The 72,089-nt window shown below is 35.0% G+C and overlaps 3 protein-coding genes across 5 annotated transcripts in view; all 3 read right to left on the bottom strand.

Annotated features, from left to right (window-relative positions):
- Positions 1–477, bottom strand: part of LOC140803053 (3-epi-6-deoxocathasterone 23-monooxygenase CYP90C1) — a 3,872-nt gene extending 3,395 nt beyond the window's left edge. The window contains exon 1 of the mRNA XM_073158744.1: positions 17–477. Within this exon, the coding sequence (XP_073014845.1) occupies positions 17–270 (254 nt within the window). The 5' untranslated portion in view covers positions 271–477. The remainder of the gene's footprint in view (positions 1–16) is intronic.
- A 7,781-nt stretch (positions 478–8,258) lies between these two features.
- On the bottom strand, positions 8,259–10,007 carry LOC140803742 (peroxidase 72-like). The gene is made up of 4 exons (XM_073159628.1): positions 9,742–10,007; positions 9,413–9,604; positions 9,116–9,281; positions 8,259–8,879 (listed from the first exon to the last, which is right to left on the bottom strand). Exons 1-4 carry the CDS (start codon positions 9,970–9,972, stop codon positions 8,467–8,469), a joined length of 1,002 nt encoding a protein of 333 aa, XP_073015729.1. The 5' UTR covers positions 9,973–10,007; the 3' UTR covers positions 8,259–8,466.
- A 14,266-nt stretch (positions 10,008–24,273) lies between these two features.
- Positions 24,274–36,083, bottom strand: LOC140803052 (uncharacterized). 3 transcript variants are annotated; one of them, XM_073158743.1, is made up of 17 exons: positions 35,817–36,083; positions 35,619–35,710; positions 34,915–34,956; positions 34,788–34,841; positions 33,359–33,433; positions 31,319–31,384; positions 31,106–31,148; positions 29,673–29,718; positions 28,434–28,527; positions 28,292–28,344; positions 27,396–27,480; positions 25,747–25,849; positions 25,565–25,657; positions 25,402–25,468; positions 25,159–25,225; positions 24,969–25,022; positions 24,274–24,609 (listed from the first exon to the last, which is right to left on the bottom strand). In XM_073158743.1, exons 1-17 carry the CDS (start codon positions 35,845–35,847, stop codon positions 24,466–24,468), a joined length of 1,209 nt encoding a protein of 402 aa, XP_073014844.1. In that variant the 5' UTR covers positions 35,848–36,083; the 3' UTR covers positions 24,274–24,465. The 3 variants fall into 3 exon arrangements, 2 of the variants coding, with proteins under 2 accessions (XP_073014844.1, XP_073014843.1); XM_073158742.1 differs by lacking the exons at positions 35,619–35,710; positions 35,817–36,083 and having other exon boundaries at positions 34,915–35,607; XR_012111751.1 differs by lacking the exons at positions 24,274–24,609; positions 35,619–35,710; positions 35,817–36,083 and having other exon boundaries at positions 25,322–25,468; positions 34,915–35,610.
- Between the last annotated feature and the right edge of the window lie 36,006 nt (positions 36,084–72,089).

The following is a 72,089-nucleotide window of genomic DNA, read 5'->3' as shown; positions in this document are numbered from 1 at the left end:
AGAGAAGTTTTCTTACATAGATTTGCGCTTTTCCATGAAACTGACAGGTTTAGCAGAGTAACCGGACGCTATGAAATCCAGCGTCTCTCCAATCAATGGCCAACCCCTATTCCCTCTTGGTAAAACAAAAGCCTTTTCATTTTCTTTCCGTTCCCTTTCATCTTCCCCACGATTTTTCAACAACTGAAACACATAAAAAACCACAACTGACGACAAAATCACAACCAACACCACCCCATTCAAGAAAACCCAACTTGGCAGCTGTTCCATTCCTGTAAAAAGAAAGAAGAAGAACGTTGTTCAACTTAAAGTTTTGTTTCTGTGTGGTTGCATATATGAGCGGTGTGATGTTGTAAAAGCAGGCAGCAGCAAAAGGATCAAACGCTTTTCTGAAAAAGAAGAGAGAGACCAGGTGAGGTATTGAAAGGTCTGAGATCTGTACACTGCACACGTGCAATTTTATATATACCCGTTTTCTCTATCTATCATAGTCAAGGCCTAGAGAGAGATTACACACATACATACATATATATATATATACATATATATATATATATATTATATAGATAATTGTATCGACGATGGGTTCCATTCTTTTTGTCTTTGTTAGGAGAAATGAATGCTGTTTGATTCGATTCGTAACAAGGAAAAAGAGGGATCGGTGGGTAATAAATAGTGCAGTATGGGATCCCTCATAAATAACAAAGCCCCCATATGGGGAGAGGCAATTTACCCATACGATTTCAAGATTTTGTCCACTCTTCCATTTTCCGCTAATACTTCAAGATTTAGGAGATTTTAATATTTTGATCAATAATTAGTAGAGTAGGTTTATGGTCTCACGAATTTTTATCAGTCAGACATGTCAAATCTATCGATATTAACAATAAAAAATAATACTCTTAACATAAAAAGTAATATTTTCTCATGGATGACCCAAATAAGAGATGCGTCTCACAAAATACGATCCGTGAGACCGTCTCACATAAGTTTTTATCACAATAATAATATTATTAAAAAATATTTGAACATTCTTATATATTGAAAAGTTTCTTACATTGGTAAAAAAAATAGGTTTTTTTTTTTTTGCAATTATGAGTTGGGTCGAGTCGATCCGGTCTGTATTAACGGTGTTATTCTGTGGGGCCCTTAGCTCCTAATCGTTATTACAATGCAATCTGATTAGGGTTAATTAATCACAGCGGAAAACGAGTTTAAATTTTCTTTACAATGACCCCAAGTCATTTTATTTTAATACTAAAAATAGTATCTCATCTCACGTCATAAACACGCTCACACGTAATCAAAACCAATCACATACAAACAACTTATATCATCGAGACATGTCCCGGTATATAGATACATATACATATATACTGGGAACAAGACATAAACATAAACATAAACCTCAGCCCAAGCTGTGGCTCCCACCAGAGGTACCCTCTCTGGTCTCCTGATATCCAGGAGTACCTGCCATTGTCCACACACAAAGACAACAACAGCCCCCCTTGGGGGTGAGCAAAGCTCCGTATGGAACAACCAATCATATATACCACAGATATCTAAACAATTATATATGGTATGCAATGCATGTATGTCGTGGAGGTATCAGGTCAAATGCTCATCCACTGAGCACATGTCAGAATCAATCAAATCGCTGTCAAATCAAATCAATGCTCGAGCTGGCACACCGGCCGATATGGGAATACACGTATGATAGCGTCGACGAAGCGCCATCAAATCCCATATCTCATATCCAATCATATGGGACCACAATTGTCTATGCTTTACGGGTCATATAATACCGGCATAGCGATTGTGTTCACAAACCCCGGAATCCAATCCAATCATATCAGGGTATCCAAGTATCATAGCTCAACGTGCATGTCATGTATCGATGTATGCATAAAATGATGTGTGTTAACAAAACATTTATTTTATACATCGATATTCAAATCATAATGTCATGTATGCCACATCAAATCAACAAATAGGCATATAGACACGTATTCCAATCCAATCAATCCAATCATATATCATATAATACAGATACCTGTCGTATGTTACCCGGTCGCAACATACCTCAATTCTTCGTTCCAGTCGATGTAGCTTGAAGATATCAGTATAATACTTTATCTATATCAATAACATACTCATTCCAATCAATAACATACACCAAATCATTAATATGAGTTTCAAATATCATTTGAAACTTCAAAAATTCATATCAAATCCAAATCATATCATATTTCAATTCCGACTTCGAATATGAGTTTATTGTCGGTTATTCTACTACATATATAACCGACAATTAATTCTTTAATCTCAATCCAACAATTAAAATTCCTTAATTATAATAAATTAGGAATAATTCAAAATAACATCACCATAATCATTTACATTATTCAACAATCTTCAATTTCTGTATGATTTCACAATTTATCAGATTTATTCAAAAAATTGACGAATTTCAAACATCACCAAAACTATAAAATTTATACCTCAAATCGAAGACCTCGTACCAACGATCCTAGAAATGAAGTCGTTTCGTCGATTGGATAAACCAATAAGTCGCACGATCAAAAAGAAAATCGAAAACTCTATTTTCTTCTTTCTTCTCTCTCATGCGTTGGTCTCTGTTCGTGGAATGTGAAATTGGATGAATTCCAATTTCACTCCACCGTCTCAAAATTTTAATTAATAATATAATATAATATACACTATTTAACATTTTAACTTCGGTATATCCCTTCGGATCAGTCAAATGATCCAATTTCTCAAAACTCAAAACATGAAACTACTATATCTTTGTGTTTTCTATGTCATATCCAAATCTCAAATCATTTGGACTTCATATGAAAAAGATATGTCACTATTTACCATTTTGCCCTTAAAATTAATTCATTATTTTTCAACTTATCTACGAAAATGCCATCAAAATAAATTGAATATTTTTCAACTTATTTACCATATTGCCATCAAAGTTATTTTAGTCTCGGGGTCTCACATTTCTCCCCAACTTAAAAGATTTCGTTCTCGAAATCTTAAACATCTCTATATACATAACATTGGTAAACATATATATGTCACCAGTTATAGTAAATATCAAAACTAAAATCAGTAAACGGATCAGTATACATCGAATACAATGGAACAGATGGACTAGTATCAAATAAATGCGGATATGAATCTCGTATTTTGCTTTCCAACTCTCACGTCGACTCTTCTACACCATGCCGTGTCCATTGTACTCGAACTAAAGGGATCGATTTATTTCTCAATATCTTTTCCTTTCGATCCATAATACGAACAGGTTGTTCGACATAGGAAAGAGAAGGATCAAGTTCAACTTCACCAAGTGCAAGTACATGTGATGGATCAGGTTCATATTTCCTCAACATAGAAACATGAAACACATCATGAATAGCAGATAGAGCTGGTGGCAATGCCAATCGATACGCAAGATCACCAACTCGATCGAGAATCTCGTATGGACCAACATAACGAGGAGATAACTTCCCTCGCATGCCAAATCGAACAGTGCCTCTAAAGGGAGATATTTTCAAAAACACTTTGTCATCTCTTTGGAATTCTAAGGGTCGTCTTCGTTTATTCGCATAACTCGTTTGACGATCCTGAGCAGCTTTCATCCGCTGCCGAATCAACTGAACCTTATCGTTCATTTCCTGTATCATTTCAGGTCCAGTCAATTGTCTCTCACCAATCTCATCCCAGAATAACGGTGATCTACATCGTCTCCCATATAGAGCTTCAAACGGTGCCATACCGATACTTGTCTGAAAGCTATTATTATAAGAAAATTCAACCAATGGTAAGGCATCTTGCCATCCCATTCTAAAGTCCATCACAATTGCACGCAACATATCCTCTAAAGTCTGAATCGTACGCTCAGTTTGGCCATCAGTTTGAGGATGATAAGCATTACTCATAGCCAAACGCGTACCCATCGCTTCTTGGAAACTACCCCAGAATTTGGAAGCAAATCTGGGATCATGATCAGATACAATCGAGACTGGCACACCATGCAGTCTCACAATGTTTTCAATGTATAAACGGGACATTCTCTTATAAGGATAAGTCCGTTCATACGGAATAAAATGTGCAGATTTCGAAAGTCGATCAATAATCACCCAAATAGCATCACAGCCCTTGGGCGAACGAGGTAAATGAGTCACAAAATCCATAGCAATATGTTCCCAATTCCATTTCAGGATTTCAAGACTATGGAGCAATCCTCCAGGTTTCATTCTCTCGGCTTTCACTTGCTGGCAGACAAGACATTTTGAAATAAACTCAGCAATGTCCTTTTTCATACGTCTCCACCAGAATTGAGGTCTCAATGTCAAATACATCATTCGACCTCCAGGGTGAATACTGTATTTGCTACAATGTGCTTCTCGAAGAAGGGCAGATCTCAAATCAGAGTCGTCAGGAACTACCAGCCGACCATTAAGTCGTAAAGAACCATCAAAAGAAATCTGAAATCCAGACTGATGTCCTGCAGATACAAGTTCTTTCGACTTCTGAATCTGTGCATCGCTTCGTTGGGCCTTTCGTATTTTCGATATCAAATTCGGCTCAATTTGCAATGCTGAGACAGTGACAGAATTCCAATTCGAGTGAAAAGTCCAACCAGAAGTACATATATCCTCGTGTACTTTGGCGACATTGACAGAAGCTAAAACAGATTCATAAACTTTACGGCTCAGGGCATCCGCAGTAACATTCACCGATCCAGAGTGATATTGAATCTCACAATAAAAATCCTTTAGGAGATCCATCCACCTGCGTTGCCTCATTTTCAGATCAGATTGAGAAAAGAGATATTTCAGACTCTTATGGTCCGAATAAATAACAAACTTTTCTCCGTACAAGTAATGGCGCCAAATCTTCGAAGCAAACACAATGGCAGCCAATTCGAGATCATGGACAAGATAACGTGTTTCATGAGATTTCAATTGACGAGACGCATAAGCAACCACCTTGCCATGTTGCATCAGAACACAGCCCAAACCTTTACCAGACGCATCTGTACACACCACAAATCCTCCGGTACCTGAGGGAATAGTAAGCACAGGTGTTGTGGTTAATCTCGTCTTCAATTCAAGAAAACTAGCTTCACATTCATCTGACCAAATGAATCGCTGATTCTTCTGTGTCAGTTGAGTAATAGGTTTAGCTATCTTTTCGAAAATCCTTCAATAAAACGACGATAATATCCCGCTAAACCCATGAAGCTACGGATCTCAGGAACATTTGTAGGTCTGGGCTAATTCAAGACAGCTTTGACCTTCGAAGGATCAACAGATATGCCATGTCTCGAAATGACGTGGCCCAAAAATACAACCTTGTCCATCCAGAATTCTCATTTGGACAATTTGGCATACAAATGACTAGTACGAAGAGTTTGAAGTACCAGTCTCAGATGTTCAGCATGCTCCTTCTTCGATTTCGAATACACAAGAATATCATCAATAAATACAATAACGAATCGGTCTAGATAATCTCAAAAGGCCCGATTCTTTAAATCCATAAAAATAGCAGGAGCATTCGTAAGACCAAAAGGCATAACCAGAAATTCATAGTGGCCATACCTCGTACGAAAAGCAGTCTTGGGTACATCTTCGTCTCGAACACGTACTTGATGATACCCCGAACGAAGATCAATTTTCGAGTATAAAGAAGTACCTTGAAATTGATCAAATAAGTCATCAATACGAGGAAGTGGGCACTTGTTCTTCACAGTAGCCCGATTCAACTGTCTATAGTCGATACACATTCGCATCGTACCATCTTTCTTTCGAACAAATAAAACTGGAGCTCCCCAAGGTGATACACTCGGTCGAACCGTGTGGGGCCCTTAGCTTCTAATCGTTATTACCATGCAATCTGATTAGGGTTAATTAATCACAGCAGAAAACGAGTTTAAATTTTCTTTACAATGAGCCCAAGTCATTTTATTTGAATACTAAAAATAGTATCTCATCTCACGTCATAATCATGCCCACACATAATCACAACCAATCACATACAAACAACTCATATCCTCGGGACATGCCCCGGTATATAGATACATATACATATATACTGGGAACAAGACATAAACATAAAACCTCAGCCCAAGCTGTGGCTCCCTCCAGAAGTACCCTCTCCGGTCTCCTGATATCCTGGAGTACCTGCCATTGTCCACACACAAAGACAACAACAGCCCCTCTTGGGGGTGAGCAAAGCTCCGTATGGAACAACCAATCATATATACCACAGATATCTAAACAATGATATATGGTATGCAATGCATGTATGTCGTGGAGGTATCAGGTCAAATGCCCATCCACTGAGCACATGTCAGAATCAATCGAATCGCTATCAAATCAAATCAATGCTCGAGCTGGCACACCGGCCGGTATGGGAATACACGTATGATAGCGTCGGCTAAGCGCCATCAAATCCCACATCTCATATCCAATCATATGGAGCCACAATTGTCTATGCTTTACGGGTCATATAATACCGGCATAGCGATTGTGTTCACAAACCCCGGAATCCAATCCAATCATATCAAGGTATCCAAGGATCATAGCTCAACGTGCATGTCATGTATCGATGTATGCATAAAATGATGTGTGTTAACAAAACATTTATTTTATACATCGATATTCAAATCATAATGTCATGTATGCCACATCAAATCAACAAATAGGCATATAGACACGTATTCCAATCCAATCAATCCAATCATATATCATATAATACAGATACCTGTCATATGTTACCCGGTCGCAACATAATCAAATGATATTTGAAACTCATATTAATGATTTGGTGTATGTTATTGATTGGAATCAGTATAGAAACTCTATCTACATCAATAACACATTCATTTCAATCAATAATATCGTTCACATTCAACAATATAAGTTTCAAATATATTTTGAAACTTTGAAAATTCATATCAAATCCAAATCATATCATATTTCAATTCCGACTTCGAATATGAGTTTATTGTCGGTTATTCTACTACATATATAACCGACAATTAATTCTTTAATCTCAATCCAACAATTAAAATTCCCTAATTATAATAAATTAGGAATAATTCAAAATAACATCACCATAATCATCTCTTCTTCGTTAAAATCATACATTATTCAACAATCTTCAATTTCTGTATGATTTCACAATTTATCGGATTTATTCCGAAAATTGACGAATTTCAAACATCACCAAAACTATAAAATTTATACCTCAAATCGAAGACCTCGTACCAACGATCCTAGAAATGAAGTCGGTTCGTCGATTGGATAAACCGATAAGCCGCACGATCGAAAAGAAAATCGAAAACTCTATTTTCTTCTTTCTTCTCTCTCACGCGTTGGTCTCTGTTCGTGGAATGTGAAATTGGATGAATTCCAATTTCACTCCACCGTCTCAAAATTTTAATTTTTTTTAATATTATATTTATAATATATACTATTTATTATTTTAACTTCGGTATATCCCTTCGGATCAGTCAAACGATCCAATTTCTCAAAACTCAAAACATGAAACTTTGAGTTTTCTATGTCATATCCAAATCTCAAATCATTTGGACTTCATATGAAAAAGATGTCACTATTTACCATTTTGCCCTTAAAATTAATTCATTAATTTTTAACTTATCTACGAAAATACCATCAAAATAAACTGAATATTTTTCAACTTATTTACCATAATGCCATCAAAGTTATTTTATTTTCGGGGTCTCACATATTCTGAATACGAAAAACAATAATTTTCATTGGTAGAAGATCTTTCTCACTAAATTAACGTCTAAAACAATCTCACGAGTTTTTGTGTAGAGTAAAACTCTATTTGATTTTATATTATTTAGTATAGCTTCAGAAACCCGATGTCCGGAGGAAAGAAAAATCCTTCTATATTTATAACAATTCAAACCTTAATCAAAACAAATTCCTCATGTCTTGATGGGCTCTGTTTGGTAAGCTTTAACAATGTGGGCTTCTGCAAATATGTCCATTTCAAGTTAATGGAAAAGGGAAGCTATAGACTTTAGCGTATGATTTATAAAAGTAAATAAATTGATAACTCAAACCACATTTCGAAAATTTTCATAGTATTTATAATATATAATTTTTGGATATTTGCAGACAAAATATTCAAAACTTACACACTATTCTTTTCTAATTAGATATCGACCTCACAAAATTGACATGTGAGATCATTTCACACACACAATATACACATAAGTTTTAAATAGATTCTAAAAATGAGAAACAGATCGTATGAGAAATAATTGACAAAATACTCGAAACAGGATAGAAGATTGCCATTGGCACGTGATGAAAGAAGAGAGATCAAGAAGAATGCATAAGAAAAGTATCAATCAATAGAAACTGATCGATCAGGCAAACATGTATTGATAATTGGTTAACTTGGAGGGTACTTCTAGCTGTTGATTTTCCTGCAGTGCTTCCTGATTTCTCCTCTGGAACCTGTCAATGGAGAAATATTTCCCATCTTAACCATGGACTTTGCGAATTGCTCGAAGAAAAGCTCGTTGATCACCGCATATTTCTTCACCAGCTCCAATGATACTTGATTCTTGGTAACCAGTATTTGGTCAGAACTCAACAGTCCCTTAGAACTCAGTAAGTTCTTGAAGTACGAGTTGTCAAACTTTGTTGGGGTGGCAAAATCCAGGAAAAACAGATTCTGATCGCCACCCGATTTAGGACACCTTGCACGCAACTGTGATGCGTAGGACTGATCCAGGGTGGGATCAGGTAGTGAGTTTCCTGTTTGATTGTACAGCCTTTGCCTGAAGCTGACGCACCTTGCGTTTCCAATGCTGTGGCTACCTGCAACAAAAATTATGGAGTACATTCGAATTTTCACCTTTCTTCACTAGTAAGTGGTTTTTTTCCTAGATACATATTTAGTTTAGATCACTATAATTAACCTGGGAGAAATATTTTGGAACAAGTATGGTGGGAAAGTCTTTCTGACGACAAAATCATATTGTCAACTTAATTAATGATATCAAAATATCTAATTTATCATATGTTCTGACTAAATTAAGTCATCAAATTTTTACCTGATAATGCCACAAGATCAACAATATCCAGCCCTTTTAGCTTAAATTTAGTGAGAATGGTTTGAAATGTGTTGTTAGGAGCGGGAATATTGTTATTCGAGCCACTTAAACTGGCACCCAGAGAATCCCTTCTTCCCAATGGAACCTCCCAACTAGGTCCACCAGTCTGCAAAAATTAAACAAAATGTACATGATTACAATCAACCTAAAGTCAATATATATAACCATATATTCGTAACTTTGATGCAGCCAATTTGTTCATTGGGTTTTCTTTGTACATATTTAGTCTTTACTCACAAAAACAGTGGAGTCCCTAGCAGCAAGAGCCATAATATCCGCACAGGAAACAGTATGAGGGCACTCTTTCTCAAGTGCTGATTTTATCTCATCAATCACTTCGAATCCACGAGCTGAGTTCCTGTTAGGATTTGACCTCTTCTCACTGACCATTCTCCCGGCGCTGTCCAAAAGTATGGATGCATCACATCCCTACAACAAATTTTTTTGGTTATTACAGGGTTTAGCATGTTGAAGTAATTTAATGTGGCAATCTTCACAAAGTTAAAGGCCATGCATGAAAATCATATCAACTTTACGAATGAACCACATGCAAGTCAGTGGCAAACCTTAACAAAACAGTCATGAAAATGAAGCCTTAGAAGCGAAGCAGCCATACGAGCTTCTTTTGCAACAGCCTTTGCAACGATAGACTTGACAATTTGTTGGGCCCTGGGGCATGATCGATCATAGAACTGTGGATATAAGTAACCAGTACCGAGGATGTTGAGGGAGAAGCATAAATCTGGCACAAGAGCTAGCAGAGACCATACAACAAAAAAGTTGATAGATTTAACCATTTTGTGTGTTGCAATTATTACGTGATCTTCATAGCGATGATCGAGTGTTTATATAGAGAGATCAGGAGACAGAAAATGCGGAGTTGGTAGGATTTTGAGTTGAAATTGCTACTCTCTCCATCATAGGAAATTGTAAAGCATGTACGCAGTGGCGGAGCCACGTCGCGGGTAGCCCAATTTTTTTTTTTTTAAAAAATTATACTTAAATTTTGTATAATTTTAGATTAATATGATATTAATTCCGGTAGATCTAATTCAAGAGTTTAAAATTCTAGTCGAGACAAAATCATATTTCTGGCTCCGCCACTGCATGTACGTATTGATATGATTTAAGAAATTTAGAGAAAATGTTGTTCTCATGCAAAAGGGAATAAAAAGTTAGATTAGAAACACCTGCTCCGTTGACCAAAAGGGACCATGAAAACTAACCCAAAAAGTCTAGCTAATTAATCAATCAAGAAAGGTTTAATTAGGAGGACCTACTCCACGAATTTGGTCAAATGTTGTGATTTACTTGGTTTATATACTTTGACTCGGTCCGTCTCTCAAGTAGTCGTTGGAATTGTTTATATATTGATGTCCCGTCTTTAATCCGACGTATATAATGGTCGTTTAGTTATAAAGAAGCTCGAGTAATGCTTCCAACCTTAGTTTAAAACCTAAGTTTGAATAAATCGAAATAGGTTTAAAGTTTTAATTAATCGTGTCAAAATTGAACCTAAAATAGTTAATCATTTAACGGGGAAAAACCAGGTTCGGTACTAAATATTTGGCTCATTTATTGGTTTGGTTCAAAATGTTTCGGCATTCTTGACTTAGTTCTAAATGTTTATAAAATTTGACCGAGTTTGTCTTTCTGTCAGTTTAATTGTTAGACATGCTGTAAGATACAAAATGTGATAATGTAATACAGCTGTATGGAAATTTAAGAAAAATAGAAAATATTTAATTAAATTCTTTTAATTGCTTGTATTAAATGTGGTAGACATGTTTACATGTTTAAAATATTGTTTGCTTCTAGAAGGCATAAAATTGTGTTTTAAAGGTTATTCGAGACGCGATCGAAGAACGGAGAAAGAAGACCATAAAAAGAAAATATTTTTATTAAATGATTATTTTTATTATTTAATGTATGGTATATTTTAAATGAAAATCTCGAAAATGATGTTTTTTGAGATGTTTTTTATATGGCGAGTCGTATTTTAAACCGGTAATAAAATTTGACGAAAATAAGGACCTTTTGAGAACTAGGCTAATATTTTCGAAAACTTTCCTAAAAAAAATATTTAACTATAATATAATTGGCCTATTATAATAAGGTTATTGAACATAGTTTTCTACCGAGTTATTTATATTAAAAGATAAAGTTTCATAAACCCAAAATACTTCAACCACATGTTTGAAACACTAGAAACCTAGGGTTTTTCTCCTCCATCAGCACACCAACACACACACACACGTTTTTTTAAAGGACCATTCACGTGAATTTGAAGGGAAACTTCAACAAGGTCTTCTCCCCCATCTCTTCGCCAACGTCTCTCACGTCAAGGATTGTTTTTCGCGCGTGAAATATGCAAAAGCACGCCTTAATCTTCTTTCACTCATCGTTCATACCATATTATGTGTTCGTATACATGTTTTCATGAAAAATATGATGCACTTTCATTTATTTTCGTTTTTATACCCTCTACATGATAAAACTTTGGTTTTCATGCTTTTAAATTCATGTTTATGATGTACAAAGGGGCTGCCATGGTAGGAATATTAAAAAGGGACATATTTCATTAAGTTTAAGAGCCCCTATATGCATGTTTAAAGGCCGGAAAGGAGATAGTAAAAGGATGAACAAAAATTAGGGTTTTAATAAGCTATGATTTTTGTTTTGAGGGATAGGAAGGAACATGCCATGTGCTGCTGTTGGGTCACGTCCAGGGGTCCTAATGGGGTCTAGTAATGGTCCTAGATGGCTTGATGGAAGGCTTGTGCAAGGGCTGGAGAAAATTTGTGTGCGCTTTGTGCACTCAAGGCTTGTAGGGGCGCTGTAACGTCCCGAAAATTTGAAGGTCCACGTGAACCACACGCATACAAGTTATTAAATTTCTTATGTATTTTAATGGGATAATGCCCATTTTCGTCCTTTTCGTTAACCGCTTTTCCCATTTCCGTCCCTCATGATTTTTGACTGCTTAATTAATCCTTTATGTTTTCAAAATATTCCCGAATTGATCCCTACCGTTATCCTGACGTTAAGGTTAACGTTGACTTATGAAAAATGGTAGAAATTAGCGACGATTTTTCAAAAGCAGGCGTTAATTAGCGTCGCTGCTATTTCCATAAAATAAATTTTAAGTTTTTTTTTAAAAAAATTATTAAAAGTAATTTTTTATTTTATGGAAATATTAAACCGTCGCTAATTAGCGACGGCGTTTGGAGAAACCGTCGCTAATTAGCGACGGAGTTTTTAAACCGTCGCTATTTAGCGACAGCATTCAAACAACCGTCGCTAATTAGCGACAATGTTTTAACTCGTCACTCATTAGCGACGGTTTACTATTTCCATAAAATAAAAAAAATTAATTTTTTTATTTTTTATTTTTTAAAAAAAAATTAGAATCGGACTATTATAACAATATTAATAATCTTAACTAACACTTAAAAATTTACAAAAAATTAAAGCGAAAAAGTTTATCTTAAGTCGAAACTAAAATCATGTGAGAGAAAAAAATTTTAAGTGTTGTAAAGTGGTGTGTATGAAAATGGAAAGAGAGTATATTTATAGACAGTTTGCTTTATGCTTTTGGTAAAATAGCGACGGTGATTGCAAAACCATCTATACTTCAAGGTTAATAATATTACCGTCACTATTAGCGACGGTGTTACCAAAACCCGTCGCAAACTGTCTATAAATATACTCTCTTTCCATTTTCATATACACCACTTTACAACACTTAAATTTTTTTTCTCTCACACGATTTTAGTTTCGACTTAAGTTAACTTTTTCGCATTAATTTTTTGTAAATTTTTAAGTGTGTGTTAAGATTATTAATATTGTTAGCATAGTCCGATTCTAAGTTTTTTTTTAAAATTATTAAAATTATTTTTTTTAATGAAAATATTAAACCGTCGCTAATATTTTGACAATCCGTCGCTAATTAGCGACGGTTTAATAAAAACCGTCGCTAATGTCAAGTCAACGTTACCCCTAACGTCAGACTAACGGTAGGGATCAATTCGGGAATATTTTGAAAACATGAAGGATTAATTAAGCAGTCAAAAATCACAAGGGACTGAAATGGGAAAAGCGGTTAACGACAAGGACGAAAATATGTATTATCCCTATTTTAATTGAATGGTTTTAATTGCATGAATTTAATACAGTGTGCATTATTACACATTTAAAATGTACTTTTCTACATGAATGTGTAAAACTGTATAATGGAAATGTTTTTACAAATGGTTTTATACATTCATGTAGAAAAGTACATTTTAAATGTGTAATATTTATATTAAATGGTTCAACGGGGGTCGAATCATGGTTCACGAGGGTAAAATAAATATTAAAAGTCCATATTTTAAATTTGGGAATTTTATATTAAAATTTGAATTTAATTCGGGATTACAACACATTAATAATTAATAATTAAAGAATAAATGAATAATCCATGAATTTAAGCTAAATAAAAATATGAAAAATTTATTTAAGCTTAAATAATTATTTGGGATGATTTAGAGTCAACAGAAATAAGAAAAAGTCAAAATCATGAAATTCTATGTCTAGGGGTAAAACAATAATTTTACACCTAGAAAATAGTAAACGTCATGGCAGTGCTCTGAATATTGTTTTACATGTTAATATGATTGTTTTAAATGTTTACGGAATTTTATGATGAAACATTAAAAGATATGTTGCGTGCTTGGTTTAAAAGAAAACGATTATTATATGCATGAATTTTATAAAGTGATGAGAATATGAAATGTTATAGGAAGTGAAGTAATTATGACTAGTACAAATACGATGCTATGTGAATACGTAATGCCAATGCTCAGTTGACGGATGAGACTGTCACCGATGTCTTCGCCGCCCAGTACTGTGGTTACATGTAGATGGATCCATCTCCTCCAATATGAATACGAATGTCACAATTAATGATATGAATTCAACGAAAAAAGAATACGAATACGTATATGATGATATGAATATGTTTATGATGATATGAAAATGTTTATGTTTGCATGATTATGAAAATGTTATTTTACGTAAAAGTATTTTCAATGTTGTATGTGATTGTATACGTATTATTTGTTATCAAGATTATGGTGTATTGAGTCTTTAGACTCACTATGTATGATCGATGCAAATGAATATGATAATAATGATAATGGAGGTCTTGATGGTTGATCTGATTGGACTGAAGGTGCACATAACTCGATGACCAGCGCTTGTTCTTCTGCACTTATGTTTATGATTTAAGATTTAAAAGTTTATGTTAAGGATTTTTATGACTTTTATTATGCTTTTGAGTGGGTTTTGATAGGTTGTTAGTTTTAGCAATATTGCTAAGTTAGGAGTTGAAAACGTTTGACGATTTTATGTTCTTAAACTATTTCCTTTGGTTTTCAAATATAGTTGGTTGTTTTATTTTTAAAATGGCTCAAGGTATTTTAAAGTATATATATATATATATATATATATATATATATATATACTTTTTTTAAGAAAACGAGTAGTGGACGTTTCAGACGCGGGTTTAGGGTGCAACTCATGCAAGGCGTTGTAGGCTCGTTCCAGTAGGGTCCCTAGGGTGTGATCTAGGTCTAGGATGGTTGGTTAGGGTTTAGACATGATGGTTAGGGCCTAGGCTTGAAGGAACCCATGGTATGTTAAGCTTGGGTTTGATAAACTTGTGCAGAAAATTCGGTAGGCATTCCAAGCTATTTCGAGTGTCTTAAATGGTTTGAATTGGGTTGCATAGGGTTTGTTTAGGTGTTAATAAGCTATGATTCAAGTTTCGTAAAATTTGTTAAGTTTCGAGTTGATTTGGGTTAAAATCGGGACGTTGGTTCAAGTTTAAAACGAATTGGGAATTTAGTCGAGGAGTCTAAGAAATGATTATGGGTGTATTTTAAGGTGATATGTTAAGTTTGGATGGATTCGGGTCGTCATTTTAAAGTTTAAGGGTAAATTGGAAAAGTTAGGGTTTTGAAAAATGTTAGACGTCCTAGCAGTGCCATGAATGCTAAAATGCTTATTTTTAAAGTTTATGGAATTTTATGATGAAAAACGATAATGTTAAAAGACGTGTTGCATGCTTGGTTTAAAAGAAAAGAATATATATATATAAATAAATATATATATATATATATATACATGAATTTTTATAAGTGATGACTATAATGAAAGGTAGAAGGAGATGACTTTATTGTGACTAATATGATGATACGATGATATGTAAGGCCAATGCTCAGTTGACCGGTGAGACTGTCGCTGATGTCCCTCCGCATGATACCATGGTTATACGTAGATTGATCAATCAACTTACAGCTGATACGAAAGTCATAATTAACGATCCAAATTCAATAAAAGAGAAACATATATATACGTATATGATGAAAAAAAAGATATGATGAAAGGCAAAAGGATTTAAAGTTATGCATATTCATGAAAAACTATTTTATTAAAAATATCTTTCACTGTTACTTACGAATGTATATGTATACTACTTGTTATCATGATTAAGGTTTGATGAATGAATAGATTCACAAGGTGTGAATGATGCAGGTGATGATGTTTATGATGATGGGAGGACATGATGGTTGAACTAGCTGGACTGATGATACGCATAACCCGAGGACTTTTGCTAGTTTTTCGCATTAAGAATAATTTAAAAAATTTATTACTCGGTGCCATCGAACTCGGAAATTTGGCTCAAAATTGAGAATGAAATCGACTCTGCTGCACACAACTAGTCTCTAGCAGGTAACACCGACTTCCTTTCTAACACTATATCCTAATAGTGTATCTTGTTTTCATGCCTTTAATGCAGCGGTATTTAAAATTTAATTTTTACAATAAAAATGGGACATGTATATACCATGCATAGGAGATTTTAGAGAACTTACCTCCAAGTGTACAAACATTTTGGCTCCAACTACCTTGGGTTTTAAACGGTAGCAGCTCTTCAAATTAGAACACGTACGAAACTCCTAGAACCCCCTTTGAATTCGCTTTAAATCGGTGCATAATTGGAATTCCAAGTTACTATTCTAATTGGAACTAGATAAACTATAAGAAGTTACATTGAGGTGAGCAAGAGGAATGCCACAACGACGATGACTAGGGTTGAAAGGAGATGAGAGGATTGACGTGAAAGCTTAGTTATGGAAGTTAGGCCAACTACTCAACATTTTATAATTAGTTGATGGACTTAGATTCCATGTAGGATTCTAACTAGTTAGCAGATGGGCTTGGACTCTTCAAGCCTATGAACCTTGTCTCCATCATAGTGGTGTCATTAAAATATTGATCGACAATCTGATATCATCGATGCAAATATTATAAATAGCTCGTTATTATGATGCAAAATAAAATTTTTCACACCATTAATTTTAATTATGACTGATGCTAATTTTGAAGCACTTCCTCACATTTTTTTAAGGTCACTCTCTTCACTGATATTAGCAGTTATACTAACTCTCAAAAATTTCAAAAGAAAAAAATGCTCATAAACAATTTTATAAGATAAAAGTTTGATCCCAACAAGCTTCTTTTACAAAATTCAACTTCTTAAAGTTTATTATCTACAAAGGAAATGAGAAACTAAATCTTGTGTCTCTAAATGGTTTAGGAATACAGCTAACTGTGAGTTCACAACTCTTTATGATTCACGTTATCATCCTTTAGGTGGGATCCCCTAATTATAAAAAGTATATGCATAATTGATTATAAGAATGTTATAACTCATTTCTAATTGTACTCATCGAATTATGATAAGAGTGTCTAGTAGCATTGTCTCATGAATCCCTAGGTATGACTGATAGTACTTACAAGAACCAATCAACTATGGTTAACATATAGTCTCTATATCTTATATATCTCGATTGAATATACAACACTGGTATATCGAGGGTTTCTCGAGATTCGAAAACCACGTGAAGCATCTTAGATAACACATAGTGACATCGCGTGTGTTTCTAGGAAAAACCCATTTCCTCATGCACACATATCTAATATGGCTTGAGCACACATATCTAATATGGCTTGAGATTTTATACACTATTATTTCATCAGATAACATTGGATATCCACACGCGTAGACGGGCGGAGAATCCCCGACCACAATGCACCGGCTCCTGGATATGTCGTGATTATACCCCATCTCGTCACCTGATGATCATCACGAAGTTGGTAAATGTGTCAAAGCATAAAACTAGCTTGTAAAGCCCAATGTTGTCTCAGGTCATAAGTACTGATGATGTACAACAATAATTACATAATTATCCACTCAATAAATGATAATCACTAGAAAAGTCCGATTACAGTTAGTTCAATGAACCCATCTTATGAGCACCCATATCTATGTTTGAACATCTCAATGTTTATCAAACTATGAAACTCAAATTTCCAACACATTCTCTCTCACAGTCTTTCTCATACGTCATTACCCATAGCATATACTCATCCTTGGAAAATGGGTTCCATTCGCCTATCCCAGCACTCAAACATAAGACCTCTAGAATAAGTACTTAGAATAATGAGTGTGAGTACCAATTGGGATACTAGGTTCGAGTTTTAGGGGAGGTGAAAGGAACCCATTTTTCAGGGATGGGGATATGATACGTGTAATGGCGAATGGGAAAGCCCGTAAGGGAAAAAGCTGTAGAGGTATCCCGTTTATAAGAAAAAAGCCCTAGAGGGAGCTCAAGATCGAGATAGCCCATGGTCAATATAGTTGTTTTTTTAGAATTGGTTATTTTTGTGTATCTTATATGTTATGATATGTTTTCTATGCCTATTTGACCTTGTGTTTTTCATGAAAAGTCTAAGTTTTGTCATCTAAAATAGTTTTGATGTTGCAAGACAAACTTGGAGTGCATCTGCGCCATAATTTGGTGCATGGGCGTTTTCATGATACATAAAGTTGTGCTCGAAGCGCACCTGCACTACCTTCAGGAGTGGGGGCACTGTCTCGTGTAAGCATAATAATAATAATAATAATAATAATAATAATAATAATAATAATAATTTTTCTCGACGGTTTTGAATCGAAATGCTAGTTATACTGTGTTTGTGTTCCACATTTAATTTTATTGAATTTTCATTTCCTCGTTTATTTAAAATAATATATGAACACGAGAAGTACAAGATGTCACAATATTTTTAGCAACGAATGCTCTCGTTGAGAGGCACAATTACCGGAGTATGGAGAACATTCGAAAGTATTATAGTTTGAAAATCAATGGCTACAAAAATTTGCCCAAATTTGAAAGGGATTTTTTCTTTCAATGTTATTTTCTTTTTTAGGCGACACATCATCCTCAGTGGCTACTCCTTTACATTTGGTCTTGATTTCTTTTTTGCTATTTTTCATAGTTGCTCTATGTCTCAACAACTTCATTTTTTGAGTTTTGGTAAGTGGTCTTGGAAATATTTTGTATCGAGCCAATTGTCATCGGTCATCAGTTTCACCTCTAAGAGAAAGATCAAATCTGGTTCTCACTCCCTGTTTTTCTTGAATTATTTTCTCTGACAGATTATTATTCTTATGCCCAAGATCTATTCTGCTATGATGTGATGATCTTCTCAAGTGTTCTCATCTTTTTGACCCAAAGTAAAATGGATCTATGTTAAAAGAATAATTCATAAGTCTTTGGTGAGACGACTCTCTGGTGAACCATAGTCGCTTTTTTACTGGAAAAGATGGTATAACACCCATTAGTTGTGAATTTTATGTTACCCTCGAGAAATTTTGTTTCCTCGGCCCTAAGGCTGAGAACTCCCTCGTGTGAAGATGATTTATGAGCCTTGGCGAGACAACTCCTCAATGTACCATCGACTCTCTTTATTTTGATAAGATGATCTAACAATGAAAAATTGGTCCATTGATTGTGAAGCCACCATTATTTTTAGGAGTGTTGCATGAAGATCGTGTAATCTCTCACATCTCTGGAATGAATGAACACCTTCATGCTATGACAATACACTTCTTTTCCAAAATCATAATGAGATCTTTCTTTCACTTCAAAAATCATTCATTTAGAAATCCAACATTTGTTAAAGCTATCTACATAATATGAAAGTGTCCATGCATTTTTATCTTTGGAGTCACTAGTTTCCTCTGATCCAATAATACATGTAAATATAAGAGATTCGCATTGGCAGAGGCCATGGGAAGAAACATATCTTTACCAACGACCCTGATTCTTTCTTTTTTGAAGAACTTGAGTATTAGTTCGATTTTTTTCAGTAAAATAAATTTACTAGCCCGAAAAAATTTAGAGACACAATTAAATAAGTTGTGATATTTACAGCAGTGTCTGTTTTTCAACTTCTCCTTAGATGATTGTGCCTCCCGAGCACTTGTACTAGTATTTACTCGGTGAGTGCCATGATTAGCCATTTCATCAGTGTTACATGTTGGTGTAAAGGATTAGTCATAGCATGTACCTAATTCTTCGGTGGCTTTATATTTTTATAGTCGTTTCCTTGAACATTTACTGATTCTCATATCCAACATCTTCATCAATTCTATCTGGTTACATTTCTTCATATTTAGAGAATATTGTATCTAGGCAACGAAGATCACATGCCTTGGAGCTCCCAAATTCTTGTTCCTGATCTTTAGATTTATTACTTTCCTGACACACCTATTTCTGTTTAGATTATTCTGTTTTGTTTCCCTGTGAAAGTCTTCAAGAAAGAAAGAACAACACCATACATTGTCTTGGACATTGGGACATCTCTTCCCAATGAATAATCAACTTTTCACTCTCATGTTTTTCATATTGAGCCTCTTTACCTCTTCTGTCAGAACTCCCATTTCTTTTTTGATTGCATACTTAGGGTCCACTGGGCGTGCCAATTTTGTTTTCACAAATTTTGTAGTAAATTCGGACATGTCAGGTGCAAATGCACTAACTTGAGTTAAAATGTAAAAAATCTCACTTCTAATAACAAAACGATTATGAATTCCTAATTTGAATAGGTAGATTTTATCAATTGGGTTAGATTAATTTAAACTTGCAAGTAGCACTCTTGTTAAATAGGTGGATTTTATCAATTAAACCAGACTAGTTTTTTGCCAAAAAAAATATGATTATCATGGTATATCTAAAGTTGATGGGCTCATCGTATATTGGGCTTCTCAAAATTTAATGGGCTTACATTCGAACCAAATTTATTTTTAGCACATATCCCGATCAATGATTTGATATTACCGATACGACGATGATAAATAGCCCGTTATTATGATGTAATCAAATTTTCACACGACTAATTCTTATTATGATAAATAGCTCGTATGTGTTTCCATGAAAAACCCATTTCCTCAAAACACCCGTATATAATTTGGTTTGAAATGACATGAACTATTATTTCATCATATCACATAGCATATATATGCCAATAGGCGATTGGAGAATCTCCGATCACAGTGCATTGGCTCTTACATGTGTCGTGACTACACTCAATCTCGCCACTTGATGACCCTCACAGAGTCTATAAACGGGTCAAAGCATAATATTATCATGTAGAGCCTCAATGTTGTTTCAGGACATAAAGGTTAATGATGTTCAACCATAACCACAAACCTCATCCACTCGATAAATGGTAACCAACTGGAAAGTTAAGAGTAAGGGTGGCTTAACGAACACATTGTATGAGTAATGTACTCATCTGTATGCTTGAACATCTGTCTGTTATTACCGATGAAACGCGGTACATGACATCACAAATACTAGTATCGAGCTCGAACGACCTTTATCCTTCTTTCAGAGTGCCCAATTGACTAGGAGTGTGTTTAGAATATATTAATTAAAGGATGTGTTTCATGACAATCATCACATGTACGGTCTCAGCTTTCATTTATTATAATATATTCAATGTCTTTATTTATGCAGTTTAGATGTGTAAATAAATAAAGTAATTGAAAAAACAAATATAAATTATATTAAAATAAAAATTATTTTACAAAGACTCAATAAAAACCCCATTTCCATTATGTTTTTAGGACACCTACTCTAACAATAATCAAATTTTCTTCTTCTTTATTCCTATATTTATGTATAACTATAGATTCAGGGAACTAGGGTTTCTCTTTTGCCAATTAGGAGTTTTTTAATTTCCATTTTTATGAAAAAAAATTGATCAGTAATTAAATAAACATTTGTGGCAGCTGATGTTGACTAAAGTTTCAATTTTTTTTTTTTTGTTTTGGGTAAAATAGAGTTTTCGATTCCATAATACAGTGAACTTTCTTTATTTGTGCTGTAAATTAATCAAATTATGTTTTGAATTATTTTTAATTGTTTCTGTAAGAATATGATTTATTATTTTATTAGTATTAATATTATATTTATTGGTTATTTTGGAGTTCAAAACATTGACAAACATGAGTTCAAAACATTGACAAACATGAGCTCAAAACATTGAAAAACAAGAATTCAAAACATTGAAAAAACAAGAGTTCAAAACATTGAAAAACTGTTGTGCCCAAATCCTTGACTAAAATAATTAAAATATTTTAAAGCATGCATTAAATTATAAAAATTATTCTCCAATCTTACCTATAAATAGATGTATTGAGTTTGAGAGAAATCACACTAAAACCTCTTCATTTAGAGCAAGCTTGAAGTTTGAAACCATCAACCTTCCTTGAAGTGAAATTTAGGAGCAATAATTCTGTTCTACTTCTGAAAATTCGTCCCATCACTCCCGACCTCAGAATCCGATCTCACCGTTCATAATACACTTTCATATGTTTTAAACATCATAACCAAATTTCGGCCCCATCCAACGGTTCAATTTCTGGGAAACGTATCTGCAAGAATACTGCTCGGAATTCAAGCGAATTTAGCAATTTTACGGATTTTCGGACGTTAACTTCCAGCTTGTTTCTTCCATAATTTAGGAGCACCTTTCGGTAAGTGGGCTTATGTTTTAAAGTATTTAAGTATGTTTTCGAAAATTCGATCGACATGATATATTCCTTCGATTTGATATATGAATATTTCGTTTCGATAAATTGTTAAGCATGTTTAAATCAATTTCAAGTGGATGTTCTTTTCGTTTCAAAATTATGTTGTCTTCGTTTCATGTTATATTCTAGTATATGTTCTTAAACACCAATTTGGTGTATTCTAAAAATTATGTTTAAAAGCACTGTTATGATTTAAGTTAGAAATGGTAAAAAAGAAAATTTTCCTAAAACATGATAAGATATGACAAGTTTATGGCCCTGATGCGGTGGGTAATAATAACCGATATATGGCCTCACCCCTTAGAGGAATTACATATAGGGGACTGATCAGTAACACCATGGATAATAAGATGAAATAACAGTGCAATACGAATAATATATGATATGTCTATATGCTTATGATAAGTTATGTTTGCTCATTGTTAATATCATGTCTTGATTATGTTATGAATAATTATTGTGACATGAAATTCATTTAATATTTACATAAATATATATAAGTTATGTCGTATCTATCATTTTGACTATTTATTGTTCCGACGTTTGTTGAGACACGGAAAATTTCGAATTGTTAAGATTTATATATATATCCTTGTGTTATTGTGATCGATCGGCCCCCACTTGCTGAGTATTTCACAAAATACTCACCCTTACACCTCTCACTCCCAGATAAGAATGAAAAACAAGTTGAAGAAGAAGAGCAAATGCATTTTTGGGGATGGTAACAAGGTTTCAGTTGATCAAGACATACTTTGAAATTTGGCTATTTTTTATTTTTACGTTATTCGCTTCCGCACTCATTTGTTAAGTTGATTACGTTGTAAAGACAATGTATGTATTATGAAAAAGACTGGTTTGGTTGTACAATGTACTACGAGGCTTGTTGATTTACGATTGATTAATTGTAAAACAACGCCAGATGTTAACTCACCCCGGTATCGGGACGTGACAGTTTCATTTTATGGTACATATGTTTTTTCATTGTTGGGAGCAACCGGGTGTTTACGAGTGTTGAGACGAAGCACATACTCAAGTAAGCAAATTTAGTTATGCTATGTACTGTTCTTACCAGAGAACAAATTCATTTACAATATCCACAGTTCTTACCGGAGTAGGGACGAAGCAATAAGAGATTTTAACTCGTAAATTGAGAAATAACCACCAATAGTTATTTCTTCTACATCAATTGAAAGTTGTGCAACTTGTAGTAGTATTTCAGTAAAAAAAAAATTATTTGATCCTATAAAACTGTGGATTTAAGTTATTTGGTTTCAAAACTAGAAAAGGAGAACGGCAAGGATGCATCAAATGTTGTGAGGCAAACCAAGAAGATGAAAGATCAAGTGGAATCATTTTTGGGGATTTTAGGGGCATGAATGTCATATCATGTATACCAAGAATTTTAATTATAAATTGACGAATGACCAGCTTGGTCAAAATTTGTAAACGTTTAGGACTAAACAAGGAATGCCGCAACATTTCATATCAAACTAGGAAAGAGTTCAAACATCTGACACTGAACCGAGTCTTTTCCTCGTTAATTTTAAACATTAAATTGATGGAAGGACCAACTCGCATAAATTTTTGAAACATTCATGAGTGAGAGTAGTATTGAGATTGATGACCTCTTGAAAAATTCTCATGCGTCAAGTTGCTAATATTACGTCGTTTGATCTGGTTGGTTAAGTGAGTCATAAAAAAATGACACAAGATCTTAACAGATAATAATGTATTTGCTGGGGACATGGTTGTGGTAAGAAATGATAAAACTTGATACAATACTAACAGATAGATACACAACTCTCCGGATTCATAGGCCTAACAATCTGACCAACTAGCACCTAATTAGGCGCACTATGCGCTGCCATGAGTATAAGAAAATAAAGTTACATTTCAGCTAACAAGTATAACTTTTGACCTAGTTATAAGAGTTTGATACTATAAGTTTAAGAATAAACCAAAAACGCCGAAACATTTGAGAGCGAATCGGAAAAAAGATCAAACATTTGACATAATCGAGTCTTTCCCCTCATTTCAGTATCGATATTCAACTTCATTTTATTCGATTTGGCCTCCAGTTTAGCTTTCATATTGACAAATATAATAATGATTGTGGAATTTTTCATTCATTCACAAATCAAAACTTGTTCACGGGGTATTAAACTACAGTTATGTTGCGGTTTGTTGCTTAAGTTCCATTCCCAAAGGATGTGTGATTGTTAAAAAATATCAAAAATTGTTTGACGAAGATTCTTAATACAGAAGAGAGACAATGGAAACCGATATAAATTCAGAGGGATCAAATGGATCCATATGTTCTCTCACTTCGTCTCCATGTTCCTTGAGTGGAAGTTCCCTGCTGCTGCTCCCATGAAGTTTCATTCACAAAAGGATTTCTAGCATCAGCTGGTCGTGTGTAGCCTTGCCCAACTCCAGTACTCACCTGCATATTCCCATGTTCACTTCAAAATTTAGCAAATCGAGGAATGCAGTAGAATGAAGAATTTGCACCGCCAAAACATAAGGAAATAATTCTGCTATATATGTCGTCATGCCCCGGGCCTAGGCTCGTACAAACATGACAGTACACTAAGTTCTTGTAGCAAATACTTCGCATTCGCCCTTGTTATACGAAAATATTTAATATAATTTGTTATAAGAGTTAATTACAACTACTTGTAAACCACTTTAAGCGTTTATTTTCAACCGATAAGAGACAAAAACATTGCACATATATATCATTTAACTAAAGTTTCAATTTACTTTAGATATGGCCAATAAGAAATCGGGAGCTCTTCTTACAGTTTCCAAACATGCTGATAAAGTTGCCATCCCTGGGAGTGCATCTAGGCCACGCTGCAAATGTATTTAGTAAAAGTAAGCGTACATAGAATCACAAACAAATAAATATATCTTATGTATATATATATCTGTGTATGTTGCCAGGAGAAAAATGAACAACTGATTCTAGCAATGGAGAAAAGCAACCCACCATGTTTTCTACTCGAGTCCTGTAGATGAACCCTCCACAACAGAACAGTGTAAAGACTACGATGAATCTGCTTAATTAAAGGAACACAAGTGGTAACAATCGACTCATAAATAGATTTGTATCTGGATCAAATATAAGTCAAAAGACACTGACAATTTTTTACCTACTTTACTGGCATATGATAACATACTTGGACACAAACATTAATAACTTAACGAGTCGTGAGGAATGACTGGGACATACACGCAAGATAGGATCCCGAATATAGCCCATCCTTTTGTAGCTTCTCCATCATCTTTTTGTCGTTGTTCTATAAAAGTTGAAGCACATTAAGACTCGTGTTAAATAAGCATTGCTACTTTGAGAAAACAGCACAAGAAACCGAAGTTGAATGACTAAAACTCACCACACATTTTTGCAAAGGTAAACTGAATTGGGTCGTAATTCTCTATCGGAATGGTAATTTCAACTTCATAAGGTGAATCATGGGCCCTTTCACCTGTTTGAGCAATTAGTATAATAAGGTAGTTATAAAGCCACATAGTAAAACAAATATTATTAACAAGGCAAATGACGTAATGTGCATACATCTCCATTCCAAAAGCATCAATGTGGGAGACAAAGTAGTAGGTGGGATGGCATTTGCTCCTGAGCCAGACAACCGAACTTGCAATCCTTGGTCAGGATAAATCTGGAGCCAGAGAAGATAAAGCAATGAAAAATAAAAACCACAAGTCCTTCGGCAAGCATAGATTTATGTCATGGGCTCTGTACGTAGATGGAAAGCTCAAGGCCGATGAATTATTTTGCCATCATCTTTTATTCACAAATATGGTTTTTTTGTTATCTTATCCTTTGTAAATAATAAGATCATTCTATAGTTGATCTTCTATTTAGGATTTGATTTTCTTTATTCTATGATTCAAAAATATCTTTTCTTTTGAATAAAAAGATTTGGAACCGTCGATTCTTAGGGATTTGATTTCTGATTTAATCTTATAGGCTCTATTATTTATAATGCAGAATAAATATGAATAAGATTATCAAAAAAATTATTCACAGAATTTTGTGTTACTTAATCTAAGGTTCTCTTCTAACTAGCCATAAAACAGAGAGATCCACAGAGGTTCTCTCCTAACGAGTCTCAAATTCACAATAGACGGCTCCCTGGCGAGATCTATAACGTGGGAGCATAACAAATTGGTATTAGAGCTCGACGTCACGGGGCAAAACAACAATTCAAAGTATATCAAGAGAACATGTCAGCAAATGAAAAAAGGTAGCAAGCTCAAATTAATAATTTGGAGAAGATGCTCAATTATCTATCAACCATGCACACTAACGTTGGTGAGGGCAGCAGTAACCACGGGCCTAATGAGAAAGCATGTTTTTGCATGTAATCTCCATGCTACAAGTGGGCTTCTCAAAAGCAGCAAAATCTAAGATTTCCACCTCCCCAGGATGGCAACAATCAATTAAAAATGTGCAGGAAGGTGAATTGGTCATTGAACGGGAGGGTCAAATTGCAGACAAGCTCCAACTACCAGAAAATTCAAAACATCACGCCATGTTTCATTTCTCTTGCTTAAAAAAGGTCCAAGGAAATATCGATTGTAGTCTACCGCTCCCACCTCTACCACCTGAAGATTTTCGATCACTGCCCCAAGCTTTTTGAGATAAGCGAATACATAAAAGTATAAAACAATTTTCAGTACCCTTCCCTCATGGTTGAGTAAAACCATGATCTCCAAAGGGGAGTAATGTCATGGGCCTTACACATAGATGGGAAGTTCAAACCCGATAAATTATTCTGCTATCGTCTTTTGCCTAGAAATATGATTTGTTGTATCTTACCCTTTTTAAGGATGGATCATTCAATAGTTGATCTTCTATTTATATAGGATTTGATTTTCTTAATTTTAGGATTCCAAGCTATATTTCAATTGAATAAAAAGATTTGGAATCATCCAAATCTATAGGGTTCTAGGAGATTTGATTTCCGATTTAATCTTCTAAGCTCTATTATTTACATGCATAAGATTATCAGAAAAATTATTCATAAAATTTTGTCAAACCGCAAACGAGATCTAAGGTTCTCTCCCAGAGCTTTAAAACAAAGAGAACGAGAAGTTATCTCCTAAGAAGCCTCAAATTCACAATAGACCGCACCTGACGAGATCCATAACGTGGGACCATAACAATGTACTAGCATTCACAAATCAAATAGAGAACAAAACCTTAATCGTTGGCTTTTGCACTAGACTGGAGAGGGAAGCAACTGCAGTCATATATAGAGTAACATGTCTTTGCTCAGTTCTGAAGCTGCAGCAATCTCAAATGGAAAATGGATTACGAAGAAGATTTAAGAACTCCTACGAACAACTGCTAATTAATCTAATATCTTTTACGGATTCAGACCAATTTGTTACGCACTCGCACTCACAGAAAACAGTAATAAATTTCCAAGATGCAACTTTGCAAGTGACGAAGGTGAATGATCTTATTTCCTGGAAAATAAAGATAATACATCGTTTACAAAATATATGACCAAAAACATAATTAGGAAATGTTCCCTATATATGGAAAGAAAAACCTCTCAGAATATTTTCCCATTCCTTCTAATACAAACGTTCCCCCCACCCCTTTTTTCCTCCACCCCTTTTTTCGGGACCCTTCTAGCGTATACTTATAATCTTGAACTACTTGGGCATCAACATTGGTCTGAGTCCATAGCAATATCATGATGCAATATCGTGTCCTTGCTCTAACTGTCTCAAGATGAGTAGCATCCAGCAGACCAGTAGCCCCCATGAGTTTGAAAATGATGTGTCACACAGCGAAAAATTTTATTTCGGGATAAGCACCTGTAAACCTTATTTTCAACATCTAGGCTTAATCATGTGGTACAATGCTCTAAGAGTGGTTGGTATATGTTCCACAAATGCCCTAAGGTGACCATTAACCAAGGTAAGGGTCGAAAATTGCAAAGTTGTGTGTTTTCTTTAAAGGAGTGTAATCATTGATATCAATTTAAAATGGTAAATAGAGTAGTATTTGAAAAAAGTGTTTCTGTTGGAAGATTAATCTCTAATAAATGCAAAAGAAGCAAGACAACTTGAAAAGGTCATTGTACCTGAATTCGTTGTAAGCCTTTTCATATCCTAACTGAGTCATGCCATTGTAAACCTACAATTATTTAAGAGATCAGACATAATCTTGACTGATCCACCATTTGATTTACTACATAACAATCTAGAATTTATAACAGAGCTTACAATTTCCCATGACCGTGGATGAAAACCGACTGTGCATCCCTCAAATACTCGCAGACCCGGCTTCACACATGGAATGGCAAGATCAACAAGTACCCTGGTCCAAAAGTAAAAACCAATAAAATAATCAGCAATATCCTAAAGCATATTAAAGATTACCGGAAAAATATAAGATTCAAAAAGGCACATAGACTTCAAAATTGGAAGTCTTTCGCGAAGCTGCAGCCTCGACCGATAACCCACTTTACAATCTAAATTTTCCCTTGCTTGCCCTCACATATCACCACACAAGTTCATTACTACTCAAATCTTATCTTGGAGCTATGAACTAAGTTAAATGCTTTTCAAATAATCAACGCCAGAAACTACAAAATCCTATCGTACCTGGTCAGAGGATGACGCAGTTTGCTCACAGCATCCTTTAGGATGTCAAGTTCATCTATTCCTCAATAAGTTTTATTGCTTGTCTCCTGATTTAATCTACCTTTAATTCTAACTGACTCGCTCTATCAACAACTTAATCTACTTTCTCTATGTAGTTCAGTGGAATAAAAGTTTCTCTATTTTCATTACTGCACCCATCTAATGGCTATAAGATATGCTAGAGTTTGTTTCAAGTTCATTTTTTTCACGGACAACAAGAGTCAATGCTACACCATTGGTTGATATTTATTGTGAGCATGCCATTCTAATTTTTTTTAAAACCTTGAAAAGTACAAGTAACTTAATTCATGAATAATTATGTCGCTGTTTTAATTATTTTAGAATTTCTTTCACTTTTTGAATAAAATTCTCTAATGATTAGGAAGCATTAAAAGTTATGATTTAGATCTTTTAAAAAATTTAAAAGATTGGCACTAAATTTACTGCGAGTTTTACAAAAGATTGCATGTAGTGAGGCTTGGGCTAACACATTGAATCTATCAAAAGTTTTTGGCCAAAATGTTGACAAGGTACCAACTTTCTAATTCCATCTATAATTTTAATATTCTTGTACATATCGTAAATTGTAAGATGTACCTGCAGATAAATTTTTTTCTATAAACTTTTAGAGTTATTTGTGATAAATTACTATTATTCTTTGAGTTGGACTTAGGTGCACTCCCTCGGTCCAAACATCCTGGATCATCACAGCATAGTTATGAAATATGGATAAAAAGGATTTGTGAACATATAAATAATGAACAATAGATAAGTGAATATACAAAGGAAAACCTAAATGCTAGAATATGTATGAAAAACCTGCATGCAGATTCATATGTGATATTGCAGATGCATCCAAGTCCACCTATGACAAACAACAAAATAAATTGAGGACATATATTTTAGCAGTAAAGGAGAAAATAATCTAGACTGAAGAATTTTCATCTAAAAACAAAATTACAAGAGAACCTGACATAAAAAGCATGGACAAAAATAACAGTGGTAAGTATGAAACTAATTAGTAATAATAATAAACGCTTAATACAAATGTCTCTCAATGTTGGCTTTCTAAGTGAATATAGAAGCAAACTTACTCTTTCTGTTAGTGACCATAACAGGAAGGTGGTTGATTAAACTAACCGCTGCTCTATTCAACAAGCTAGAAGGGAGAATGAGGCAAGAGGCTACCGGTATCACCGTTGAACATATATAAGGGCAATACCACTTCTTAGTTCACTAACAAGAAAATCTTAGAATAACTAGTGGAAAAGTGCAAGGGAGTAAAGAGAGACAAGTGAGATTGAGTGAAAGAATCTTGATTGTACTCTCATTTTTTGTTCAATCTTGTATTGCAAACTCTTTGATAAATAAAATCATTGTGGTTTTCCTCCAGTGGATATAGGTCTCAAAAGAAAGCTGAACCACGTAAATTCCCTCGTGTTTTTTTATCGCATTCCCTGTTTCTTGAGTGTTTCATCCCATTGATTCATTATCCATAAGTGATACTGGTTTGCATAGTGACTCAAGTCCAAATAGGCTGAAGCAGTGATCATTAATCGAATTGAATCTAACATTAATAGGAAAAAGAAGAAAAGTTGAAAAGGTAACAATTTTCTAGGACACATTTTATACTCAAGATTCATTAGGCATAACATTCTAGAAACCCCTCCACGGAAGAATCAATAAGAGTAGCTAAAATGACGTTCTTCCTCTAATCATACAAAGTCCAGAAATCATCGCATGCTGTTGGATAGTTGGTCAGGACTAACTAATAACCGCATATCAAGTTAAATTTCTCATTTCACAATGAGCTCGTGAAATAGATGTAGAGAAACTTGAGATGAACTACTAACTACAACAGGAAACAATCAAAATTTTAAATCATATAAATGTTGCATTGCATTTTCTATATCACCTGTACTTTTTTCCCCAAGTGAACCTTTTCCTCAATATTAAAGCATGCATCTTAAAAACAACAGAAATGTGTAGAAAGGCTATCAAGACTCGCACACTTATTTAGGGTCGTAATTTATCATGGACACGATGCAACAAATTCATTTTTACTATGTACCTGAGTATTGATTCTCTCCTGGATTCAACTTAAACAAGCTATTCAACAACAAGTACATAAACTCTATTTGATTATGCACAAGTGCCCGGCCAATGTTCAAAATTAAGTTCAATAATATGAACACCTCCATGTGTTCCCAAGCATGCAACTAATACATGCTAACTTATGAAGCTTCAAGTACCTACGCATTGTCCATTTGGACAGTTTCCACAAATAATATTCACCTGAAAATCGAAAAAAAACGAAAAAATAATTAGTCCCATGTAACATGGAATGCGATATTGCAATAACGGCTACAAATATCAGCTACGTGAATCCCCGCTCTTCCAAATTACCCTACTGCTGTAACTCCAATTATTAAAGAACTCAACATCTTAGGGAACACTCATCTTACCTGTGCTGTACGTCCTAGTTTATCGAAACTCTTCTCGCAGTTCAACAGATCACCACCATAGTATTCCTATTTCCAAAGGTGAAGTAAGTTACAAAAGTTAACACAAGGCACAAAAGAAAATAATTAAACATCCATACATGTTGGGTGAGTATTCACCTGCTCTGCACAGGTACATAAATTGCAATTCATATCCCAAATCTAACTTAAAAAAATTTACAATTCCACGATATTGCATATCATTTTAGTGGCTGATACCACAAATATGTTTGTGATTAAATTGTAAATATATCATCCTTTAAGCTGTGCAGGGCCAAAGGCTTGGTCAAGCTTCGGACTCAGTTCAAATTCTTTTTTTTTTCTTTTGACTTTTTTAACCAAGACTCGTCCAGATTCTAACACTAATAGTCAGGTAAAACTCATTTGAAAATCGAAAAATCGAAATTCTGCCCCTGAAGTTTTACCTTTTCAAATTACTTATCCTAAAAATTTACAACTCCACCCATAAATTTCCTCCACTATATTTTTTGACCTCAAAAGAATATTTGCACCTAAAATTCAAACTACACCATTACCCTTAGCTCCTTTTGCCACTAAGAAACTTGACCCAATAAAAGACACTCCTGCTGCTATCGCTATGGGTTTTCCTACCCCACAATGCCAGTTGTTAGATTCGACCCATGAGCTTGGCCATCTTTACCCTAAGGCTCTTTACTTCTAATCTCGCCACAGCTGATTCAGATTTCGCGGACGATGAGCAAACACTTCCACCTCCACGAATAGCATGGTTATGAATTTTATAACTCCACCCATAAAGTTCCTCCTCACATTTTTTATCCCAACAGAATATTTGCACCTAAAACTCAAGCCACACCACTACCCTTAGCTCCTTTTTCCACTAGACACCTTGACCCAATAAAAGACACTCATTCATCTGCTAATGTTATGTGTTCTCCTACCTCCTCCATGCCAGTTGCTAGTTTCGATCTACGAGCTTGGCCATATTCACCCACAAGGCACTTTACTTCTATTACCGCCACAATTTCTTGGACAATGAGGTCACACTTCCACCTCTATATCGCATTAATAGCACGGTTATGAATCACATGCTTAAATCCTTGGGAGACAATTAGGCAGAAATCACAAGATCTAGGTAAGTCAATTTTGAATACTTCCACTACTTTTACAATTTTCAGTTGCAGTGTAATATATGCTCACACGACACTAGCACTTTTGGTGTTGTTTCCTTTGTAGTTATGTGTGTTTTTTAAATATTAAGTTTCTCAAACTCTAGATTTGATTTTTATTATTTGAAAAAATTTGTTTCCTAATGAAAGACTACTTTCTTTATTTTGTAGGAATCCATTCAAGCCTATCAAGATCAACACAAGTCTATATACGAGATAAATTTATGAAGAACTCACAAAATCGAAGCATCGTTGTTTAACTGTATTTTCGTGACGTGTTGGAGACATTTGAATACAACATCCGTACAAAGTGTTGATTGGAGAATTGTTTTGTCGCTCTGAATTTGGACTACACATATTTGCATTCTTGTGTTTTGGTTATTTTTGTTATTGAGATTTTAGGATGCAATTTTCTTGCTTGACTTGTTAAAAAAGATAGTTTTTCATTCTTCCACTAGCATTGGTTTTATAAACTTGGTTTTTTTTCTAATGATTAATTTTCCCTGAGGTATCGCACACGTATGTATACTTGTACATAAATATCTCTATGTTATTATAATTATTTGTGTGTTATATTATTCTGTTGCATGTTGTCACGAGTTGTTACAAACATCCGAGAAAAGACTTAACTATTACATACAATCCTTACCGATATGTTAAACTGAATACTTTCACGTTATATAGCCAGGATATAATGTTCAATTTTCAAAACGGATACTAGCCACTCTGATAAATCACACAAGGATATCACACCATTTTATCTTCTACAGGAAAGCACTTTGACAAACAAGATAATAAGCAATTTATCACAAAACAATTAATAACTTTGCAATTCACAGGTACAAATCAAACTTACTTGAACAAAGTTGACATGGTCAGAACTGGCAATAAAATGATTGAAATTATCAAATCTTCCATAATCCACGTAGCCCTACGAGTTCATGGATGCATAAAATTTATAACGCATCGAATCGACAAAATTGAAAGAATGTACGAGTGAAGGAGTATAAAAATATAATTACAGCTTTCAAGGTTGAAATTGGAAATAAATACAGATTACCATTCTTTTACATATGGAAACTAAACAGAGAGACGCAAAACCCGGACAATTATTATATTTCCAGCATTATTAGTAAAATATTGCTTTCACAGTATCTAAACGAAAGATCAGGAATTTTAAGCCCTTGTAGACCGCCAGACCCTTTATTTCACCGGAGGAAGATCTACAAACTTATATAATTTATTGGATAGCCATTCATTTTGGATGAAAAAGAGTCAGCGGAAGCCAAATCTTAACGTCACAAAATTATATTGAAGCACAACCACATTTCAATAATTTCATTAATCAAGTTCTCATGGAAGAGGTTTACCAGATGTATAACAGCGTCACAAAGTAGACATAGATAATATTCAATAACTATGATGGCATGATTATGGTTTGGGACTTTGTGACAAAACTTGAGGCTATATCCGTTTTATGGAAAACCTTATAAGCAAGGACAGGAAGAAATCAGCATCAGTTAGTCTCCCACATGACATGCATGGTTTTGGGTGTTCAAACGATTTTGAAGGTCAACGTAAAAAAGCAGCAATTTTCTAATTACATCTAATCTTTATAATAACAGAACCTTTAATACTATGTTTTTTTTTTCCTGATTACTACCCACTCAACATTGTTAAGCGGTAAATTATTAAGACATTAGCTTCAAAGAGTTACCGTCTCCTTACTCCCCAAGTGATCAACATGGACAAAAAAGAGAATAACTATGTCAATCCCATAAGATTACCTAACTCCGGCAACTCGAGCTAATCAAGAATGAAAATGGTAGGGTTTGGTTGGGCTTTCAATCTAGTTTAACACAACAATTTTGAGAAAAATGTTTCACAATAATTTGAGATAATGTTTGGATATAAATTTGAAAATTAATGTGATACATATAAAGAAATAGTGAATAATGATTATACGGAAAAGATAAATGATGTAATGACTGGTAAAAAAAGAAAGTGGAGAGAAATAAGAATAACTGTGTAATTATTATCTCTTGAATAGTTGATTTGAAACATGAAATATATGTAAAGTAAAAAAATTTGAAAAACAAGAATGAATGGAGATATTTGGATTTTTAATCCAAACAGTGGTTGAGCCTGGATTTGAACTCTGGATCCAACCAAACAGGGATAATCCCACTTCCTTGTTCCTACTACCAACTTGAGATAAAGAGAGCAATTTAGATGGACAAATTAATAAATAATTCAAATAAAAGGAAAAGTTGTTAGTTACATACCGTTCGGGATCTAGTCTCAACATCTTTACAAAATCGTACGACTAAATCAGGGTCCTGTCAAAATATAAGGATATAAGATGCTAATGCATTGGCAAACAGGACACCTAATTTTTATAGAATATATTACCTTATCATCATCATACTCAAACACTTGTCCAATCAAATCACTCTGATCAAAAGAAATGAAAGAAAACACTTGAAACATAAGAGAATAAGAAGTTAAGATCATGTCCCTGATATCACCAATTTCTGTCTCAGCTGAAAAAAGTGAACCCTTTAAATTCATATAAATAAACACCCATTCAACTTGAATTAGATACACAGACATATTTACGTATAACCATAGTCAATATATCAATGCATTACCGCTATCCACAAAATGTAGTTTGAAAAATATAGATTCTTGAATGTCTTCAAAATTGTGAAAGAAACAGAGCAGGCTTTGCAAGCTTTTCAAGTAGGCCCAAATATTACTCGATTCAAAAATTACTGAACCTGATCTAACCTTGAAGATGTTCGAATATATTTTCAAATGAACAAGAGTCCAGTTTGATAGCTCACAAAAGTTATTACTATAAACTAATTTTTATGAATATATAAAAACAAAAAGTGACAACAAACTCAAGCGAAAGATTGAGCATTTGTTTATCAGAGCTCAATAATTAAGTTAGAACCGAACAATTCGGACACTAATTCAAGTTTAAAAACTTAATCCAAACAAACTAGTTATTTTTTCAACTTCGAGCCTGCTAAAAGAGTTAAAGTTAGCTAAAACGTGAAATAGCTAATAATGGTGTTGGGACATCTATATGTAACATATCACAAGGATACAAAATCATGAATACGACTGGAATTATCGAGTGCGTAACAGCTAGTACTCGGCACAACAACTGAATCAGCTCCGAGCGTGTGAAAAAAGACAGCTGAAAAATGCGTACTAACGAGTTAGAAAGAATTACAGGATACAGAAAAATCCCATTAAACAATAATTCTTTTAAGATTTTCCATGTTCTGCCGTGCACATTTTACCTGAAATCACAGCAATTAAGAAACCTTGCATGGTGTTTGGAAAACGATTCTCCGACTCAAAATCAACATAAACTTGTAGTATCCTGCCGAAAAAGATCCAGGAAAATACGCAGATTAGAATTCAAAAAGAACTTCATCCTACGAGTAATTAATTCATAACCAATAGGTGGGAGCGAAAGGCAAAGGAAAGAATGGAAAATCTCAGGGCGACATTGAGATGAGTAAAATTGCTTCGGGTAATCTCTACAGATTTTAAGAAGAAAAAATGAATCTGCAGCAGATTGCGTACGGTTAAAACGATTAGTTACTGATAATTACCTTTGTTATATCAGGGGACTGCCCCAGGGTTATATCTATTTATAAAAATAAATATGTGTTTACAATTATTTTATAAAAATACTTAAAAATAATTTAAAAACTATTTAGATAACTATTTTATAAAAACTTATCTTTTATTTTTTCCTATTTTTTGTTTATCAGTTTGACCCACTTTTTTATTTTAAAAAATAAAAAAATAATAAACATGCTTAATGGTTGCACGGTTTCGGTTCCTCTATCCGGTTCGATAGTGAACAAATCAATTACGGACGAGAATTTTCCTTTTTTTTTATAAAATAATAATAATAATGGACAATTTTTTATTGTTCTTTGTTCACTAATGATTCAGCCGCATATAGAAAATGTTGATTTAGAAGCAACACTTGAACATTAAACATCCAAGACATTTCACGCAATCATTGGATAAAGTTGAGAATTTATTTTTTGTCAATATAGGACATTGAAATTATCTAGTCTCTCAAAATAATAGCTTAGATAGATATGGATCGCATTGAAATTTTTTGGTGTTCTCGATTTTCCTTTGAAACTTTGTTGTTTCAAACTTTGAAAGAAGTTTATTGCTTCTGATGATACCCTCGAGATAGCCCGGGTTGTGTCCGGGTCATAGACAACCTTGAATATTGAATGGATGGCCCAAATCGGGGGGAATCTGCAGGAAGGGTTCATCAGAAGTCGTGCAGGTGAACGCCCGGGACGTCTCCTCCCCGGGCTATCGGATGCACGGGCTCTCATGAAAGTTCCCGGGAACTTTCTACTTGGGCTACCTCGATGAGAGCACCACACTCGAGTGTACTAGTAAAATAGGATATGAGCTGCTGTCCCATCTCTGACACCGATCCAAGTGGTTGAAAAAATCAGACAGGGAGGATGTGACTAGTGTGTGACTTGATGTGTCAGAATATAGGATGTGATCAGCCGTCATGCTATAATTAGTAAGTAGCGCGTAGAACAAGGTCATCATCACTTCTCCTACTATAAATATCAGGTTCAGGTTCTCTCTTTGCATTTAATACATACACAAACTGAATACACGAGTATTCATTACTCATTTGACACCAATATCACAACCATCATTTGGTTACATTGATCTTTTGTTGAAACATTCACTGACTTAAGCATCAGAGTTGCCCCGTCGGACACCCCTCCGACGTCCATTCACTTGGTTGTCTTTTTAAGCGCATGTCGCCATAGCTATCTGGGAAAGAAGCTTCTGGTTCAGAAAATTCACACTGCTCTTATTTCCTTCATTATCTTGATAGCAGATCCGGTGGAGCACCCGACCCGGCTCATATCTTTCACTCGGATCGTATCATTGGCGCCGTCTGTGGGAAATTTAAGTCCTAAGACGTTGATATGGCTCCTACCAGGAGAACAAATCAGGAAAATTCTCGGATCTAGTGAGAGAATGCACTTCTCTCTGGTGCCGGTGGTCTGCCACCCATTGGTACCTAGCATGTTGTTAAATTAACATCCGAAGAGTTGGCCAAAATTGTGTCTGATGCTGTGGAGGCGGCCTTGGCGAAGAAAGCCCTTTCTCATCATTCTGCTCAGCCAGAGCAAGGGCGGGAAGGTCGAGAGGGAAGCAGAAGGGAGGAAGAAAGGGAGTCGAGTACCGGTTCTAAATCTCCCACTGTGGTAGAAGAGCTGGGGGAGTTGAGAAAAAAGTAAAAGTGCCAGAAGGGCAAGTCACCTCTAAAAGCAACACTCGATTTGAGATCAAGGGTTGCCCCTTCTCTGATATCATCGTCCGAGAACCACTGTCCAGGCATTTCAAATCGACTAGGATTAAGGATTATGATGGGAGTTCTGATCTTGAGGAACATCTCGCCAGATTTGAAAATATGGCCATGCTGCACTGCTATGTGGACCAAATTAAGTGCAAGGTATTTCTAACCCTCTGGCTGACTCGGCCCAGAGATAGTTCGAAGGGCTGGCATCTCAAATCATCCAATCTTTTGATGATTTCCAAAAGGTATCCTTGCATCAGTTCAGTAGGAGCAAGAAGTACAAGAAGACTGCTTTTCAGTTTATTTGAGGTGAAGCAGAGTCCGGACGAAACTTTGAGAGCGTACATCAAAAAATTCAACCGAGTGGTTTTGGATATCCTGCTTGCGCCCCTAGACGAAAACTAATGTATTCACACAAGGATTGTGGGAGGGAGATTTCTTTCGATCTCTGACAAAAAAGTTGCCCAGAGATTTCGAAGATCTCTTGTCTCGGACAGAAAAATACATCAACATGGAAGAAGCCCAGAGTCAAAAGAGAGAGGCTTTGAAGAGAGTCAGGGGAGATCGGGTTGTCAGGCCCGAGGAAAGAGCCTATAAGAGGGGCAGCTTGGGGCATTTTTCTCATATCCCCCTGAGAGTTGCCCGAGATCGGAAAATTCATGAGTGCATTTGAGACATAGCACAAAATCTGAGTTCAATAGCACGATTATCAAGACCATAAAAAAGAGGGTTCTGTACCCTCCACAAAGAATGCACTCATGACACTAGCGATTGTCGAACTTTGAGGAAAGAATCCAATCGACGTTATGTACCAGAACCTAATACACAAAGTGATATGTCGAGGCAACAAATGACATCTAGGTTACATTTTTTGTCTTGCATATACCACTTCTTATTCCTAGTGAGCAATAGTCATATACTTGTATGGATTTTGTTTTGGGTTTAATTAGGTCCAAGAAGAGGATAAACATACTTTTTGTGATGCTATTTATGAATTTTTTTTATTAACATTGGATGCAAGTATCATGGAGTTTATCTTGTGCAGAGTAAAGTTTGTGTTGCATGATTTTTTGAGTGTACAAGGTATACATGATGAAGAAATTTTAAAAGCAACCATGAAGTCTAGATTTCTTGGAATTTTGTAGCAACTGGATTATAACACCTAAAAGCTAGATTTAAAGCTAAGTATGTTGATAATCTGACTTTTTGTGTTACTAACTTACTAAGCTTTTGTGTTTGTAGCAAAGATTTAAGAACTAATCTTTTTCAAGAAGGGAGTTATGATGAGAACTTGTTCAGACATCATGTGCTAAATCTTGAAAAAGATTTTAAGAAGCTTTGTCGTCTACAATGTAAGCATTTGCTGGTTTGAGAAGATGAAGTTTCAAACATATTCAAGCCATTAAAGAGGTTGAAAGATTATGTTTGGAAGCTTCAAAGTAAAGAATGTCAATGGAAGTGATGTATTTAAGATTAAATGTGCATGTTTCAAAGTCAGATAAGATTCAATGAGCATTCAAAAGAGTCCAGTTACAAGATTGAAGAGCAAAGAAATTTAAAGATGCATTAAGTGGGTTGGTAATTCAATTGTTAGAAGATGTTAAGACAGTGAAGCATTAAATGGGTAGGTGATTCAATTGTTAGAAGATGTTAAAATAGTAAAAGATATGGATCATGATGTCAAGTTTCTCCACGTCCATGTTACTGAAATCGTTTCGGACCATCCAAGCCAATAGGAAATCGAGTGATCCTAGATGTGTTAATTCGGGTGGATCGGGTTGGTGCATAGTACAATTTTAAAATTGCTCGACCCGAACCCGAACCCGACCCGACCAAACTCAACCCAACCTAACCTAAAAACTCCTAACCCGAACACGAATCCGACAAACCCACTCAACCCGATTTTTTTTTACATTTTTTTTTAAAAAATTAAATAATAATAATAATTTAGTTTAAACACAAAATAACAAAAAATCTCTTATATATATGAATTAAATTTAAAATTCTAATGGTAGAAAAATAAAATATATTTACTAAATAAAATAAACAATTATTTAAAGAATAAAAAAATGCACAAAATAATTATTAAATATTGAAATTTACTATATAAATAATAAATATTTTCAGACATACAATAGATAAAAATGTAGGTAATATTTATTAATTATATTTTAAAAAAATTAAAAATTTTGGGTCAACCCGAACCTGACTCAACCCGATCATTTTTTTCGAGTCAGGTATCAGGTCCAACTCGATCTGACCCGAACCCGAAAACCTCAAACCTGATTTTTTTGAGTTGAATCGTGTTGGGTTGGTAAGTTAGGTCTGATTTTGACACCCCTAAATGATCTAGACAAGGGGAGCCCAATTTTTGGGGATTTTTAGTTTCAAGTTTTTTTTAAAATAATTAGTTTTATTTATTTTTATTTAAGTGTACGTACTAGATTGTCAAGATTTCAAATATGTTTGAGTTTCTTGATTAGTTAGGAGTTTTAAATATTACCTATGTTGTAAAAAAGTAAAAATTTATGGTAAAAAGTAAAAATCTCAAACTCTCAAAATTTACCAAACTACACACTTTATAATATTTTAATACTCTACTCAATTGTGAATTTCTTCACAAATGGTGAGGCTATTTATAGAATTTCTTTACAAATAATCCAAAAATAAATTTATCATTACATTCATCATCACATACTAATTTTCAATATTTACAACTCTTATTTTCAACATTCAAATATTCAATACACACATTTTAAATATTATTTTTCAACACTCCCCCTTGTGATGATGATCATAATGATTGTGTTAATTACGTGTTTTTATACTGCCTTGTTAAAAACCTTACTAGGAAAAACCCATTGGGATAAAAACCATAGTAAGAGAAAAAGAGTGCAGTCACGTAAACTCCCCCTCATGTCGACGTGAACAATTCTTCACAAATTTCGTAGATTGCGCATCCCAATATTATATATGTGCTTTCTGAATATTGTCGTAGGAAGTACTTTTGTGAAGAGATCTGATGAGTTTTCACTTGATTGAATGTGACGAACATCAATATATTTATTTTTCTCAAGCTCCTTGGTGAATGCGAAGAACTTAGGAGGAATATGTTTAGTTCTATCGCTTTTTATGTATCCTTCTTTCATTTGAGCAACACATGCAACATTATCTTCATATAGTATCATAGGTTTCTCGTCAAATGATAATCCGCATGAGATTTTCATATGTTGGGTCATTGATTTTAACCACACATATTCACGACTTGCTTCATGTAGTGCAATAATCTCGGCATGATTTTATGAAGTTGTTACGAGCGTTTGTTTCTGTGAACGCCAAGAAATTGTAGTGCCTCCATGAGTAAATATATATCCAATTTGGGAACGTGTCTTGTGTGGATCAGATAAATATTCAGCATCAACATAAACAATTATACTTGGATTAGCATCCTTTAAATATAAAAGTCCCAAGTCTATTGTTCCTCGTAGATAACGGAATATATATTTAATTCCATTCCGGTGTCTCTTTGTTGGATATGCACTAAATCTTGCCAATAAATTTACGGCAAAAGATATATCAAGCCTTGTACAATTTTTAAGATACATAAGGGCACCGATAGCACTTATATGGTACTTATGGACCAAGAATATCTTCATCATCTTCATATGGACGGAATGGATCTTTTTCTATGTTTAATGATCTAACAACTATTGGAATATTTGAAGGATTTGATTTGTCAATATTAAAACGTTTAAGGATCTTTTCTGTATAATTTGTCTGGTAAAAAAATATTCCACATTCTTTTTGTTCAATTTGTAAATCCAGACAATACTTTGTTTTTCCATGATCTTTCATTTCAAATTTTTCTTTCAAGTATGACACAACTTCTTGAATTTCCTTATTTGTTCCAACAGAACATCTAGCGCCCGAGCGGTAGGAAAAGATCGCCCGAGCACCAGTGCACCATAAGTTTACCATTCGGACAGAATGTCTGGCACCCGAGAGGTAGTTTTTGACCGTCCGAGCGCCGCCTGAAATAGGTGGAAAAATAGACACGTATCATTGCCCATGCAATTTGATATATATGGTAAGTTTTACTACGTTTTGATATGATTTGAAAATATGATATTGAAAGAATCAGATATGATTCATATATTGTGTTCTTGAGATATTAGACATCGTATAATCAAAACCGGATTGAAGAACAGATATCACATGAAATTGTTATGATTTTCAGAATGGATTTGATTGAGATTTGATATCAGATTTGTATTGTTATCGATTATGATATCTGTTTATTTGTATTGCGGGGTATATTAAGATTGTGCAGTTATGCCGTTGAAATAGAATTAGATTTAGTACTAATTATATCCAGTCTTGATTTGAGTGGTACATTGATATTATACTCCTCGATATTGTTATTGCTAGATTGATATTGACAGGCTTTGAATTCGAGACTTCGACAGAGTCAGATTGACATAAAGAAAGGTATAAATCAATGTTAACCGGGAGATCGACTCGAGTCATATTGGACTTGGGTTTCCCAAAAACCACATACTTTACTTTATTTCATTGAAGTTTGCAATTCATGAGATTGATATGCTTAGTCTATTGATTTATAGCAAAGCGTGTAAGAGTCATGGGCGGAGATGCCTAGTCATTGGCGGATATGCCAAGTCTGTGGCGTATATGCCAAGACACTGGATGATTGAATTATATCGATGTTGCTTAGGAGTAGATCGACTCCTATTGCTAAGATTCGATATACGTGCCAATGTCCAGGAGCTGGGACCCTTAGATTAGAGATGAGTTGAGTCTGAGATGACGAGTCACTAGTTGAATTACAGATTTATATCGATTCATGTTTTCAGATTTGATACATGTTATTGATGATTGTTTATGCTTTTATATATGTTTTTATATGATTGCATTTATTCATTGTTTATACCGGGATTATATTCTCACCGGAGTTATCCGGCTGTTGTCGTATTTGTATGTGTGCATAACAACAGGTGGGACAGGATCAGGGTCAAGAAGAGGATGAGAGAGGACAAGTTAGCGTGGAGATCCGGATCAGAAGTAGATAGGTTTCAGCACTTGATATATAGTATTGAACCCTAGTTTGATTGTAATATAATAGTACAACACTTGTACTTTATATTGATGTTTATATTAGACTGATTCCATAATGTTCCGCATTTGTATTTAAAAAAAATATTTAGACCCTGTTTATCTTAATTTATTGAATTATTCCCAAGAACGATTAAGAAATGAATTAGCGTCCGGGTCCCCACAGCATCCATCACCGGAGAATACGTTTCTTCATAATCAATTCCAGGATTTTGAGAAAAACCTTGTGCAAAAAGGCGAGCTTTATATCTTACTATTTCATTTTTCTCATTTCGTTTTCGAATAAAAACCCATTTGTATCCAATAGGTTTTACACCTTCAGGTGTAAGGACTATAGGTCCAAAAGCATTACGTTTATTTAGCGAATTTAATTAAACCTGGATGGCATCTTTCCATTTATCTAATCCTGCCGATTTTTACATTCACCAAAAGATTTTGGTTCATGATCTTCATTATCATTTATGATGTCGATTGCATTATAGGAAAATATATCATCAATTTCTTCTATATCTTTTCGGTTCCATTTTTTCCAGTATTAATATAATTCATAGAGATTTAACGATTCTCATCAGTTTGTGGTTCTGATAGAACATTTTCATCATCATGTGTTTCTTCAGGAACATCATTCTCTATTTTGTGATCATCGTGTTTCTGTATGAATTTTCTTTTTCGAGGATTTTTATCCTTGGAACCGACTGGCCTTCCACGCTTCAGGCGTTTAATGATATCATGAGTATCTTCAATTTGTTTCTTCAGAATTTCAATTCGAGCAGGGGCATTTGCAGCATGTATATATGATTTAGTTACCCCTTTTGTGTCTGCAAATGCATCTGGTATTTGATTTGCTATTCTTTGCAAGTGCACAATTTGCTGTATATCTTTTTCACATTGTTTTGTTCTTGGATCTAGATGTAACAATGATGATACATACCATGTAATTTCTTTTTCGATATGTTTCTGTTCTCCCCCTAACATTGGGAAGATTTCCTCATTAAAATGACAATCAGCAAAATATGTTGTGAACACGTTGCCTGTCTGAGGTTCAAGATATCGAATGATTGATGGACTGTGATAACCGATATAAATTCCAATATTTCTTTGAGGTCTCATTTTCTTTCGTTGCGGTGGTGCAATAGGCACATACATCATACATCCAAAAATTCTCAGATGAGAAATGTCTAGTTTTTTACCAAATGCAAGCTGCAATGAGGAGTATTTATGATATGCACTTGGTCTGATGCGAATTAATGCAACATCATGTAAAATTGCATGTCCCCATATAGAAATATGGAGATTTGTTTTCATAATCATTGGTCTAGCAATCATTTGCAGACGTTTAATCAATGATTCAGCTAATCCATTCTGTGTATGTACATGAGCAACATAATGCTCAACAATGATTTCCATAGACATACAATAATCATTGAAAGTCTGGGAAGTAAATTCACCAGCATTATCAAGTCTAATTTTCTTGATTGTATAATCGGGAAATTGATTCCTCAATTTTATTATTTGAGCAAGTAATCTTGCAAATGCAACATTTCGAGTTGACAATAAACATACATGTGACCATCTGTTGGAGGCATCAATCAATACCATAAAGTATCTGAATAGTCCACATAGTGGATGGATTGGTCCACAAATATCACCCTGAATACGTTCAAGAAACATTGGTGATTCAGTTTGGATTTTGGCTGGTGATGGTCTTATAATAAGTTTTCCAAGAGAACATGCTTTACATTGAAATTTATTATTCTGAAAGATCTTCTGGCCTTTCAACGGATGATGACCGTGTGTATTTTCTATAATCCTTTGCATCATTGTTGAACCAGGATGTCCTAATCGATCATGCAAATTGGTTAATATTGAAGAATTATCAACTACCATGTTTGATTCAATGAGACTTATATGTGTATAATGCAATCCAGTAGAGAGCATTGGTGGTTTTTCAATCACATATTTCTTTCCTGATTTATATGTGGTAAGACACATATATTTCTCATTCCCTTCATTCATTGTTTGAGTATCATATCCATGGGAGTATATGTCATTAAAACTCAACATATTTCTTTTCGATTGTGGTTAATACAAAGCATCATTGATAAAAAAACAATTGTACCATTAGGTAACAAAAATTGTACTTTACCGCATCCTTTGATCAAGTTTACAGGACCTGATATTTTATTCACCATTGTTTTTGTTGGTTTTAGTTCCAAGAAATATCTTTTATCTCGAAGAATAGTGTGCGTTACCACTATCAGGTATGCAAACTTCCATGGGATTAGTTCTTTGTTTAGCTTTGTTCATGGCATTTTGCATATTTGAACTTCAAAAATATGCAATGAAAAAAAAAATTACTGACAATACATATGTAAATATAACTCATATCATAATTGTACGATAAAATATTATCATATGAATATATGAAAAATAAATTATTGTACATTTATATTCTACCACTATATTGTTCATTTTCAAAAAAATCATTGAGAAAATCTGCAGCATCAATAAGAATTTCATTTCTATCCCACCGACATATTGATCATTTCCAGAGAAATCATTTAAAAAATCAGCAGCATCAAAATGAGTTGAATCATTCAAACGGACACTGCGTTCAGTGTAGTTGGTCTCTTTTTCTTTCCCCTTTATCGATTCTTTATAGAGCTTGCAAAGGTGCTCGGGGGCTCGACAAATACGAGACCAATGTCCTGGAATGCCGCATCTGAAACAAGAACTTTCAAATCTTTTCGAGTGATTTTCATTAACACTCATGTTCTCATGATGCCTTTTTAGTGGGTGGTTCGTGACGCCCTTTTGAGATGAGTTATAAAAATAACTATCTCGATTGTTTTCAAAACTACGGCCTCGACCACGACCAATTCCACGTCCACGTCCACGACCACGACCTCGATCTCGACCTCCACCTCGACCAAAACCTTGTCTTTGAATTTGATTTTGGTTTCCAGGTTTAAATTCATTTTTACTTATAACATTTACTTCTGGAAATGATATTGATCCAATGGGTCGGGACTGATGATTTCTCATTAGCAACTCGTTGTTCTTTTCCGCCACAAGAAGACATGCGATGAGTTCAGAATATCTTGCAAATCCATGCACTCTATATTGTTGTTGTAGAGTTATATTTGATGCGTTAAACGTGGAAAATGTTTTTTCAAGCATTTCCGATTCTGTAACCTCATGTCCACAAAATTTTAGCTGCGAGATTATTCGATACATCGTTGAATTGTAATCACGGACTTTCTTAAAATCTTGGAATCTTAACATATTCCATTCATCACGGGCGGTCGGAAGTATAACTTCCCTTATATGTTCAAATCATTCTTTTAATTCTTTCCACAGAACCATGAGATCTTTTTCGATGAGATATTCACATTTTAAATCTTCATCAAGATGTCGACGCAAAAATATTATAGCTTTTGCCTTTTCTTGTGATGAAGATATACCATTTTCTTTAATGATCTCGCTTAGACCCATTGACTCAAGATGCATTTCTACATCAAGGGTCCATGGAATATAATTTTTTCCTGTAATATCAATAGCAATGAATTCAAGCTTTGCCAAGTTTGTCATGGTGGTACTAAAAAAATTACGATGCATTTTATTAGTTAATGAATATTTCAATACAAAGTAATGGATAAACAACAAGTACAAGAATTCGTAAAAATAAAGAAAACACACGAGGATGCTATTCTCCAATAAATACAAGACTCGTGAGTATGATAACAAAAATAATTAAAATTACCTTGAAAAAGCCATCTTCTTTTTTCTTCGAAAAATTTGATGAAGAATAATTTTTCGAGAAGAAGAGAAAGTTGGAGTGATTGAATGTGTTCGTGAGATCATATTTATAGGGCAAAAACTAGTCGTTTTGTTACCGTTTATGACTGTTGGTATAAAAAAAATAAAAGCATGTATTTGTATAATTTTATGGTAATAATATGGTGCATATAATATTAGTCATGTTTAAATAATTATGTATATCATATCACATTATTATAATCATGAGGTGTCATAAATTATTGTGTTTAAAAACTTATAGGCTTTTATACTTGTCGTATCCCTTATCGGGAGTGTGGGATGTCGTCTTAACATCCTCTCATGATTTATAACAAGTTTTTGAAAAATTTATTTTTATTATTGTTGCGTGTTTTCTTGATTGCTCGCAAGCGCACGACGTCAAGTTATAGTAAAATGTAATTTTGAGTACAAGTGTCGATCCCACGAGGAATGTATTTCTAAATTTATATTAATGCTTGTAATTAATATAGTCTCGACTTTATTTAGAATAATCAACTGACAGATTTGTTCGTATCAATAACTGAATTGAAAATAAATTTACTTGTAGTACCAAACAGAGTTGAACAATGGAATAAAAGATCTAGAGGTCCGATTTCACGCAACTATCCACCATGTGCTATTTTGTGTAGCTATATTATAATTGTCCTTCTTATTCATTAACCAAGAATTCTATAATCATCTACTCCCTCTCCCGAGTGCTAAGTAGATACTAATTATCTAACAAAAGATTGTAACGTCCCCATCAACAATCTATAATTAAATAACTCAATAAGTACTAAAATCTTTTATTGGCTTCAATAGCACTATATGTCCTCCCGAACTATATAAATACTATCGATGAATTTTTCCCTTTCTTATTTATAAATTCCATTTTCCAAGTGATAATTTATAAACATAAGAATCATTCAAGATATGGCCAATAAAATGAAAGCATTAAGATTGGAAAAATACAAATGAACAAGAAAGGAAACTTATATAGCATAAATCATAAATCCCATCACATGGTTTCTAGTTTTGATCCATCATTCCTCTAGAAATAAAAATTAGTTCATAATAAAAATAACACACAAACACATAAATCTTAAACAAGACATATCAAATAAAAGTGAAAATAAAGAAAGAAGAACTTAGAACAAGAGTTTTGGAGTGTATGAAGTTTTTGTCCAAAAGTGTGCAAGAACTTTGTTGAAGAAGATGAGCTTGATCTTCAATCCTTTGCTTGTAGCCTCCACGCTTGTTCTTGCTCCTCTAATCTGACCTAGATGATGAAAAAGATATCCTTTTATAGTCTAGACAGGATTCCACACGTAGCACACCATTTTCCTCTACTTTTATTCAAAGTCCACAAAGTTTCACAATTTCCGGAATAATGTTGGTGCACGACCGCGGGTGCGGTGCCAGAAGGACCGCGGGTGCGGTGTATGTTCGACAGAATTCCTCTTGTTCAGCGTGTGAGACCGCGGGTGCGGTCCTTGCATGACTGCGGGTGCGGTCGTGCTTCGACTTTGCATCTTCTAATTCATCACTATACTACTCCAAACTCTCATGTCTAAGCTTCCAAACTACAATAAAAAAAACAACAACAAATCAAATAAAACCTGCTCAAGATTCACAAAATTCCAAGTTAAAAACAAGTAATAAAAGTACAATAAATTGAACTTATCAAACTCCCCCAAACATAAGATTTTGCTAGTCCCGAGCAAAACAAAACAAAAACAAACAAACAAACAAGTCATGAAATATTTTAAAGACTTTGGCCTCAAGATAAATTTAAAACCTTTTATGCATTCACAATTCACATCAATTCAAGCCACTTGTTCATCCGGATAAAATCATGTGATTGGTTAATTCTCTAACTTCAAATCTCTTCAACCATGTTTCAAATCATTCTCAATTGATTTCAAATTTTTACAAACACACATCACAAGGTCTTTTTCGGTAAAGATTGGGTTCAAAGCAATATTCATTCAAGAAACGGATACCCAATAAATATTTGATGCAATGATGTGTGTGTAAAATTGATCAAGATTCTTACTCAATGAAAGTGTTTATCAATTGTCCATAAGCTAGATCCTCCCAATCATTCTCCACTAGTATATTGGACAATTATGACTAGGTTAATAGGATTTTAAATGGTTGTAATGTTAGGCATCGGTTAATGGCTACAAATAAAGATTAGGAGTTCAAATAAGGGAGTAAATTGAATTTCATCTCTTTTTTTTTTTTTTAAACTCCACTATTTCTTTTATCTCCATTTTTCTTTATTCATTTCATCTCTTTTTCTCCCCTTTTTCTCCAACTTCATCAATGTAAAATCATTCATTTTTCTTTTGTTTTCTTTTGTAGGAGAATATCACTTGCTTTAATCTTTTGAATTCTTACTCCCTTGAGAAGGTAGGAAATAATTGTATAAGATATTCAAAAGGTTGGTAATTGTGGGATACTTGAAAAAAATATTCAAATGGGGGTCTTTTACACATATTTACGTGTGCCATTCAAATTCATATAAGCTCAAAGAGGTGAAAAATGATAAATTAATTTTATTTGGTAGCTTGAGAGGCTTAATCGATCCAAAAATCACCTAAATCATTCCTAAATCATAATTTGTCCGTATTTCGCCTCGAGTGATGTTTGGATAGTTCTAGACAAAATCTCAATTCACCAACACAGAGTAGAATCTAATCCTCGTGAAAATGGTGTCTCAATGCATCAACCAAATACATATATATTCAAAAAGAAAAGTGCTTGGCTTCCAAGGAATTTCAAAAACACAATTATTTGTTCATATTGGCTCAAAAGGGCTTCAAATGAATGTTTATGAACAATATAAATGGCCCAAATAAAATCAAAGATTGCCTCAATCATTTATGTGTTTGCAAAAAATTTATTTCAATATCCAATGAAAATCACAAAGTTTTATAGAAATTATAAGTCTCAAACTTACCAATTCTCATGATTATTCTCTAAATTTTTCAAATTGATCGATTAACATGAATATAATGCATGACCTTTCTTTTCAATTCAAAAAAAAATTTTCATCATTGGCCAATTCGAAATAAAAATTTCATGACTAAAAACACACAAAATAACCTAAATAAATAAACACACCAAATAAAATAAAATAAAAAAAAAATTAAACACACCAAATAAAATAAACTAAATCTCCCCCAAACTTAAACATGTGCATCGTCCTCGATGTAAATAAGCATGATAAATAGGAGATTACACATACACTGGGCAACGACCGTCAGTGGTCATTGCCATCATCCTCATCTTCGTCGTCGTGGGGTGGTTGGAACTCCGGCGGGTGGTAAACGGGTGGCCACTGTGGAGGAGTGGAAATGGATGACCAGAAGTGGAAGCAGATGGAAATTGCTGAGCCAACACCGATGTGAAATCCATCATGTACCCCATGAATGTATCGGTTCTATACCGAAACACATCCATCTCTTGGCGTTGAATTCCCTTTCAGCTCTACGTGCTGCAGCTTGGTCATTTCTGACTCCCCCAAATGGTTGAATAACCAAAATTTCATTCTTTGGCTTCAACAACTCTTCATTCGTAGCCCAAGTAACTCCCGCATGTTGGCATAAAACAGTGATGAGAGAGGGGTGGAGAAGTTCACTCGGAGAGTTACCTCTTGCATAGTCGAGAATCGAATTCTGAAGCAATTGACCTAGATCAATTGTCTTCCCTGTCATAATGCAAAAAATGAGGATGGCCCTCTCCTTGATGACAGTAGTGGTGTGTTCGGTAGGCTTGATCCTAGCAGAAATGAATGAATACCAATGTTTCGCAACAGTCTTCAGATCAGACTTTGCTAGGCTCAAGTGCACATCGTCCCTCATTCTCCATTCGGCTCCCTGTATACAAATTGTTTGAAGAATACTGTTATAATCAACATGCTCGTTCCTGTATTCTTCATATTCGTCGTGCATGATTGCAGGGATACCATATAACGTGTTAATTGTATGTGCATCAAAGGCTACCCATTTTCCTCGCACAAACACCGTCAGTCGATCATACCTAACCTTGAGGTTAGCATAGAACTCTCTCACCAATGAAATGACAGCATCTTGTGGCTGCCTGCCAAATTCTTCCCACTGCCGAGCCCTAAGCATTTGTCCAATTTCAGTATGAGGGGCACTAAGATCAAATCCCCTTTCTTTTATAATGCTTCTATTCAAAATCTTGCCATATTGCTCCTCCGCCTTCTCATCATAAAACCGACTTGCATCATAATTCACAGTTGATGAGGATGATGCACCTTAGATTGTTTTATTCTTGGAGGCATTGTATCAAACACCTTTCAAACAACAACTTCACTTCAACCCACTTCTCAAAATACAAGGATTCTTGCACTCCCCCAAACTACTACTCACAATATCCACAACTCAACAATGTACACAACAATCAATCACAATATCCCCAAAATTAAGAATGTGCTTCACCAAATGAATTTTTCTTCCAAAGCAACTATCACCAACAATTTTCGAATTTATCAACAAATTTGCAATGAATTTGCTCACCTTGGGTGTGTTGAATTGTTTCTTAAAGAACAAAAACAAAGTTTTGTTCAAATTCTTGAAGAAATATTCGAGCCCCTTTTCAACCCTAGGTTTTATGTTGAATTTGGTGGAAAGGAATGTGATTTTTTTGATGGAATGAGTGAAGCTATGTAGTTTGTAGTGGTGAATTTGTTGAAGGAATAACAAAAATTAGTGGAAAAAATGTCTTCTTGAGTAGGGATTTCGAAATGGAGATGGGTTTTCTTGAGTGTTGTTCTTCGAAAATGTGTGTTTCTGCCCGATTCTGCTTTAAAAAGGTGCGACCGTGGGTGCGGTCTTATAAGCACCGCGGGTGCGGTATAAGTTCGGGGCTGCAGCACATTTTTCATTTTAATTGACCGCGGGTGCGATGTTATGTGTACCGCGGGAGCGGTGATTCTTCGGGCTGTGCAGCGCGGGTGCGGCGTGTGTAAGACCGCGGGTGCGGTACATGTTCGGCATTTCATGCATTTGTTCAACACTGCAAGACCGCGGGTGCGGTTGTGTTAGCACCGCGGGTGCGGTGGTGCTTCGGCACACCTAGCGCAGGGGCGGTGTCTTTGTACCGCTGGTGCACTTCATGCTTCGAATTTTCTTCTCAAATTTTCAGTCCTGAAAAGAAAACAATTGGGATTCATTAAATTTGGGAAGATATAAGCACTCATTATATCAAAAATACACTACAAAAATAACATGATACAAAAATAAAATCAACACCGAAATCAAAATGCAAATGAAAAACAAAAATTTGGGTTGCCTCCCAATAAGCGCTTGGTTTAACGTCATCAGCCTGACTACCATCAGTCTATATCAAGTTGATCCGCCCAAAGGAATGTTGTCAAGGTGCCTTACTTTCATTTCCATAGTATGGCTTAACTCTTTGCCCGTTCACCTTGAAAGTCCTCACATCACTGCATTTTAGCTCGATCGCTCCATGAGGATACACTGTCTCCACCAAAAATGGACCTGACTAACGCGATTTCAACTTACCAGGAAACAATCTCAGTCGAGAATTGAATAGTAACACCTGTTGTCCTGGTTCGAAGTCTCGTTGAAGAATCTGCTTGTTATGCCATTTCTTGGTCTTTTCCTTGTATATCTTGGCATTTTCGTAAGCATCATTTCTGAATTCTTCCATCTCATTCAACTGCAACAGTCGTTGCTCTCCTGATGCTCCCATATCAAAATTGAGCTTTTTGACAGCCCAAAATGCTTTGTGCTCCACTTCCAAAGGTAGATGGCAAGCTTTCCCAAAGACCAACCTATACGGTGACATCCCAATAGGGGTCTTGTATGCAGTCCTGTACGCCTATAATGCATCATCTAGCTTGATCGCCCAATCCTTCCGGTTTGTCTTCACTGTCTTTTCTAGTATTTGCTTGATCTCCTGGTTGGATATCTCTGCTTGCCCATTAGCTTGCGGGTGGTATGCCAGTGTCACCCTGTGCTTCACATCATACTTGGCCAATAGTGAGTTAAAAATTTTGTTACAGAAATACGTACCTTCATCACTGATAATAGCTCTAGGCGTTCCGAATCTTGTGAAGATGTTCCTGTGGACAAACTTAACAACAACTCGAGCATCATTAGTACTGGTGGCGACTGCTTCCACCCACTTTGACACATAATCATTAGCAAGTAAAATGTAAGATTGACCAAAAGAGGCTGGGAATGGACCCATGAAGTCAATACCCCAGACATCAAAAAGTTCCACCTCCAAAATATTTGTGAGTGATAACTCATGACGTCTAGAAATATTGCCAACTCTTTGACATTTATCACAAGATTTTACTAAGGTATAACTGTCTTTAAATAAATTAGGCCAATAGAAACCTGACTGTAATACCTTAGCTGCTGTTCTAGATGCTCCAAAGTGTCCACCGTAGGGTGATGAATGACACTGCTCTAGGACTGTTCCTGCTTCATCCTCTGCTATACATCGTCTGATTATCTGATCAGCGCATCTCTTGAACAAGAACGGATCGTCCCACAGATAAAACTTGGCATCATGAAGAAATTTCTTCTTTTGATGATAAGTTACATCTGAAGGTAATTCTCCTGCAGCAAGGAAATTAGCTATATCTGCAAACCACGGATGTGTAACACTTACCTTGAAAAGTTGTTCATCTGGAAACGACTCATTGATAACTCCGCCTTCAGTTCTTTCTTCTAGCTCTAATCGTGATAGGTGATCAGCCACCTGGTTCTCACAACCTTTCTTGTCTTTGACCTCAAAGTCAAATTCTTGAAGTAGGAGTATCATCCTATCAACCTGGGCTTTGCATCCTTCTTTGCAAACAAGTAACGAAGAGCTGCATGGTCAGTAAAAACCGTTACCTTTGTACCAATGAGATATGTTCTGAATTTGTCGAATGCAAACATCACTGCTAGCATCTCTTTCTCAGTAGTTGTGTAATTCTGTTGAGCTGCATTAAGTGTACGACTTGCATAGTATATAGCCTTGAACATCTTATCTCGCCTCTGTCCCAATGCTGCTCCCACAGCATAGTCGCTAGCATCGCACATGAGCTCAAAAGGCTCCTTCCAATCATGCACTTTCATAATGGGAGCAGAAATCAGTGCTTTCTTGATCCTGTTAAATGCCTGCAAACAATCATAGTCAAAAATAAATGTTGAATCTTTCTCTAACAAATTACATAAAGGTCTAGTAATTTTAGATAAATCTTTTATATAACGACGATAGAACCCGGCATGTCCCAAGAAACTTCTGATCCCTTTCACATTCTTCGGTGGAGGATGATTTTCAATTGCCAAAACTTTGGCTCTGTCAACTTCTATTCCTTTAGCCGAAATTTTATGCCCAAAGCACAATACCTTCTGGAACCATGAAGTGACATTTTTCCCAATTCAAAACTAAATTCTTCGCCTGACATCTCTGCAAAACAAGCATTAAATTTTGCAAACAGTGATCAAAAGATGAACCGAACACAGAGATATCATCCATAAAAACCTCCATTATTTCCTCGACCATGTCAGAAAATATGGCCATCATACACCTCTGAAAAGTAGCAGGTGCATTGCATAGACCAAATGGCATTCTCCTGAAAGCAAATGTACCGTAGGGGCAAGTGAAGGTAGTCTTCTCCTGATCCTCCGGTGCTATGACAATCTGATTATAACCTGAATAACCATCTAGAAAGCAATAATAATGATAACCACCTACTCTATCAAGCATTTGGTCAATAAATGGAAGTGGGAAGTGATCTTTCCTAGTAGCATCATTCAATTTCCTGTAGTCTATGCATACTCGCCAACCAGTCACTGGACGAGTTGAAATCTATTCATTGCTTTCATTTCTCACTACAGTTACTCCTCCCTTCTTAGGCACTACTTGTACTGGTGAAACCCACGAGCTATCAGATATAGCATAAATAACACCAGCATTTAACAATTTTAATACCTCAGCCCTCACAACCTCTTTCATTGCTGGATTAAGTCTTCTCTGATGATCAACATAGGGTGAATATGATTCCATGCATCAAGATTTTATGCATACAAACAGTAGGACTAATACCTCTTTATATCAGCAATTGTCCATCCCAAAGCAGATTTAAATTCCCTCAACACTCTCAACAATTTCTCTTTTTCAACACAAGTAAGAAAAGAAGAGATAATTACTGGATATGTCGAATTTTCACCTAAAAATGCATAACAAAGATGGCTTGGCAATTCCTTCAATTCAGGAGATGCTTTTGGTACCTCTTTACTTGCATCTTCAAGTAACTCTACATGATGCACATCACTCTTTTCTTTAGGCATTGTATTAAGAGCAAGTAACTCCTCTTGTACATCCCAATCATCTTCATCCAGTGTAGACGCCGATTCCAACAAGCATCTCTACAAGGAATCTTTCGTCAATCTACCTGCACCAACATGAGATACACATGAATCAATTACATCAATACTATTACAAGCACTTACCTCATTTGGTTCTTTGATTGTGTTGTAGATGTTGAACATGGCTTCTTCTCCACCTACTCTCAATGTAAGCTCACCCTTGTGCACATCAATCAAAGCTTTTCCAGTGGCCAAGAATGGCCTTCCAAAGATAAGTGGAGTGTCCTGATCTTCTTCCATATCTAGAATGACAAAGTCAGCAGGAAATATAAATTTGTCTACCTTTACCAGAACATCCTCCACTATACCCCGTGGATATGTAAGTGATCTGTCCGCCAACTGCAGGGTAATAGTGCTAGTCTTCACCTCGCCAAGCTCTAAAGTCCTGTAAATAGAAAAAGACATTAAATTAATACTGGCATCCTAAATCACATAAAGCTTTATTTATTCTAGAACCACCAATAACACAAGGAATAGTAAAACTCCCTGGATCTTTGAGTTTCTGTGGTAATTTCCTTTGAAGTATAGAGCTACACTCTTCTGTCAACTTCACTGTCTCAAACTCATGCAACTTCCTCTTCTTTGACATCACATCTTTGATGAACTTTGCATAGTTTGACATTTGCTCTAAAGCATCAGCAAATGGAATGTTGATGTGAATCTTCTTGAAGATCTCCAAAAATTTGGCAAATTGATCATCCAATTTCTTCTTTTTGAACCTCTGTGGATATGGAAGAATTGACTTGAATACTGGAGGTTGTTCAACTTCAACTTCAGCTTTGGATACCTCAGTTTCAACTTCTTCAACAGTCACCTCATTTTCATCCTTCTCATTGGAATTTTTACCCTCAAGTTCTCTTCCACTTCTCAAAGTTACAGCTTTGCATTGCTCCTTTGGATTCACTTCAGTGTTAATTGGAAATTGACCTTTATTTTGATCTCTCAATGCATTAGCCAATTGACCAATCTGTGTCTCCAATGATTTCATTGTGGCACCCATATTTCTCATGTGAGTTTCCATGCCATCAAGACTAGATTCAGTCCTAGCCATCCTTTTATTAGATTCAACAACAAATGTCCCAACTAAATCCTCAAGTGAAGGTTTACCTTCCCCCTTTGATGTATTGAACCCCGGTGGAGGATTCAACACATTCTTATTATTGGCATATGAAAAATTTTCATGATTTCTCAAACCAAGATGATAAGTGTTAGGGGGAGGGTTACCTCGATATCCTCCGTAGCCACCAAAATTCCTATTGTTGATATAATGAGCCTCATCAGGAATATGTGGTTCTTCAGTAACAACCGATGCATTTTCAACCTCTGATGTACTAGCCTTATTCATTGCTGCAATTTGAGTTGTCAAAGCTGAAACTTGAGCGGTGAGTGATGTAATATGATCTATGGCATAAATTCCAGCTTGCTTCTTTACTCCTGACCTTTCAGACGGCCACTGATAACTGTTAATGGTCATCTGTTCAAGCAAATCATATGCTTGATCGGGTGATTTGGCAAATATTGTGCCACCAGCTGCTGCATCAACAGTGCCTCTTGTTTGTCCATTCAAACCATTGTAAAATAACTCAATCTGTACCCAATCTTCAAAACCATGGTTTGGACATCTCCTCAACAACTCCTTATACCGTTCCCATGCCTCATACAATTGCTCAAAATCAGTCTGCCTAAAAGTACTGATCTCAATTTTCAACTGTGCAGACTTTGCAGGTGGGAAATATTTTGCAAGAAACTTGGTTGCTAAATCCTGCCATGTATACTCCCCAAAGGAAGCGATTGGAGCCATCCTCTTGCTTGGTCCCTAAGAGAAAAAGGAAACAAACGCAATCGAATTATATCATCAGAAACACCATTTATTTTTACCGTGTCAGTAATTTCAAGGATTGTTCTGAGATGTAAATGAGGATCTGCAGTAGCGGCTCCTCCAAACCGATTCTGCTGAACCATGTTTATCAATGCAGGCTTGAGCTCAAAGTTTTTTGCATTAATAGTTCCTCGTGCTATGCCCGAATAATGAGCATTCAGTACCGGCCTAAAATGATCTCTGATGGGTATTGCAGGAGGTGGATTTTCATTATCTCTGTTCTCGGCCATTGCTCGAATCTCTTCTTCTTGCCTTTCTTAATCTTCTTGCGGTTCTTTCGATTTCAGGATCAAAGATAAGCAAGTCGGGATTTTTCGATCTTCGTATGCACTGTCAAACAAAGACAATAAACAAATCAATGTTCAATGTAGTACAATAAAACCAGCTCTAAATTAAAATCTAGACTAATTGGTAACAATACTAATATAAATTCAAATTTGACAATCCCCGGCAATGGCGCCAAAAACTTGTTGCATGTTTTCTTGATTGCTCGCAAGCGCACGACGTCAAGTTATAGTAAAATGTAATTTTTAGTACAAGTGTCGATCCCACGAGGAATGTATTTCTAAATTTATATTAATGCTTGTAATTAATATAGTCTCGACTTTATTTAGAATAATCAACTGACAGATTTTTTCGTATCAATAACTGAATTGAAAATAAATTTACTTGTAGTACCAAACAGAGTTGAACAATGGAACAAAAGATCTAGAGGTCCGATTTCACGCAACTATCCACCATGTGCTATTTTGTGTAGCTATATTATAATTGTCCTTCTTATTCATTAACCAAGAATTCTATAATCATCTACTCCCTCTTCTGAGTGCTAAGTAGATACTAATTATCTAACAAAATATTGTAACGTCCCCATCAACAATCTATAATTAAATAACTCAATAAGTACTAAAATCTTTTAATGGCTTCAATAGCACTATATGTCCTCCCGAACTATATAAATACTATCGATGAATTTTTCCCTTTCTTGTTTATAAATTCCATTTTCCAAGTGATAATTTATAAACATAAGAATCATTCAAGATATGGCCAATAAAATGAAAGCATTAAGATTGGAAAAATACAAATGAACAAGAAAGGAAACTTATATAGCATAAATCATAAATCCCATCACATGGTTTCTAGTTTTGATCCATCATTCCTCTAGAAATAAAAATTAGTTCATAATAAAAATAACACACAAACACATAAATCTTAAACAAGACATATCAAATAAAAGTGAAAATAAAGAAAGAAGAACTTAGAACAAGAGTTTTGGAGTGTATGAAGTTTTTGTCCAAAAGTGTGCAAGAACTTTGTTGAAGAAGATGAGCTTGATCTTCAATCCTTTGTTTGTAGCCTCCACCCTTGTTCTTGCTCCTCCAATCTGACCTAGATGATGAAAAAGATATCCTTTTATAGTCTAGACAGGATTCCACACGTAGCACACCATTTTCCTCTACTTTTATTCAAAGTCCACAAAGTTTCACAATTTCCGGAATAATGTTGGTGCACGACCGCGGGTGCGGTGCCAGAAGGACCGCGGGTGCGGTGTATGTTCGGCAGAATTCCTCTTGTTCAGCGTGTGAGACCGCGGGGGCGGTCCTTGCATGACTGCGGGTGCGGTCGTGCTTCGACTTTGCATCTTCTAATTCATCACTATACTACTCCAAACTCTCATGTCTAAGCTTTCAAACTACAATAACAAAAACAACAACAAATCAAATAAAACCTGCTCAAGATTCACAAAATTCCAAGTTAAAAACAAGTAATAAAAGTACAATAAATTGCACTTATCAATTATTTCTAATCTTTATTATATAATAACATTATATTATATATTTAATATATACACAATAAATAAATAACTGTAAAATAAATATTATTACTTTTGTTACCTTTTTCTTCTGTTTTGGTGCTTGGAAAAATATGGAGGACTTTTAGAGCTTCGTGCTGATAACGTGTTGTAAAAAAGTAAAAATTTATGGTAAAAAGTAAAAATCTCAAACTCTCAAAATTTACCAAACTACACACTTTATAATTTTTTTTTTCTCTACTCAATTGTGAATTTCTTCACAAATGGTGAGGCTATTTATAGAATTTCTTTACAAATAATCCAAAAATAAATTCATCATTACCTACATCATCACACACTAATTTGCAATATTTACAACTCTTATTTTCAACATTGAAATATTCAATACACACATTTTAAATATTATTTTTCAACAACCTATATTTTATTTCGTAGTTTTTAGGAGTCTTAGTAGGATTAGAATTTTACTTGTTTTACAAGGAGTGAGTTTCTTGTGAGAAGGTCTCACGAATCTTTATCTGTGAGACAGATCAACCCTACCGATATTCATAATAAAAAACAATACTCTTAGCATAAAAAATAATATTTTTTCATGGATGACCCAAATAAGAGATTCGCCTCACAAAATACGACTCGTGAGATCGTCTCACACAAGTTTTTGCCTTCTACAAGACACATTATTATAAACACATGGTTTTTATTCATTAATAACAGACCTTTTTTTACACAAATTGGAGAGATTTTATTCTTGATTATCTTCACTTTCATATGAGCAACCAAAATCAAATCAATCAAGAATTTGTTCTTGTTTGTTCGTCGATTTTTCATTCTTAAGTTCTAAAATATTAGTTTGTTGTGGGTTTATGATTCGTGGTGCCGTTATTTATAAATAATTTGGTTCCCAACTCTCCGTTGGATAGTGGGTCAAATCACAACCTTGAAACTACCTTTGAGATTCTTTGGACCGGGTTTAAGTGGGTTTCATATGAGACCATCTCACGGATCCTAATCTGTGAGACGGGTTAACCCTACCCATATTCACAATAAAAAGTAATACTGTTAGCATAAAAAATAATAATTTTTCATGGATGACCCAAATAAGAGATCCGTCTCACAAATATGACCCGTGAGACAGTCTCACACAAGTTTTTGCCACCGAGTTTTTGGTTGATACTCTTGTTGTTTGGGATCATATCCCTTTTAAGATATCGGGTTCACGAACGATGTTGTCGGTTCTCTCTCATGTAGAATAATATTAAAAATAATTCTAATACACATAGACTTTGACTCAGATCAAATAATGTTGCTAAGCCATACACAGTTGAGATATTCTCCCAATATTTTAAAAAACTTCTTCCATACTTGAAACAAAATTAGACATAACAACATCACTGCCGTATATAATAAATCTGTAGAACATATTGAAAAACATAGGTAAAATAAGGTTGTAGTATAGTAGTTAATATCAGAAAATTTTTCCGGTTGCATATTTAAAAAATTTCCAGCAAACAATCACAGTTACTCAAAAAATTCTGATCATCATCAATCAATATTTAACGATCTATCACTATACTATTTTAATAAGGAATAACTAAATATTTAAAACATAATTTAGTATCAAGCAAGTGATGCAAAGAATTTTATCGAGTTTCAATAGGAAGGAATTTTTTTATATTTAATCATCTTATCTTCAACTTGTTTTCTCTAATCACGACAATATTTTCTTTCACGTAATAATTTCTCACATGCTTTGAATTTTTTTATTGCAGTAGACATATTTTCATTACATGCACATCTAAAATGAAACAAATTACCATATAAAATCGGTTTTAGTGAATCTTTATTTATTTAATGGCAAGATTATTCACACTCAGTTATCTAATGTTATCGGCATCACTTTATTTTGTATGTCATAAAACTTAGTTACATTCAAAACATAATGTGTTGCGTGGAAATTCTAATTTATCTAAAACTAAATTTATTTTTTGCATAGTCCAAATTTCATCAATCAAATGACATATAACAACAAGATAAGATTCATATTCAAATTAGTCAAAATATCATTTTTCAAACTAAAATAATAATTGAAAGACACAATTTATTAACTGTTCGTATTCTTTATCCATATCAAAACAATATTTATTTAGTGTGTGCCTAAAAACATTGTTGAACTAGGCTGAATAGTATTAATAAATCCAAAAAAACCTTATTTTTTCTCTATTAAAAATGGTTGACAACATTTTGCAACCAATTAAACAATGGCTCTTCGACAAATTTCTGTAATAGTAAAATTTTTTCCACTTGAAATAATTTGTTGTTGAGCTGATCCTGTAACCAATGACTATAGAGTGTCAATTTCAAGTTTATGTACCTTAACCAAATGTTTTTTCAAAGTTCTGGGTACTACCGGCACCACCACTTGTTTTGTAAGAAAATTTAGTTTTGTAGATTTTACACATGACACAATAGTTTTTTTTAATTTTTGAATTGGTCCAAACATACACACGACACAAGAGTTGCTTGTACCCGGTTGTTCAATTTCGAAGCGATCTCGAACGTTGCTCTGCTTTTCTCTGCCGATCATCTTGCTCATCGCCATCGTGTTTCTTGCTAGGACAGACAATGGTGTCCCAGAATTCCCACCATCTTCGTTGGAGAGTTCAATAGCTTCTTATTTCTCGTGACCAAGTTCAACTTCATCAAAGTCGAGGATGTAGGAAAAATCATCACCAAACTCGGGGATGTTCACATCCTGCCTCGCACATCCAACACCATCACGGTTTGAATATGACATCATAGAAATTCAAAATATTTATTGGAATAAATTGCGAAATCGTGAGTAAATTAGGTTTTTTAAATTACTGGTACCGCTATATAGACCTTGCCAAGGGCCGAGTCTAACTAGGACCCAAATCGAAACTGGCACGTGGTCAGTGGGCATGGGGCAGTTAATCAGGTCAACGAATTTGAATCAAAACTATGACGAGAACGACCCTTAGGCGGTCCGATTATGGTTTTCGGGTGGAAAAATACCAACCCGTCGGGTTGGATATGTTCGACCCGGTGGGTCGGTTATTTTTAATTTTTTATTTTAGATCAACGACCACGATCAACCGATCAAGTGGCTGTTGGAGATCGACACTCACGATTTAGTGACAGTTTGTCGACTAGCATGTCAACCCATCAGGTCGACAGTTTAATAAGTTTTTATTATTATTATTGACTTTGAAATCAATGACCACGACTTTGTGGCCATTGATGGTTTCGGTTCGACCTGGACCTGAACCGATGGGTCGATTATTGAATTTTTTTTGTCCCACCCCCACCCCCTTCATTTTTTTCACACATTTTTCTCTCAATTCTTAATATCTAACTCTCAAAATATCAAGTGTCAATTATTGATTTATTTTCATAATTACTTCAATTTCATATTTATACAAATGGTTGGAACTGGATCAAGTCGTAAGGGTGATAAAAGAAAGGGAAATGGCATCGTGCCATCCAAGTTCAAACATCACAATTTTTCTTCATTCAATGTCGACGGCTATGATCTTTATTTTTTCGATGAGGAACATCAAGAACAAGAACAAGAGGCTCAACAAACATATCATCATCAAGGTCAAGAAAGCATGAGCAATCTGATGGTGCCTAAAAGTAATACTCGAGCGGTTTCTCGTCCGACTTCCGATATCTTCACCAAACATTTTGAAAAAAGTGAGGCTTTCCTTCGATGATTTGCAAGACAAATGCAAATATTGTTAAAAAATTTATAAATTTCAACATGACGTGATTATGAAACTTTAAGGAGGCATGCCGAAAAAAATTATTGGGTGGAAATTGGTATTGATCGTTCTGAAACTCAAATTCCAACAATCTCTTCTCAATCAGGTAACGATTCTCAAATTTTTAAATTTTGGAAGCTAAATTTAGAGAATAAATGGATAAATTTTGTGTGGTTGAACAACTTATTTTTGTTTTAATGATAAATTATCTTTTGAAAATTAGCTTTCTACAAGTGTAAATCATTTTATTAAATGTATCCCAAGAAATACACTCAAAAATACAATTTAAAAATTAGTTGATGAACAAAAATAAATTAATTAAAAAATTTAATAATTTAAATAATTAAGTTGCTTTGTATTCGGATATTTGGAGTAATCATTGGCAAAGTTATTTATATATGGGTATTACATGTCATTGGATTGATAGTTCTTGGAATATTCATAAAAGATTGCTTGCATATAGATGTTTTGATGAATCATATTTTTTATTTTTAAAGAATATGGTCTAACTTCTCAATTTTTTGATAATTCTAATGCAAATACTTCTAGTACTAGCGATATTATTCAAATACGTAAATCATCACTAGGTGGTCAATTTTTTTCATATTAGGTGCACATGTCATATTTAAATTTGTGTATTCAAGATAGACTAAAAAGTTAGAATCACATATTCAACCAATTAGGACCGCAATTCATTATTTACGGACACATCCTCAAGTTATGAAACAATGAGGCAAACTATAAATGGTGAGGCCTAAATAGTTTGCTTCGTTGTTTCATAACTTGGAGATGTGTTCATAGAGAGGGATGAATTAACTATTATGAAAACTATGTCAAATAATGCTAAGCTGGAGCTAATTTAATGTAATGCCCAAAATTTTAAAAAAAAATTACTGTTCATCGGGTTACTATTCAAGCGCCGCAGTGCTAGAATACTAGCGCCTAGGCGCTAGAGCTGCGCAAATTTGTCGCCGAGGCGCTGAAAAGTGGCACTGCGGCGCTAAGAGACGCGAAAATTGATTTTTTTAAGCTCTCTTTGACTTCCCCATTCATTCTCCATCATTTATTTTCTCCTCCTTATCCATCGAAACCCTCTCTCCTTCCATTTTCTACATTTCTTCTTCAATCTATGGGAGAATTGTTTAAGAAAAATATGAAATGAAGGTAGATTTGTGATCTTCTCATCACGGGATTCACGAGAATGTAAGTATTTCCTATTTTTATTCAAGTTTGGAAATATTTTAGTTGATATTTAGAATATTGATATGTTGGAGATGTATTTGTGTTGGTTTGAATTTAAAATGGATATGAGCATGGTTTTTTGTTTATGTGCAAGTTCAGTTTGTATGCCTACTGTATTTCGGGTATATGGGACGGTTCTATTTGGATTTTGATGTTATGATCTTCATCAAACTTGTGGATAATCGAGTTAGCTTCGACTTGATTCTTGAATTACTCAATTTCATGAAGAAATGAGAGAGATATGTGATTTTTACTAAAACTGGTCTGGAAATCAAAGTTAGTACATATTTGTGTATATGCCTCTGTTTATCCGAATTCTGGGATTTATTGGTTGGGATTTGGAATTTGATGTTCAAATGAAAGTTATAGAACATTGTCTTGTCTTCGAAATGATACCAAATTGGCTTGATTTCATTCGATATTGAGGAATGTATGCTCAAAATACTAAAGTGTGTCAGAAATGTATTGACGCAGAATTCGTGGGAATTATGTTGTATGTTTCAGATTATGAACGACTGAGTAAATTACTTTATTTGACAAACGTTTGTGAAGAGGAATGGTTTGGATTTGAGTTTTCTTGCATATTCAATTTGCGGATCTTGATTTGAAGAAATATTGAATTAATTATGAATTTTGTACAGAAATTGCTCTGTTTTGATAGATGATCCAAGTTCTTAAGTTATAGTATAATTTAGAGGTTCAAGACTTCTCAACTACACCTTTCGATCTCTTTTTGGTAATATTTGAAAGGTATGTTACGGTCGGTAACATACGAGGTAAAAGTATTATTTTTATTTTAAATTGAAAATTCTATGGCTCAATGAATTACTTGTGATTTGATGTGATTGTGGTCTTGATATGAGTTTATTATTATATCGAGATGATGATATTGATTTGCATCATTACATTGCATATTGAACCACTTTTCGATTCAGATTTGATATGGCGGAGGTCGCCTTGATTTAATGATTTGTTGGAAGTATGGGGCTATAGTTGAGTTGGCATAGTATATGCGGAGGTCGCTGCTATGGCCTGAACACTATTTATAGACGCATCATAGTCCTGGGATTGTAGAACACATCACCATACCCCGAGTGGATGAGTCGGTGGATGTTGCTGGGGGATTCTCTTCCCTTGGGTGCCCTATGACTAGATGATTCACTTGATCTTGAGATTTATTGATAGCCCATAGCTTCTGATCATGCATTGCATTATATTGCGTCTTTATGAATTTCATATGAACTATTTGTAAAATTTATTTCTCTTATGTTATTGATCGTATCATACTGGGTTTATACTCACCGGCACGTCGGCTACCTCTTGTTTTAACGTGCTTAACGGTAGGTGAGGCGAGGCTTGGGATGCCAGAGTCCAGCTCCAGGCGAGGAGATACGAGTTAGAGTGGGATTCTCGGGTCTTAGGAACTATTTGATGAATTTTGGATTACTTTGGCTCACTATTTTATTTTGGCATGTTAAAAATTATATTTCAAGCAATTGATACCTTTAAATTATTTTGATGATGTTTATGTGGATTTGTGAACCACAGATTATGTGTTTTACTCAATCATTTAATTTTTTACAATTATAATTATTAGTATTAGATATCGGACCCGGGGCCCCACATTAGGTGGTATCAGAGCCTAAGATATTTGGGAATATGGTAGATCTAGTCAGTTCGAATTGCTTGATCATGTGATATATTTGCTAGCATTTTCACTGTGCGGTAATGTAAAATACATGATCATAATTGAGATACTATATTGTTGAGCTTTATTTGAGATTTTTGAGATTTATTGAGTCTCGAGAGCCAGAGATGGTCGATACAAGATTGAGATGATTATGATATTGTGATTTTATCTGTGTTTGATCTATTGTATATCATACATGGCTACTTGAGGTAGAGGTCGTGGTAGACCTAGACAGAACATACCAGTGGCACAAGATCAGGGCAGTGCTAGTCATACTCAGATGGATATAACTCCGACTCCGATGGAGATACTGTTAGCCAGATTTCAGTCTTTGCACCCACCGATGTTGAAGGGTACAGAGAATGCATTAGAGTGTGAGAACTGGTTGGAGAATATGGATCAGTTATTTGAATCTCTTGATTATCCAGATTATCCAGATGATCATAGAATCAATTCAGTTATTCATCAGTTATTAGATGTTGCTAAGAGTTGGTGGATCATGACAAAGAAAGCTTTAGAGGGTCGAGGTACGATTGTTACCTGGGATATTTTTAAATTTGAATTTTATCAGCGTTTCTTTCCTACCTCTTATAGGAAAGATAGGGAAGCCGAGTTTGCAAATTTAAAGCAGGGAAATCTGAATGTTGAGGACTATGTTGCTAAGTTCTCGAATTTACTGAGATTTGCTCCTCATATAGCATCCGATGAAGAAGCTAAGGCCGATCACTTCATAAATGGTTTTAACCCTGATATCTTTACCTTGATAAATAGTTAAAGGCCTAACAATTTTGTTGAGGCTCTTGATCGAGCCAAGGGAGCTGAAACCGGAATCATTAGACATAAAGGTTCTCAGTATATCCAACGACCCCAACAGCAACAGTATTGACAGCAATTCAGACAGGGTAATAGTGGCGGTAACAGTTGCGACATAAGAGAGCAGTTTAGGGCTATAGACAAGCAATTTAAGAGGCATGGTAGTAATTTTTCAAGTTCTATTGGATCGAGACAGTTTGGTTAAGTTCAGAGTACTGGTTATTCAGGTCCGACTTGTGGTCAGTGTGGTGGTAAACATTATATCGATCAGTGTAGAGGAGTCTCGAGAGCTTGCCACTTGTGTAACCAGGTGGGACACTATGCTTGAGTGTGTCCTAACCGCGGCAGTGATATATCTCAGAGTGGGGGACCATCGAGACAGACACCTCACAAGAATCGTCAGACCCCTACAGTTCATTCCTATCAGCAATCAAACCGGTCAGATCAGAACAAACAGAGTGGTAGTCACTGGGGAGGACAACCACCTAGACAGCAGGCTTGAGTTTTTGCACTCACTGAGGATGAGGCACATAATGCTCCGGATAATGTCATTGGAGGTAATTGTTTTCTCTCAAGTTATCCTGCTTATGTTTTGATGGATACTGGTGCATCACATACTTTCATAGCTAAGCACTTTGTCACATTGCATTCATTGCATTCTATGCCATTATCATCTAAATTATCTATTTCTACTCCACTGGGCAAATATGAGGTCAGCTGAAATGATAAGTGGTTGTGAATTTCGTTATGAGGATAATGTCATTGAGCTTGATTGCATTGTGTTGAAGATGTCTGATTTTGACTGCATAATTGGTATTGACATGTTGACAAGATACAGGGCTACTGTAGATTGTTTTCAGAAGATTTTTAAGTTTAGGCCTGATATGATAGATCACTAGACGTTCTATGGTAAGGATTCTCGAGCTAATATTATTTTGATAATTGTTTTGTCGATGACTCGTTTGTTGCAGAAAGGAGTAGAATGTTTCTTGATTTATGCAATTGATATTTCAAGGTCAGTACCTAAATTGGCAGATATTCCAATTGTTAGTGAATTTTCAGATGTATTTCCAGATGAAATTCTAGGATTTCCTCCAGTCCGAGATATTGATTTCAACATTGAGTTGATGCCAGGTACACAGCCTATTTCTAGAGCTCCTTATAGGATGACACCAATTGAACTAAAAGAACTAAAGGAACAACTTGAGAATCTATTGGCTAAAGGATATATAATACCAAGTGTTTCACCTGTGGGTGCTCCAGTTTTATTCGTGAAGGAGAAAGATGGGTCTATGAGGTTTTGTGTCGATTATAGACAGTTGAATAAAGCCATAGTAAAGAATAAGTATCCTTTGCCAAGATTGATTATCTCTTTGACCAGTTGCAGGATTCTTCAGTATATTCTAAGATTGATATAAGATCCGGATATCATCAGTTAAGAGTTAGAGAGGCAGATGTGCCTAAGACTGCTTTTCGTACCATGTATAGGCATTTTGAATTTTTGACAATGCCTTTTGGGTTGACCAATGTACATGCGCTATTTATGGATTTGATGAACCGTGTGTTTCAACGGTATAGAGATCAATTTGTTGTGATCTTCATTGATGATATTCTTATTTATTCAAAATCTGAATTTTAGCATGCCGAACACTTGAGAGTTGTTTTGCAAATTTTGAGAACTGAAAGTTGTATGCTAAATTATCCAAATGCGAGTTTTGGTTGGATAGAGTGGTTTTCCTTAGACATGTGATTTCAAGTGCTGGTATATCAGTTGATCCAAGTAAAGTTGAGGCAGTCATTAATTGGTCTAGACCGACATCAGTTATGGGTTTGGCAGGATATTATCGCAGATTTATTGAAGTATTCTCAAAGATTGCGAGGGCAATTACCCAGGTGACACAAAAGAATGCACCATTTATTTGGTCGCAAGCATGTGAGGCTAGTTTTGTTGAACTTAAGCAGAGATTGGCTAGTGCTCCAGTTCTGACTATTCCATCAGGTGTAGGAGGATTTACAGTGCACACTGATGCTTTATATCAAGGACTGGGTTGTTTATTAATACAGCATGGTCGTGTGGTTCCCTATGCTTCAATACAATTGAAGCCACATGAGTCTAGATACCCAGTGCATGCTTGGAACTAACAGCAGTGGTTTTTGCCTTAAAGATTTGGCGTCACTACTTGTATGGGGAGAAATTTGAGATATTCACTGATCATAAGGTTTTGAAATACTTCTTTTCACAAGCTGAGCTGAACATGAGACAGAGGCGTTGGTTAGATTTGTTGAAAGACTATGATTGCGAAATAAAATATTATCCAGGCAAGTCTAATGCAGCAGCCGATGCTTGGAGCAGAAAAGTATGCAATATGTCCTTGATCACTAGCAGTATATCTGATTTAGTATAAGAATGTTGTCTTTTTGGTTTGGATTTTTTGGTAGATACTCAACCTGTAAGAGTATGTATGATTGTTTGTAAAAATTAAAGAGGCCCAAAGTTTAGATCAAAGCATTCAGAAATCAGTTGAACTCGTCAGATCATGACATCGATCAGAATTTCAGGTCAATAATTAGGGTATTTTGTTTGTGAATGATCGTATTGTAGTTCCTAATATTTCAGAGTTGAGGATACATATTTGTGTGATGCTCATTGCAGTAAATTCAGTGTACACCCTGGAAGTAAAAATGTACAATGATTTGAGGAAACAATTTTAGTGGAAAAGAATGAAATCTGACATAGCAGAATTTGTATCTCGTTGTTTGAATTGTCAACAAGTGAAAGCAGAAAGGAAGCGACCAGGAGGTCTTTTGCATAGCCTTAAAGTTCCAGAATGGAAGTGGGAAAATATCACCATGGACTTTGTCACGAAATTGCCGAGGTCGTCGAGGGGTTGCGATGCAATTTGGGTTATCGTTGACAGATTAACTAAGTCTTCGTGTTTCATTCCTTATCAAATGACATATATGCATGATCAGATGGCCAAATTGTACATCAGAAAAGTTTTGAGATTGCATGGTGTGCCTAAGTCCATTGTATCAGATCGTGATCCAAGATTTTCTTCTCATTTTTGGCAGAGTTTACAAGAGGCCCTTGGTACTCGTTTGATTTTGAGTACTGCATATCATTCTCAGACAGACGGACAGTCAAAACGTACTATTCAAACATTAGAGGATATGATGAGAGCTGTAGTGATGGATTTTGGTATTGGTTAGCAGGATTCGTTACCACTTGTCAAGTTTTCTTATAACAACTGTTATCAAGTGAGCATTGGAATGTCACAATTTAAAGCACTATATGGCCAAAAGTGTCGATCTCCTCTGTACTGGGATGATTTATCTGAAGCGCCAATTTTAGGACCTGATATGATAAAAGATATGACAGAGAAGGTGAAATTGATTCAGAGTCGTATGCGAGCTGCTCAGGATTGGCAGGCTAAGTATGCGAACATCAAAAGACGACCGTTGATTTTCGAGAAAGGTGACAGAGTTTTTCTGAAAATATCTCCTTTCCGTGGTACAGTTACATTTGGAAAGAAGGGTAAATTATCACCGAGATTCATAGGTCCGTATGAGATTTTGGAACGTGTTGTTGATTTGGCTTATAGATTACCTCTTCCTCTCGCATTATGAGTTGTTCATGATGTTTTTCATGTGTCTATGATGAGGAAATATCATCCAGATCCTTCTCATGTACTCCACCCGACGAGGTTGAGTTAGATCGGACTTTGAGCTATATTCAGAGACCGATTAAAATTTTAGACAAAAAAGATAAGCAACTCAGAAATAAATTGATACTGTTGATTAAAGTACAGTGGAACAGACATGGTGTCGAGGAGGCAACTCGGGAATTAGAAGATAATATGAGACATAAATATCCGGATTTATTCAAATGAAGTATGCTTCTATTCTCGGTTTTATTTTCAGTATTGATCATTACACGTTAGACTTGAAATTGATGATTTGATTTCGAGGACGAAATCTATTTTTAGAGGGAATGAAGCCCGCAATTTTTTTTAAAAAAAATACTGTTCACCGAGTTACTATTCAAGCGCCACATCGCTTGAATAGTAGCGCCTAGGCGCTAGAGCTGCGCAAATTTGGCGCCGAGGCGCTGAAAAGTGGCGCTGCGGCGCTAACATATGCGAAAATTGATTTTTTAAGCTCACTTTGACTTCCCCATTCATTCTCCATCATTTATTTTCTCCTCCTTATCCATCAAAACCTCTCTCCTTCCATTTTCTACATTTCTTCTTCAATCTATGGGAGAATTGCTTAAGAAAAATATGAAATGAAGGTAGATTTGTGATCCTCTCATCACGGGCTTCACGAGAATGTAAGTATTTCCCATTTTTATTTAGGTTTGAAATGGGTTGAAGTTTAGAATTGATATTTGAGTTGATATTTAGGATATTGAGATGTTCGAGATGTTTTATTTGTGTTGGTTTGAATTTAAAATGGATATGAGCATGGTTTTATGTTTCTGTGCAAGATCAGTTTTTATGTCTACTGTATTTCGGGTATGTGGGACGGTTCTAGTTGGATTTTAATACAACATAATAGAAAACTAATTCGTGTCTTCGATCACACTTAATAATAACAAGCAAAGTATTTTAACTACATAATGAATTATAATAAAAAAGAGTTACTAGCTCTCCAGAAAAAGTTTTGACATCCCCAAAAATAAGTCATATCAGAATTTAAACAGATCAATATAAAATCAGCGATTAAGCAATATTTCAGACACATTCTCCAGATCATCTTCCTCTTCATCAAGAATGGTAGGACAAGTTGGTAAATTATTTGAAGAATTACCTACAAAATTAAAGAGAGAAAGTATATTGAAAATATAAAAATGTAATTTAAAGAGAGAAATTACAGTAACAAAATTAAAATGAAAGTACATTAACAAAATAAAATTATCATTTATTTACCTTCCACCTCACCCCACAATCATATTTGCGAGCACATCAACGCCTCCAAAGTCGTTGGAGTAAGCCTACTACGATGAGGACCAAATATTCTTCCACTATTGCTAAAAGCAGATTCAGATGCGACAGTTGACACATGAATATCTAAAATATCCTTTGTCATTTTCTGTAAATTTGGATATCTGACCTCATTCGTCTTTCACAAACTAAGAATATCAAAATGTTGAGTTCGTGGCAAGACAATTTAATCTAAATACATATCCAACTCGGTTAGGGATTTTGACAGAGCTTGGCTTGAACTTGAAGCCACAAATTTATCATACATATCAAAAGTATTAATATCAGATGCATCAATATTAGAAACAGATGAAGGCCCATCAATCCCTGAACCACTACTATTTCCCAATGATTTTGTTGTCTTGGATTGGTAATCAGCCAATAAATCACAACAATTCTGTCGAACTTCATCAACTTTAGATTGTGATATTTTATCATAAATTAACGGAAAATAACATTCACCAAGCTTCATCTTATATATAGGATCCAATACAGCAGCAACCCCTATCATAATATGACAATTATCCCAATATTTATCATTTATATCCACATATATGATGTGTGTATGGGACGGATATTATAGGACTCATGACCCGACCCATACCCAGATGGGTCTGAAAAAGTGGACTCGAGACCCGCCTCATGACCCATTTAG

Source organism: Primulina eburnea, chromosome 10, assembly GCF_022965805.1.
Source record: "Primulina eburnea isolate SZY01 chromosome 10, ASM2296580v1, whole genome shotgun sequence".
Classification (NCBI taxonomy): domain Eukaryota; kingdom Viridiplantae; phylum Streptophyta; class Magnoliopsida; order Lamiales; family Gesneriaceae; genus Primulina; species Primulina eburnea.
Note: the sequence above shows the minus strand (reverse complement) of the source record. Positions and strands in the feature narration are given on the sequence as shown.

Coding starts and splice junctions, on each gene's coding strand:
- LOC140803052 (XM_073158742.1), bottom strand. CDS start 35,115: ATGTCTGTGTATCTAATTCAAGTTGAATGGGTGTTTATTTATATGAAT. Junction 34,842..34,914: donor TTGAGTATGATGATGATAAG/GTAATATATTCT, acceptor ATATTTTGACAG/GACCCTGATTTAGTCGTACG. Junction 29,719..31,105: donor TCCAAATGGACAATGCGTAG/GTACTTGAAGCT, acceptor TGTTTGTCATAG/GTGGACTTGGATGCATCTGC.
- LOC140803742 (XM_073159628.1), bottom strand. CDS start 9,972: ATGGTTAAATCTATCAACTTTTTTGTTGTATGGTCTCTGCTAGCTCTT. Junction 9,282..9,412: donor CTAGGGACTCCACTGTTTTT/GTGAGTAAAGAC, acceptor TAATTTTTGCAG/ACTGGTGGACCTAGTTGGGA. Junction 8,880..9,115: donor TGATCTTGTGGCATTATCAG/GTAAAAATTTGA, acceptor TTTTTGTTGCAG/GTAGCCACAGCATTGGAAAC.